The 67,954-nt window shown below is 44.1% G+C and overlaps 3 protein-coding genes and 1 pseudogene across 5 annotated transcripts; all 4 read left to right on the top strand.

The window, feature by feature from the left end:
* Positions 1-7,573: 7,573 nt before the first annotated feature.
* Positions 7,574-13,820, top strand: LOC101765329 (PTI1-like tyrosine-protein kinase 1). 3 transcript variants are annotated; one of them, XM_004956010.4, is made up of 8 exons: positions 7,574-7,784; positions 8,543-8,652; positions 9,384-9,631; positions 9,749-9,875; positions 9,988-10,261; positions 12,452-12,584; positions 13,120-13,206; positions 13,327-13,820. In XM_004956010.4, exons 2-8 carry the CDS (start codon positions 8,559-8,561, stop codon positions 13,468-13,470), a joined length of 1,107 nt encoding a protein of 368 aa, XP_004956067.1. In that variant the 5' UTR covers positions 7,574-7,784; positions 8,543-8,558; the 3' UTR covers positions 13,471-13,820. The 3 variants fall into 3 exon arrangements, with proteins under 3 accessions (XP_004956067.1, XP_004956066.1, XP_004956068.1); XM_004956009.4 differs by having other exon boundaries at positions 7,575-7,784; positions 8,533-8,652; XM_004956011.4 differs by lacking the exon at positions 7,574-7,784 and adding an exon at positions 8,229-8,364 and having other exon boundaries at positions 8,533-8,652.
* A 20,550-nt stretch (positions 13,821-34,370) lies between these two features.
* Positions 34,371-38,270, top strand: LOC111256468 (annotated as a pseudogene).
* An 11,786-nt stretch (positions 38,271-50,056) lies between these two features.
* On the top strand, positions 50,057-53,671 carry LOC101764936 (probable folate-biopterin transporter 9, chloroplastic). The gene is made up of 2 exons (XM_004956007.3): positions 50,057-50,781; positions 52,285-53,671. The coding sequence occupies exons 1-2, from the start codon at positions 50,226-50,228 to the stop codon at positions 53,343-53,345; spliced, it is 1,617 nt and encodes a 538-aa protein (XP_004956064.1). The 5' UTR covers positions 50,057-50,225; the 3' UTR covers positions 53,346-53,671.
* Positions 53,672-59,241: 5,570 nt separating this feature from the next.
* LOC101760773 (WAT1-related protein At5g64700) lies at positions 59,242-61,479 on the top strand. The gene is made up of 7 exons (XM_004959126.2): positions 59,242-59,414; positions 59,523-59,585; positions 59,810-59,926; positions 60,017-60,260; positions 60,370-60,528; positions 60,845-60,996; positions 61,113-61,479. The coding sequence occupies exons 1-7, from the start codon at positions 59,242-59,244 to the stop codon at positions 61,318-61,320; spliced, it is 1,116 nt and encodes a 371-aa protein (XP_004959183.1). The 3' UTR covers positions 61,321-61,479.
* Positions 61,480-67,954: the final 6,475 nt, after the last annotated feature.

The raw sequence follows: 67,954 nt of genomic DNA, 5'->3' as shown, positions 1-67,954 counted from the left end.
TGGATTAATTAGGCTTAATAGGTTCGTCTCGCTGTTTAGCCTCCACTTATGTAATAGGTTTTGTAAATAGCCTACGTTTAATACTCCTAATTAGTATCTAAACATTGATGTGACACTTGCTTAAAAATAAGCAAAGGAACCAAACGCCCCCTCGGCGTCCCAATCCTATTTCTATACCACATGACAATGCCAAGGTCCTGTCCATCCACGTGCATGGAATGGATAATTCTCCAAGCAGTGCATTATTGTCTTTTTGCTAATGAACTAGAGCCGTTTGAGACGGACATGAAGCGATAAATTCCGTCATGGCTCTGCCAAAATGCCAAGCAAGCTATATATATGAAATGGTCAAAGGTGTTCAATTGATGCCGCGCATTCCAATACATCGCATTGCCGCATTGCTGTGCATCAAGATAGTTCGTAAGTTGCAATGCGCATACTATCCAACGAAACAAGGAACAACCGCTACCGGAAAACTCACATTTAATCTCGGTTGGTAAGGGACATAGATCCAAAAATCCAATCGGGACTATCTACTCGGGACAAAAGGGGTTGTCTTTAGTCCCGGGTCCCGGTCATTCACCCGGGACTAAAACTAACCGGGATAAAAATGTTCCAAAAAAATTAAAAAAAAAGAGGCCGCGCGCCGGCCGCCGCCCGCTCGCCTGCCACCACTCACCTGCGCTCGCCGACCGCTGCTAGCCCGCGCCGGCCCGCCGCTCGCCCGCCACTCCGCCTGGAAGATAGGAAGAAGATAGGAGAGGAGGAGAAGAGAAGATAGGAAGAAGAGAAAAGACATGCGCGAGGAGATAGAAATTAAGGGAGAGGAGGCCTGCGTTAGGAGAAGATAAGTAGGGAGAGTGCTGGTGCCTGCCACCGGTGGAGAGAGACCGCTTTAGTCCCAGTTGGATTCCAACCAACCGGGACTGGAGGGGCCTTTAGTCCTGGTTGGTGTTTCCAACCGGGTGTTTCCAATCGGGACAAAATGTCTCGTCAGATTTTTTTCAGCCCAGTAGCCGTTACAACCGGGACTAGGGGGCTTTAGTCCTGGTTGGTCTTTCCAATCGGGACTAAAGCTCCCCCCGTCAGTGGTTATTGGTGGCTCATTTTTGACCCGGGACTAAAGGTAGTTCTGGGTTCAAAATCAATTTGGACAAAAAGGGTTGGATGGAAGGTGAATTCTCTACTAGTGAAGGTATTGATCAATAGTGGATTTAAGAGGGAAAGTAGCGAGGAATGTGGCTGCGCTTCACGAGTGAGAGGAATTCGACATATATAATATACGCATGCGACTAAATTTGGTGGCGAATAATTGCTTTACAATATTTGGCCAGAGCTTCAAAGTAGTGTACTGGCCGCATCTATGGAAATTGGAGTTAGGTACCGTCATTGGATGCAGGATTGAAGGCTTATACGGATCGCAGTTACATCCCTGTTCATAGCTACTTAGCTGGAACATCGCTGCCATTAGTGTCCTTGGTGATACAAATTGATGGAAGAAAGTTATCAAATTGATGATCACACAACCAACCTTCACAACTGCAGCCTCATACATTTTTTTAGAGAGAGAAGATCTGGTGCTCCAGCTGCTTCGGGTGCTCCCATGCACCCGAGCAGTTGTATCCGCTGGATGCACAATTACGTTAATGGGAGCACCCAAAGCAGCTCGAGCAACAAATATCCTCTCTTTCTAAAATTGTCTTTGTCATCAAGGCACTACAGTAGTGGATTCTAGCGTACTCAGTGGCAAAGGAAACAAATTAAAGTCATTTGAGACACAAGGAAAAAACAAAATACATAGAGATATCTCTCCTTTTACGGACTTATAATTGTGATGAAAGATACATATCAGTGAGATAGTACCAAAGGTTGCTTGCCTGCTCCATGCAAAGAAAAGGACAAGATGAAAACAAAGGCTGCGTAAATACTTGAAATAAACACTTCCATATAGTTGAATTAAAACAAAAAATAAATAAAAACTTAAAGAAATATTAAATGAAACTAATCTCACATCCACTCTAAAAAGATAGACATATATAGCAGGTCAACCAATAAAAGGGTACATAAATCATCAAAAGGGTGAAACAACAAAAAAGTAAAGATATAAAGAAAAATAAATAAGATGCAATAATGACAGTAAGATAGAAGAGATTATTACACTAGCGATCAAACCAGAGATGCAAACAAATTAAATAGAACAAAAGTAGGAAAAAAATAGGAAAGAACAATCAAAGAGTAATCTTGACACAAGTAGGATGCCCATTCACCGAAGAATCCCAATGCGAATGGAAGGATTTTAGGGACAGCAAGTCGATTAAAGCAAAAAAGCCCATATGCGATGGGGGAGAAAGGCATTCACCTATGATGGGGAGAAAGTAAGGAGGTCCAGGCTGATTTGAAGCATGAATTTGTGTTAACTACCAAGTGGCTCCTCAAGGAGCGATCGACCAAGTCATTTGTTTACTACTATTTCCAATATGTTTGTTTGTGCAAAACTAAAATGAAACATATTTTCTAACGGGATGCTATTAATTATCGATTAGGGGCATATAAGTGGTCTTGGGAGAATATCTGAGGTTAATTCGTGTCGAGGAAGGAGTGAGCAAGAATATGAATTGTCGGAGGGATTAAATGCTTTAGAGCAAATTCCGTTTCAAGATGTTGCTGCAAAGGGCTAATAGGCAATAGCGGTTTGGGATGCATGCTCTCTCCTTGTGGCACTGATGATGCGTGCTTCATGATGGAACACCCTTCATGATCCTGGCTCGATCTGCCTGGGGCTGGGGGCTGTCCGCTGTCCTTGTCGCTCCACAAGTAAATGGTAGGTATCAGCGAGAGGCTCCATACAATCTCCATAACACAGCCCCCAGGCCTCACACCGTGTTCGATCCTATCTCGTTTTTCTTCCGGATGCCACTCATTAGAAACCCAGAACACACACTATTGGTCACATATATATGGACAGAATGTCGAAACCTGACGAGCCATGCTTAACTGACATATATAGAAAACTAGTACAATGAATAAAAAGAGAAATCAACTGAGGGGTGTTTGATACCTCTGCTAAACTTTAGCACCTGTCACATCGGATATTTGGATATTAATTAGAAGTATTAAACATAGTCTAATTACAAAACTAATTGCACAGATGGAGTCTAATTCGCGAGACGAATCTATTAAGCCTAATTAGTCCATAATTTGACAATGTGATGCTATAGTAACTATTTTCTAATGATGGATTAATTAGCATTAATAGATTCATCTCGCAAATTAGAGTCCATCCATGCAATTAGTTTTGTAATTAGCTCATGTTTAGTCCTCCTAATTAGCATCCGAACATCCGATGTGACCCTACTAAAGTTTAGCACCTCGTATTCAAACACCTCCTAATAAAGAGGGAAGAAACTAAAGGTTCCGTTTTAGCTATGAAACCTTCCCACAATAGAGAAGATTTTTGACTAGTGAGATGACAGATGCTAAGGGTTGCAAAGATATGGGAGGCCTATATATATGAACATCGAAACTGCGAAGGACCATTCCATTCGTTGGATGTGGTGTATATATATAAATGCATGTCGACCGATGACTAGGTGAATGGCAATAGATGCCTGCATTTATGCAACAAATATGGTGTTCCTTTTATATGTTACAAAATTTTGTTCAGAGCTAAGCTAATATATATTTGACCACATACCATGGTCTGCCTAGCTCATAGCTTACAAAAATGGTAATGGGATGCATAAAGGTTTATTAGGTTCAAATATGTACAATTATAGTCGATAAACTCACTCAAGAACTTTCTCTAAAGACCACAAAAGATAATCGAGCTATATATTGAGGGTGTCTCATTTGAGTCCAAATGTCAGAGAGGCAGTGTTTACATGTTTCCACACTTTTATGGTCCTACAGCTAGCAAACTTTTGCTCTTTTACTACCTTTGGCAAAAACTTTAATTTCCTTAGAAAAATATTGTATATATAATGAAAACCGAAGCTTTAGGGTACAAAAAGTGAAACACCCTTGAGCTGATACAGAAGTTGAAATTCAATTTGACTCAAGTTTAAAGCGTATCTAATATATTGTATAATAACTAAGGGAATTATATCAAATATCTTAGTTTTCATGATTTATATTTCATTTTCTAGACAACTGAATATAGCTGTTGGGTGACGGTGTTTCGCGATTACTTTAAAATATGTTTCTATTGTTTTCATGCACAAACAAACACAGTAAATGCGTGGCCGTTCAAAGAATGGAGTATGTTATGTATTTCAACCCAGCATCTGCATGTGATTGATTTATATCTGCATTGATGAATTCAGATTTAGTTCTTAATTGTATTTGTACCAGTGACAAAAAATGAAATGGTACAACACAGATAACCCATCCGTTTATGTCATAACTCACAAACTGATTGTTTTGCAACCAGCTGTGGTAATCACAATTTCTACCGTTGCTTAGATGTGTTGGTTAATTACAATACCGATGATAGAAACCATTTAAAATTATCACTAGAAGCCCTTACTGTGCTAGTGTTTTGGGGTTATCCACTAGAAGATGGTGTGCTCTTGCAAAGCTCTTTCTTGGAGTAAAGAGGAAAAAAAACTCGACCTCACGGGGAAGACGCTCCCTGGGCTTTGTCTTAAGAAGGGGTACTAGGCTTCGAACGTGGACTGGCAAGGGGTTTCAACGACCCCAAGTATAACTCAGTATAACTCACAAGAAGCAGGTGGGTAAAGAGGAACAAGAAGTAGTAGGGCCTTTATTTTATCTCTTTATTTGGCTGGTCCATAAGTTGTAATGAAGTACTCCTAGTTGTCATGTGTTACCCCTCTCTATTATGGTTACGGGCCTAGTTGGGGATCCGCCCAGTATCATCACCTATGTATGTCAGCTCCAAGAAATTCTGAATGCTGGAACGTTGTTGGCATGTAGGTGCCACAGGTAGCACAACCACAGCAATTTATACAGTTCTTTAAGGCCAACCTTGCAATGAAATTTCGTTTTGCAACTGTCCACTAAGGGTCGAATATTGTTGAAGATTGCATCTTTCTATAAATGCATACAGATGCTCCAAGCAAGGAGGAGCATGACCTCTGTAATAAAAACATTGCAAGGTTGGCCTTAAAGAACTGTATAAATTTGCATATTCAGCCCTTTTTCATACTCCTTTCGGTTTATATCTTTTGTACATTTGGAAAAAAAGAGATAGACAAAAAAAGAGCTGAAAAAAGAAAAGAAAAAAAAGCTTGACACTAGGGGAGTTTTATTTTTCAAAATGCATGCACGTAGGCATGCTCACCCCTATGAATACACTCACATGACACTGTTCTTAGCACATCCAAGAGACTAATCCAACATATCTTAAGACTGAGTAAATCACCACAGGAGCCTTACTGACGACGAGCACTTGATTGAAAACGAAAAAAAGAAAGAAAATAGAGAGTGACCTTTTTTCCTATTTTGAAGCTAAATTTTACTGAAAGTTACGTTGCGGGGCAGTACATACGGCTCCTCATTGCATCCTTGGCCATGTAAAAAAAGAAATTAAATGTTGCATAAACCCTCAAAATATTAAATAAAATACTTCAAAATAGCTGTATTAAATAAAAATATTGGATCAAAATTTGAAAAAGAATCTGAAATAAAAGTAATATCGCACCCGTATATAGAAACGAAATCACATGTGATTCGTCAGAAGTAAATAAATAATAGCATGTTGCATCGATTATTACACTCAGAAAAAAGAAGGAAGTGGGAGAAAAGGAAAAAAGGAAAAACAATAAAAAAAATAAATTACTCTAGCGGACACGGAGGGGAGTAAGCTAGCACTGATAAAAAATAGGATCAAAATTATAAAAGGAAGTAAAAGAGGAAAGAATAATGAAAGAGTAGGCTTAGGAGGCAATGAAGCTAGCAGGCCCAATATGAGGGTTCGGAGAGCAAGCCAGTAAAGCCGAAAAAGCCCACTTGTGATGGAGAGAAAGGTACGTATGAAAAATATGTTTTCTAAGCTAATTTGGAAATGAAGTTTTCTTTTTTCTTTTTGAGTAAAGCCGGTCGGCGCACTTTATTGATCTTGGAAAATAGTTACATCATTTGCCAAGGCTCCTAGAACAAAACTACACCACATCATCCCAATTACAAGATAATTTACTTTGCATAGCTATTCTCGCTAGCTCATGAGCTACACCATTTGCTTCTCTATTACAGTGATCAATGCAAATAGAATCAAACTCCTGCCACATCGAGTAGCAATCGTCAAAGATTGGAGCACTTACTGTTGCTGAAATGCCATCATTTTTCATTGTTTCCACCACTTCCAGACAATCCAATTCAATCATGATTCGATTACATCCCAACGTTTGGGCCAACAGTAATCCTTCCTTGAGTACTAATGCCTCTGCAAATGCTGCATCGGCTATATTTTCAACGTAACTTACTCTCTGGTGCCAATGAAATTTCCTGAAGAATCTCTTATAACAGCTCCAACGCTTCCTTTACTCGACTCGGCCATATAGCTTGAACAAAAGAACCTTCATCGAACAATTTCGGGCACCTACTCCGAGAAATTATAAGAATTTCAATATTAATGGCTCCTTGTGGTCTACAGAGTTAAACTGAAATACTCTTTTTAAAGATGACGATAATATCCATTAGTCAACCGTCATTTCCTTTCGATTGATGTCTTTAGCTGTCTGATTAGCATCTAATGTCAACATGGCATGCATTTTTCTGCAACCTTTTGTATTCTCAAATGTTCACGCGTGGTAGTCTTCTCTCAATCGCTCATCTTACGCACTCACAACTATATCCATCAGGATAATTCTATCTCATCATTACCTCACGCCGTTCAAATATGGATCATTCACTACTTCCAAATCACAATTGTATTGTGTTGCTACCATCTTATCACCCATAAAGTAAGCTCTACGGAGACAGGCGCCCATGCATTTCTTCTTCAACCTTTCGTATTCTCAAATGTTTCCCGCATCGTAGTCTTCTCTCAATCGCTCATCTTACGCACTCATGACTATATCCATCAGAATAATTCTGTCTCACCGTTACCTTACGCCGTTCAAATATGGATCATTCACTACTCCCAAGTCACAATTGTATTGTGTTGCTACCATCTTATCACTCATAAAGTAAGCTCTACGAAGACCGGTGCCCACGAAGCTTCACTACTCCCAAATTACAATTGTATTGTGTTGCTATCATTTTATCACGTAAGCTGTACGAAGACCGGTGCTCCGAAGCAAAACTCTATCGGAGATCAGCGCCGTCGTGTACATGCTTTTGCTCATGTTAAAGCCGGATTGTATAGGTTTATAGAGTGTAGAAAACGTGTGCTAATTCTTCATGCAGCCAATGAGCCAACCCTTCCCACCGCCCGCGGCGGCTTCAAGGCCGCCGATCGACAGCTTTTGCCTCAATGGCTCCTCCTCCGCCGTCCAAAGATTTTTTACCCTTTTCCAAAAAAAAGATTTTTATATATAAGAAAAAAAAAGAAAAACAAGGGGGCACTTCAGCTCCGGCCGGCTCGCCCGCTTGTCTGGTCTGCGGTGGTCCCGCAGGTTCACACCGCGGTCGCACCCTTTCTCTCCCCTCTTTCTTCCCCTCCCTCCACCCCCCGCACTCCAGTTCACTCGAGCACGCATCGCCAGCGCCACCCCTCCTCCTCCTGCTCTATCCTCCTCCTCCTCCTCCGTCGCGGGGGCCGGCGCGGGTGGGAGGACCCATCCCTCCGACCGGAACTCGATTGGGTTCTCCGTTCGTCGCTGGTAAGGAATCCCTAACGCGCTTCACGGATTGGTTGATTGCTTGCTTCCTTTTCCGGGTTGGGATTAGTTTGGTTTTGAATAGGCCCTTGCTGCGTCCCCTCGAATCCAAGCCTTCCTTTCCTGCGGCGGATGCGCGGATGCTCCTCCAGTCCATCCAATTCAATCCAATCCAATCCAATCCCCTTCGTGGTTGCTGCATTTGCTTGCTTGGTTGCTGCGCGGCGAAGTAGTTTTCCTTCTTCGATTGTTTTGGGGGCGGATGGAGACCCCGGAGACCGCCGCCTGGCGATGGTGCAGGTACTGGGTCTCCCGGTAGAGGAATTTTTTCCTCGAATCTCCTTCTAGTTGCCGGATGCGCCCCTCTCCACGCGCTTCTGGAAAAGGCTGGCTGAAAGCGACCCGCGTCCCTGCACTCACTCACCTCAATAATATCTGGAATGGATAGGCCCCAAACCCACCCTGAAAGAGAAATAGAACGGTACTGCTAGCTTTATTCAAGTTATTTAGAGAGCAGCAGTACTACCGGCCGGCGTCCTGTTTATCTGAACAAGTTTGTTATTAGTTCGCACATCAGCAAGAGGTAAGGCCTTCGTCGTACTTGGTGTGTTGAGTATGGACAGGTGGGGATGGGTGTTGTACTCTGGTACCTAGTCGCAGAGTGATTGCTGTAGATGAATGACGAATGCCTTCTTCTGACGTTACTATTTATGGCTAACTCCCTTTTTGTGTTTTGCTGCATGTGCTGAAGTGGTGAACAGGCGACGGGACAGCGATATGAGGCAGTGGTTTTGTTGTAACTGCCACTTCGATGATGAGGAAGATGGGCACAACAAGGAGCAGTCCAAGGCTCAGAGCAATAAGATAGACCGTACGATGCTTACATTCGATGCTTGCTTTTATTTTCTTGTTTATTAATGTTGTGAATTCCAGTGCAACAATGAACTTAGTTGCTCATATTCAGTTTGAATAGTATCTGAAAACAATTTCCTGGCGATTCACTAAAATTTTCCGGTTTTTAATATGAATCACGTTGTTGCTGGATGCACATACACTTAAGGTAGATTCAGATATTACTTTGGAGACGGATAGCAACTTGATTATGCAAGAATATCATCATGTTGTTTCTTGCATCAAATTTATGCAGATCAAATTCATGGATACAATAATGATTGCTCTCATCAAATGCATGCTTTCCCAATATCATTGTGTTTCATGTATTAAATTTTTGCACACTCTTATAAATGTGTACACAGTTATTTAGGTAGGTAGACGAAGAAGTATTGGAATGCCATTCCTCTATTTTATGTCATACAGGCTACTTTTGGCCTTTGGGCTACACAAATGAACCCTTTCTTTTTAAGGGCGCCAATTCACATTTTGCTCATAATACATATCTATTATGACTTCCTTGTTTTCAAAAGTTTTATTTTTCTTGTCTCATATATGACTGCCTCGGTTCTCTATTTAAACAGAAGTTTCTAAGGTGTTCTGCTACAATCTATTCGAATAACAAATTTGAGACCTACATGTTAAGGTTCATATTCAAAATTACATCATTTACATGTTGATTCTTTGCTGATTTAGTTTTTATCTTTTCAGCGAAGCAGAAATCTTCGAAGCCTCCTGTTACTCAACCTGAGCCAGAGATCTCCCCTCCTACAATTGATGTCCCTGAATTGTCATTGGATGACTTGAAAGAAAAGACTGATAATTTTGGATCGAGTGCCCTGATTGGTGAAGGTTCTTACGGACGAGTATATCATGCCACTTTGGATGATGGGAGGCAAGCAGCAGTTAAAAAACTCGATGCATCTGAAAATGAACCTAATGATGAGTTCTTGAAACAGGTGAGCACCCACAGGACATGAAGCTTCTTGCTTTTTTTCTGTTCATATTCCGCATACCATGATGATAATGTCAGAAGGGAAAAGCATGAAATAATGTATAATGTTTCTGTGTTGCAGGTCTCACTGGCATCAAAGCTAAAACATGACAATCTTGTTGAGATGTTGGGTTACTGTGTGGAGGGAAATTACCGTATACTGGCATATGAATTTGCAACCATGGGTTCGCTTCATGATGTTTTGCATGGTAAGGCGTTAAGCATCTAGTATCATATTCATGCCACATGTATATCCAGTATATTCTTTAGGGTGTCATGCTCATATGTAATGGACCTCCATCATATTCCTTTATACAACAGGAAGAAAAGGTGTTCAAGGTGCACAGCCTGGACCTGTGCTTGACTGGATGCAGAGGGTCAAAATTGCTATTGAGGCTGCAAAAGGCATAGAATATCTGCATGAGAAGGTTCAGCCTTCAATCATCCATCGGGACATCAGATCAAGCAATGTACTGCTGTTTGAGGACTTCAAGGCAAAAATTGCAGACTTCAATCTTTTAAATCAAGCACCAGATATGGCAGCTCGCCTCCATTCAACTCGTGTATTGGGAACTTTTGGATATCATGCACCAGAGTAATTGTCTAATACCCTAATTCATAATAATGCTTTCCTGTGTAGCACATTTATTTTCATTAATGTTACTCACTGCAATTTTTCAGTCATAATTCATATCTCTTGAACCAACTATAATATTGTAGCATTTGCATTAGTTTGGTTAAGCCCTAACTGTTGGCTTAATGATTTATATTTTTTAGTGATTTAACTGGTAGTTTGTGCTCATTATTGGCTACATATCTTCCCACGCTCATCTGGTTGATTGCTATGGATGAAAAGGCATTTTTATTTGTGAAATATAATACTGGTAGTTCTGTTACTTAAGTTATCATAGTTCAAAGTCCTTCTGTGGCACTTGAGAAGCACACACGCACACAAGCTGATGAAGGCACATCTTTTTCTTTTAAAAAAATCATATTGCAAGCCCATGATATACAGCATCTACCGAAAGATAATGGCTACCCTAACCAGTACTCTTCATCATTCTGTTGAGCAGAAAATTATTTATGTGTACAATGGTTACATGAAATGCAGAACATCTCATGGATCTTTTCCCTACTAAATATAATATGTAACTAATGCCTGGTGCTATGAATCAAGTCAAGGTGAATGTATGTGTAACTGTATTACATGCTAGTAAACCTAGGGTCACTTTTGTTGCCCACAATCATTTACATATGTAGCTATGGATAAAAGCCTAGGTCTTCCCCCCAGATGTTGTCTATGTACATAATTACACATTGACTTATACCTGCCTATGAGGATACACATTGGCTTGTAATTGCCTACTTGTCATCATGTACTTGTAAGACTTGCATTTGCAGGTATAAAGATTTATGACCTTGACCTTAACATTTTTAGAACCTGCTCAACTAATAAAGCTGGACGTTGGCTAGGTAGATGACCAGTCTTATTTGGAACGTTATGACAGACCTTAGTTGTCTATACATGTCTCATAAATCATTTGCGGCTACATAACCTAAAAAACTACTCACCACCACGATATATTAATGAGGCAATGACTATCTAGGTTATTTTGTCTAAACCACCACAGTTTTCAGTAGTCATTTTCCACTATATATTACATCAATTTCACTCCGCTTAAATTGGGTATCTCATTATATTTTGACATAGCTATGAAACTACTTGAACTTTCATCTGTATGCAATGGTTGCTTCTATGGCACCACCATAGGGATTGTTTTTACACTGGTTATACTCACTGAGGCAATGGTAATTTATTACAATGAGCAATCAGAGTAGTTTTTGTTGAACTGACATCAAATGTTGAATTCCATGTGGAATCAAGTATTGAACCTGAACTTCTGCTGATGTTCGGGCCTGTAGTCTCTCTTTTATCAACAATATTTCAAAAAGTACCAACATTCTACCCAGCTGCCTTCTAGGTTTGGCCCAAACACTACAGTATCTTGAGTGAATATTTCATTTTAAGAATGTTGAACAACTACACCAGTATGTCAAAAGAATGTGTTCTGACTTCCTGGCAAGCCACCTGAATATGTTATCGGCCATATGCTATTGGATTTCCTACCCGACTTATTACAAAAACTGCATTTAGTACACATTCTGGAGCCTTTACAGAACTTAACATTGCAAGCTAAATTAGTGTCATTTTATTGGTCAACAACCTACTTATACCTAGTGAACAACCTTTTATTGCATCCCCACTTTTTGTGGCTGTTTTCCCTATCTGCAATGTTATCATGTCAGGATTCACTCACATAATTTCTTGATGAAAATTTGAGGCAAGAGACTCAGCACCTACTTCGTTGCATTTTCTTAATTTCAATAGCATGCCCAAGATAATATGGGCTATGCATCATTCATGTATTATTTCATTTTCTTTTTCTATCCAGGATACTGACATTCCTTTTCTTTGCGTAGTATAGGGAAAATTATGTTAGGTAGAGGCATTTAAATATCAAAGTTATATTTGTTTTGCCCTTGATTGATTGTTTTTGCTTGACTACATTTGTCAATCTGTTCGTAATCTTCATTATTCCATGCTTCATAACTATTATTTAGTCAAGTAATGGTAGGGTTACAGTAATATAAATATAGCAACATCAATGATTTCTGTTGCAATATTGCAGTGACAATAGTATTTTTATTCTTTGCATGAATTTAAGAAATTTTAAAATCCCTGCTTTTCTAGCTGCCTTTCTAAATTTGGCGCTACTTGGTACAGATATGCTATGACTGGCCAGCTGACACAGAAAAGCGATGTCTATAGCTTTGGTGTAGTCCTTTTAGAACTTTTGACTGGAAGGAAACCAGTAGATCACACAATGCCTCGAGGACAACAAAGTTTAGTCACTTGGGTAAGTCATTTTGCTAACAGGCTGAAGAATGGTTACGCATGTACAATTCAGTATAATATATTTACCCCCCATCAAGTGCTCTATGTATCAACTGGTATAATTGAAGCATAAAATGTAGAAAAAATAGGGGTGCGAGAAAACGTAGCTCCATTTACAAGATATGTAATGGTTACCATGTTGGGATGCATATGGAGTAGTAACGTGTTTGGTTTTTATTATTTGATATCATGGTAGTAATTAATTAGATAGCCAGGACTGGATACTGCTATTGCCCTACTGAAATGGTTTCTCCAAAATAGCCTAGTGGGTTAGACGTTACTTGGGAAATTGGTTTATTCATTTAATTGAGATAAAACTAAACAGAAACAAATCGATCCAGTATTGGGTTCTATCCATCAACCAATTGGTATCTGGGTACCAAATCTTACTGAAAAGTGAGAAGTATCTGGTCAGAAATTGGGGAGAATACCCCAGATAATAAAAGGTAGGGAAATATCCATAGCTTACTTCTTTTATGTGCATTTTTTTCTCTCAGGCTACTCCAAGATTAAGTGAAGACAAGGTCAAGCAATGTGTAGATCCCAGGTTGAAGGGAGAATATCCTCCAAAGGGAGTTGCTAAGGTCACCCTTTTTCCCCCCTCAGACTCACGTCACTGAAATGATATTTTACATTCAGTTTGGGCATCCTAATTCCTAATGAGCATGCCATTACTGACGTAATTTCTTCTGACTCACCTGCAGCTCGCTGCAGTGGCAGCTCTATGCGTGCAATACGAAGCAGAGTTCAGGCCCAACATGAGCATTGTTGTGAAGGCGCTTTCTCCTCTCCTTCAACAAAGACCTGCACCGACCGCCTCAGAGCCAGCCCCAGAACCTGCCAGCTGAGACCAGTCGCATGCGATCGGACCTCTCGGCACCAATCGCATGCGATCGGACCTCTCGGCACAAGCCATGTTGGAATCGAGCACATTCTGTGTGTAATTGAGTGTGTTTTGGATGTTCGTTTTGTAGCGTTCCCAATTGGATAAAGCATACATGAAGTTGCCCCTGCCGTTCGTGGCCGCCTAGGTAGGTTCGCTGCTTTTATATTGGCGCCGTACAATGGTATGTAGTAGGGTCGAAGTTTTCTTTTCCCTTTTTTACCAACTCTGTAGGTTTAAGGGACTCGCCGTGTTTGGAAGAATAGAATGATTTTCCGTCTGCTGCATGATATCATTGCTACCTTTGTTCGTTTTCTTGTGCTGGTTCTTACTGATGGAATATGGATGCTTGGCAGCACTCGTAAGCAATAGTTGTAACAACTCAGGTGTTCAATTGCAACACCAAAATCGGCCCTTGAGATTGCATGCGAGGTGAGAGCCAGAAATGTAACTCTTCAGAAAAGATGAGAGCAAGAAAGGTTGAAATTGCACGGGTCCCTCTATGGACTGGCCTACCTACACTACAGATGCTTGCTGTCGTTCATGGCTTGGCGGCGTTGTTAAGATGTTATCTTCGAGACCCTGGCCTTCAGCGAGGGTTTTTGGAGCCGTCATAGTAGATCATGGTAGAGCGTTTGTGAGCGGGAGAGGAAATTGCTCACTTGTAAAAGCGGTGGGAAGCGGGACAATTGTATGAACGTGTTGGGGGAAAATATTAACGACCTCCTTATACTCCTTAAACAACGGTCATAAGGGCTTGGGCCCACCTGCGGCGACAGTGACCTCCGCCGACTTGGCACGGACAGGAAATATTTCACTTCATCTTGCCCGACCCAAGGTCCTAAGGTCGGACGCGCCTGACCCCTCGCCGCAAGGTTCCGCCTCGCCCGACCCCGGGCGCAAGGGGTCGGACGCGCCCAACCTCTCGCCGCAAGGCTCCGTCTCACCTGACCCCGGGACGCGGGGTCGGACGCATCCGAACCCACAGGATAAAACTTCGCCTCGCCCGAGGACGGACGTGGACCGGCCGACAAGGGCGCGGGTCTTGTGGGTCCCCACCGATTTCGCCATAAATGCAACCGACGGGGGCGCCCTTGCCTAGAATCCGGCTCTGACACGCAGAAAGGCGCCCGCGCTCCTCGACGTGACGGCCAAAGTTTTCGGGCGGCGCACTGTAGCCACGACTTGCACAGGGCTACAACTGCACCGTCCTAACCCTTCCTGTGACATCCGTCATAGGGTACTCATTGGCCACGCTACCTAACAAAGGAGGGAGCGCCGCCCGGTTTCCCGCTCGGCCCGGCGGCAGGGGCATGTTAGCCGCGCCTCCCGGTCAGCACGCGAGGCTACAGAGGTCGCCCGTCCTCTATGACGTGCACAACTACGACGGCCAGTCATCATCATCATCATGCATGGCTACAGCGGTCGGTCGCCACGCACATCTTGCATGCTCGGCTACAGCGGCCGATCGGCGGGTCGTCGATGGGGCCCAACGACAACCATCCCTCTTTGGTGGTCATGCTGACAGGAGACAAACCGGAAGAGAAGGCGGCAACCCCAGGGGCTCGGCCCTTCTCCCTGCGCTGCGCTGTTACTTCCCTGCTTACCTTTTTCACTCCCCTTTTGCCCCTGGCTCAATTGTAACTCCTGTACTCTCCTTACGCTATAAAGGGAGGATCAGGGGGCCCGAGACAGGGACGGCTCTCAAGCAAACCGAATGCCCCCGACTCACAATCCTTCCACATGAGCATCAATACACACTCACAGAGACTTGGGACCAGCTTCCCTCTCTCGCCCGTTTGTAACCCCTACTGCAAACTCTGCACGAGTAACACGAGTAGTCTCCCACACTGGACGTAGGGCTATTCCTGCCCGAACCAGTATAATCCGTGTCCTCTCGTGCAACCATCCGGACCTTACGCGCATAGAAAACAAATTCACTTGCCATAGTTTTGACCCGTGATTCTTGACAACGACAGAATGAGATCCTCTAACTTTGAACTCTCTATCTTTGAATCACCGACATGTGGGTCCATCACATTTGGATCCACATGTCGGTCACCCAAAGTTAGAGGCTGAAAGTTATAGGAACCTCTTTCGCGGTAACGGGAAATCGATGGTCACTGTAGTGGTGATCTACTGTCGCGAGTGCATGCCACAGGTCAAAGCGTGGCAGCATGTATCATGCAAAGCTCAAGCCACCTCCTAGCAATGGGCCCTGTACCGGCGGCAAATGAAGGATGCGGCAATGGGCAGGGCAGCAGCGCTGAGATATGCCTAAGCCACCTCTCGACGGCGTGCTATGGAAGGCAACACTGTGGTGCTTCGCCTGTCGCTCTCTACCGGCACCTCCACTCCTGCAGGCTATGCCACATCCCATGCAACCCGTCACCATTGCTCAGGATAATAAGGTAGAGGGAGGAAGAAAAGGAAAGGAAATAAGAGGAAGGGTATAAAACAGGGGGACCTTATCCTTTTGTGGAAACCGACAAAAAACAAGGTGAGTTGGACACGGTCAAATGGAGTGGGCCTCCGGAATTTGGCTTAAATTCACCTTTTTTGTCCTAAGTTCTGATCAAATGGTTTGACCAAATTTAAATTTTAAAATTTTAGGATGCTTAACTAAGGTATTATCTTCTCCCTCCGTCTCAAAAAAATGCTTAATTATTTTGCACTTTTCTCCTCTACCTTGGCCCACCTCCTCTTACCTTTCTTGAACTGCAGGAAATCGATCAATGATTTGTTCGTCGCTAGCGAGCCTTCTCTCTCATTTTCTTCTCCACATCAAGATGCGAGCAGGCGACGTCGCCGACCATTGAGGACACCCTAAGAAAGGTGGCGCTGAGGTACTTTTCCAATATATATTGTTCTGTAGATTTCCGAGGATATACAATCATCTTAATCAATTGTACATGCAGCCCAATAATGCCCATCATGGCTTGATTGCTTCTTGCAGGAAGAATGTGACAAATATTTTTTAAAAAACTAAATCATTTGTAGTAACCGTAGTATCTAATCCATGCCCCAAAAAATCACATATTCAATTTCCACTAGACTACAAGTGAATGTGAATAATAGTAGCTGATTGTGAAATCACATCCAATCAATCCATTCTTTTGTTTAGGCAAACAATCAATTCATTCTTTCGTTTAGGTAAAAAAATCAATTCGTTCTTTTGTTTAGGCAAACAATCAATCCATGCTTAGTCACATGAGAATATGAGATAGCTAGCTGTATCCACCTATATATCGCCTGTCAAATATTGTCAATGCGGCCCAACCGAGCCCTATATAAGCGCCTCCAATTGTCCTCTACAATCACAGCATCAAAACGACCTCAATCTCCACTTGCAAATCCTATTTGCCCAAGCTATCAACGCAAGCCTGGCCATGAGAACCACCATCCTTGTTGTTATTGCCATTGTGGCCATCCAAATAGTTGCTACGCCCTCCATGGCAGGGGTCACCGGTGGACGGTTTATAAAACCAGCAGGGGTCCCTGGTGGATATTCTCCGTGTTAGACAGTAGATATACGGCCCATGGGCTTGCCCCTAGTGGCTCCCCTTGTGGCCTATATGTATACACTGATTATGTCTATTGAGTATTAATCCAAGTATTATACAACCCTAATATTCTCTTATGGTATCACGGGTCGGTTCTCGATCCCGCTTCCGCTAGAGCCGCCGCTGCAGTGCCTCTCGCCGGTGCCCGCCGCGCCGTCGCCGAGAGTCCCTCGCCGGCTCCCCTCTCCCTACCCTACCCCTACCCATGGCCGATGACGACGTGCTCTCCGAGAAGGAGCGCGCGCAGCGCGCCGCCGCGGCCGCCGCCAAGGCCGCGGCCGATCGCGAGGCTGCCCTCGATGCGCTCGAGGCCAAGCATGCCGCGGTCCATGCACAGGCTCTCGCCGTCATCAACATCAAGGTGTTGATCCCCATCACCCTCGATCGCGTCTCCAACAACTATGATCGATGGCGCAAGGTCTTCCTCGTCGTCCTCGGCAAGTACGCGCTGACCGATCACGTCCTGTCCGATGCCGCCCACCCCACGCGATCCGCATGGGCGCAGATGGACTGCACCGTGCTGTCGTGGATCTACGTCACCATCAACGCCGATCTGCAGCAGCAGGTCATGCTCAAGGAGCCCTCCGCTCGCGTCGCGTGGCTCGCCCTCGACGACGAGTTCCTAGGGCAGCTTGAATCACGCTCCCTCCTCCTCTCCGCCGAGTTCCGCAACTTCAAGCAGGGCGCCCTCAACATCACCGACTATTGTCGTCGGTTGGAGACGATGGCGAGCGCCCTCGCTGAGTTCGGCGATCCCATCAGTGATCGGACGCTGGTGATGACGCTGATCCGCGGCCTCAATGGCACTTTCCGCCATATGATGTCGCATCTGAAGCTCCAGCGCCCCTTCCCCACCTTCAACGAGGCGCGGAACCTTCTTCTCCTCAAGGAGGTCGATCTCAAGGACGCGGCCGCCGATGATCCGCCTCCCCCTGCTGCCCTCTACACGTCCGGCGGTGGCGCCCCGCAGCACCCCTCCGGTGGGCAGTCGGGCGGTGGCTAGGGGCGCGCCCCATCCGGTGGCGGCAACGCCGGGCAGCGCAACAACAACCGCCGCCGCGGCAAGAACAAGAACAATGGCAACGGCGGTGGCAACGGCGGCCCCGGCGGCCCTGGCGCCGGTGCGGGTGGCTCTGGGGGCGGACCTCAGCCTGGGCCTCCACCGCCGATGAACCCCATCCCCAACTCGTGGGGTGGCACGGTTCAGTTCTGGCCGTACCCCTACGGCCCCGGCGGCGCCATGCATTGTCAACAACAGCCGCCGGCCGCCTTCCACGCCCAGCAGCAGCCCGTCTACGCGCCGCAGCAGGTGCCCTACATGCTGCAGCAGGGCGCGCCGAGTGTACCACCCGGCTTCGGCTATGGGGGTGTGCCCTCTTCACCCATGGCACAGCAGCAGCAGCAGGCGCCATGGACTCCCATGGCTGGTGGATCGTGGAATCAAGGCTCCCTCATCGACAATTTCAGCACCATGTCGCTGAACGTGCCCTCTCCTTCGAACGAGTGGTACATCGACTCGGGCGCCGGCTCTCACATGGCAAACAACGCTGGTATACTCACCTCCTCCTATCCCTCATCCTCTCATCCTTCATCAATTATTGTCGGTAACGGTGCGTCCCTCCCCGTTACTTCCGTCGGATCCTCCTCTTTTGTTACACCGCGTCGGTCACTAGTTCTTTCTAATGTTCTTGTTGCTCCTGGCATTATTAAGAATCTAATTTCCGTTCGCCGCTTTACCATTGATAACAATTGTTCAATTGAGTTTGATCCGTTCGGTCTTTCTGTGAAGGATCTTCAAACACGGAGCGTGATCGCCAGATGTAACAGTTCGGGTGACCTCTACCCTTTCTTTGTTGCACCTGCCACCAGCACCACTGCCCTCGCCGCCACTACATCCACGTCCGCCCTATGGCATCGCCGTCTAGGTCACCTAGGGTCTGATGCTTTGTCCAAGCTTATTAGCTCCAATGTCATTTCATGTAATAGGTGCACGACTGACCCTTTATGTCATGCTTGTCAATTAGGTCGTCATGTACGGCTCCCATTTAGCTTGTCATCCAGTCGTGCGTCCAAACCTTTTGATCTCATTCATTGTGATCTTTGGATATCTCCTGTTTTGAGTGCCTCGGGATATAAATATTATCTTGTTATTCTAGATGATTGCACTCATTATGCTTGGACATTTCCTTTACGTCTCAAATCTGAAACGTTTGAGCTGCTGTCCCGTTTTTTTGCCTTTGCACGCACTCAGTTTGGTGCCTCCGTTAAGGCCGTCCAGTGCGACAACGGCCGCGAGTTTGACAACTCCTCGGCCCGCACGTTCCTCCTCACCCATGGCGCCACCCTTCGCATGTCGTGCCCCTACACATCCCAGCAAAACGGTCGTGCCGAGCGCATTCTTCGAACGATTAATAATATTATTCGTTCTCTTCTTTTTCAGGCTAGCTTACCCCCTATTTATAGGGCTGACGCTCTCCATACCTCCACATATCTTCTCAACTGTCACCCGACAAAAACCTTAGCTGGCCGCACACCTTACCTAGCGCTCCATGGTACCCCTCCATCCTACGATCATCTCCGTGTGTTTGGATGTGCCTGTTATCCTAACTTGTCTTCCATTGCTGCAAACAAGTTCTCACCTCGCTCCACTCTTTGTGTCTTTCTCGGCTATTCCGAGGATCATAAAGGTTATAGGTGTCTTGATCTTCACTCAAATAGGATCATTGTGTCTAGACATGTTATCTTTGATGAGTCCTCCTTTCCATTCGCCAACATGTCTACATCTCCTATTGATCCTACCACTCTAACCTTTTTGAGCGATGAGGACACTGTCACTTTGCCCATTGGGCCTAGTGTCGCTGCTGCAGGTACCCCGACCGTCGCTGATGCTGCCCCCGGCGCTGCTGCCCCTGCAGACACACCGTCCCAGGCTGCTGCCGGTAGCGCCCCTGGCACTCCCGGCGCCTCCAACGGCGCCCACGTCGCCCCGGCTAGCCCCGGTGCTGCTGCCCCTGGGGATCCGTTGCCCCAGGTCGCTGCCAGTAGCACCGGCGCTCCGCCTGGTACCGCTGCCCCTGCGCCGCAGGTTGCTGCCAGCGGCACCCGACGTACTGCCTCCACAGTGCCACTCGTCATCACGCCGGTAGCTAACGAGCACAGCATGCGCACTCGAGGCAAGTCCGGCTTCGTGCAACCGGTCGATCGTCTCAACCTCAGTGCTGCTGCTCTTTCTCCGCTACCACAATCCGTTCGGTCTGCACTTGTTGATCCGAACTGGCGCGCGGCCATGCAGTCTGAGTTCGACGCTCTCAAGGCTAATGACACCTGGTCGTTAGTGCCTCGACCTCCGGGAGTCAACATTGTTACTGGCAAATGGGTTTTTCGGCACAAGTTCTTGGCAGATGGCACACTTGATCGCTATAAGGCTCGATGGGTTTTGCGCGGTTTCACTCAGCGACCTGGCGTTGATTATGATGAGACATTCAGCCCTGTTGTGAAGCCTGCTACGGTCCGTGTGGTTCTCAGCCTGGCTCTCTCTCGCTCGTTGCCTATGCACCAGCTCGATGTGAAGAATGCCTTCCTCCATGGTCATCTTACAGAGACAGTGTACTGCTCTCAGCCTTCGGGATTTGTTGATTCGTCACATCCGAATCATGTCTGTCGTCTCAACCGGTCACTCTATGGGCTGAAGCAAGCTCCTCGTGCTTGGCGCACTCGGTTTGCCACTTTTCTCACTTCGATTGGGTTTGTTGAGTCGAAGTCAGATGCCTCCTTATTCACATACTATCGAGGCAGTGAAGTGGCTTATCTCCTGCTTTATGTTGATGATATTGTGCTCACAGCTTCATCGTCAGGTTTTCTTCAGCGGATTATTTCAGCTCTCCGCCAGGAATTCTCTATGACTGACATGGGTCCGTTGCATCACTTCTTGGGCATTTCAGTTGAGCGCCGAGGTGATTGCCTGTTCCTCTCCCAGCGTCAGTATCTTTTGGATATTCTGGACAGGGCGGGCATGCGTGACTGCAAGCCTTGCAGTACTCCCGTGGAGACTCACTCCAAATTGTCGGCTGATGGAACACCTGTGACAGATGCTACAGACTACCGCAGTATTGCCGGAGCCTTGCAGTACCTCACCTTTACTCGTCCAGATATTGCCTTTGCAGTGCAGCAAGTGTGCTTGTTCATGCATGACCCCAGAGAACCACATCTTGCTGCTATGAAGCGCATTCTCCGATACTTGCAGGGCAGTCAGGACCTTGGCCTTCACCTCTCTCGCAGTGCACCAGACACTCTTACAGTATACTCTGATGCTGACTGGGCAGGATGTCCAGACACTCGCCGTTCTACCTCTGGGTTTGCTGTGTTCCTTGGCGACAATCTCATTTCATGGTCTGCCAAGCGTTAGGCAACAGTATCCCGTTCGAGTGCAGAGGCTGAGTACCGTGGTGTGGCGAATGGTGTCGCCGAGGCTTGTTGGCTGCGTCAGTTACTTGGTGAGCTTCGCTGTCCTCTCCGCAGAGCTACCATCGTCTATTGTGACAACATCAGTGCTGTTTATCTCTCCACCAATCCAGTCCAGCACCAGCGTACCAAACATGTCGAGATTGATCTTCACTTTGTTCGTGAGCGAGTCGCTCTTGGAGAAGTCCGTGTGCTGCATGTCCCTACCTCTTCGCAGTATGCTGACATCTTCACCAAGGGACTTCCGACATCAGTGTTCACAGAGTTTAGGTCCAGTCTTAATGTTCGCGGTGCTCCCACCTCCGACTGTGGGGGTGTGTTAGACAGTAGATATACGGCCCATGGGCTTGCCCCTAGTGGCTCCCCTTGTGGCCTATATGTATACACTGATTATGTCTATTGAGTATTAATCCAAGTATTATACAACCCTAATATTCTCTTACTCCGATAGGGAACATCAATGACCCTCATGTTCAGGAGCTCGGTGGGTGGGCAGTGTCGGAGCACGTCAAGGAGGCAAACGACGGGCTAAAATTCAACAAAGTAGTGAGTGGTGATGTTCAGGTGGTGGCCGGCTTAAACTACCGTCTCATCATCGATGCATTTGATAGCAATGGCAAGGATGCCAAGTACGAGGCGGTGGTGTGGGAGAAGGATTGGATAAACTTTCGCAAGCTCTTATCCTTTAAACCAGCTAACTGAGGAACAACTACAGATCATTATGATCTGGGTTATTTATGTAATAATGGAGGTTAATATTGTCCATTTTGATACATATCATGGAGTGTACTTTGATGGTTATATAACAATTGTTGCAATAAGCATGTGTCTCTAGTCTTTCATGTTACGCTAATAATTACATGAATAAAGGCCACTAATGTCCATAGAAGTGGCGACGAATACCAAAGTCTCTCAGTTTAAGGACTTAGGGTTGGGCCCGAGAAGAGCCAACAACATTGCTAATCACTAGACTATGGGTGGAGGCCAAAGCATGTCATCTATGACCAAGTTAAAGGTGGAGGGCCACATATGGCTGCCTGTCACTTCCTAGTCCAACTAGGTGAAGTGCATCAATATTACCCATCACGTTTGATTAAGCGCAAGCACAAGCATCTTATTGCGCGGGTCTCTAAACCCCGATGTTGTAGGTTCCAATCCTACAGAGTGTGATTCCATATGTCTTATGTCAAAATTAAGTAAAATAACTTTAAAAAGCAAAGTAGAATTGCAACTCCAATTTGATCTCCTCGAGACCAGAGAAAAGAGGTGATCAATCATAAAAGAAATAGTACTCGATCAAAGATCCAACTGATCCCCACGTCTCTATTGCAAACCACAGTCATGAATAATCCCACTACAGTAATAGGAATTAGGCCTAAGACGATTAGAAATAGAGAACTTCAATCATTTCAATTTGTTCAAGAATGATACTCTAAATGATAGTCTAAATTATCAAAACATATCAATGATCATGAAAAGAATTGGTAAATAGTGTGGAAAAGAGTCAAGAATAGCAGAAATCCAAAAGAAGGTTCTTTTTTTTCTGACTCATTCATTCAATTAGTTTCAAATAAGATGTATCTTGTTCAAGCCAATAACTAGAGTTGGGGTTATAGTTAAATTCTTGAGCACTCAGTGGTTTAATTGGAGACCCACTGGTTTTCAAGAGTGCCATGTTATCTAACGTGGTTTGAGCTGACAAATGAAACAAAGTTTTCAATGCATAATTTCATTTTTTTTGGTTTCATAGGTTAACCATAGAATTTAATTGCGATGCACCGGATTTGGACGCAGTTAGATAAAATGAAACCCTTTAGCACCCAATGTGAGCAGCTGTAACACGTCTCATAACCTTGGAGACATTGTACACCTATATTCATCCAGATAAAAACATATACTCCTATGTCTTGTCTCCTCATAAATAATTTATCATGCCCGCATATTTGCTGAGGTAGTACATTAAAATTAAACCCCACCGGGAATAACCTTATTTGCTTTGCGCCATTAGCTGGCATGCATTTCAAAAGAAATTAATTTTTCTTGACAGTGGTAGAGTGTAGCTTCCATGCCAGAAAACACGCGAGTAATCAATCTCTACTTAAACTACAAGCGAATGCGCATGGCAGGAGCTGATTCTGAAACGCACCCAACCAATCCATTATTTTTGCTTTGAAGGAGAGACTATCAATCCATCTCAAAAAGATACACCTATCCACCCATTGCCAGGCGATTGTTAGGACACCCACAACGCCGTCATGAGCTCTCTATAGTAGATCCAGATTAGCATTTTGGAATAAAAAATTGAGAAGAGAGTGAAATCGTCGCTTGACGTAGTGAGGGTCGCCAGCACGCACTTCCAGATCTAGTGGGCCCCACATCCACACCCACGTGGTTCCCCATGCCGAGCTCCCCACGGGCGAGGCGGAGCAGAGCCGCTGCCGTTGGCTGCCTCCGGCTGGGGTGGAGCTTGGCCTCATCGCGGCGAAGGCGAGGAGGAGTGCGGCGGGTGGAGACATGGTCAAGGGAGGTGGGGACATGCTGCCAGGCAGAGGCAGAGGGTGCCGACACGGGCAAATGTGTGGGGCGGGGGCCGGAGGAGGTGCAGGGATGAAGCGGGGCTCACGCCGCTGCTACCGTAGGCAGCATGGCTGTCGGATCCGCCGATGTGCATGCGGGCGGGGCATGGTCATGGCGGAGGCCTAGCGCGGGTCCGTTGGCGCGCATGGCAGCAGGGTGGGTGGCTCGCTGGCAGTGGAGGTGAGTGGGCCCGCCGATGAGCAGCAATGGCTAGAGCCTGGAGGTGCGCTCACTACAACATATATGGCCTTCAGTGACGTTTCATTTATATCGGTAAAACATGTTTCTTCGTCGTGTTTCAAAAACTGTGACACTCATGTGACGAAAACTCATTCGTCGCCTATACTCTGTAATGAAAGGCATTTCGTGATGAAAAACAATATGATGATAACAAATCTATAAGAGTGATAATAACAATATGAGCGCTTTCATGCTTATTGAGTCATGTCCTTGCGAGCTTACTCATACATTTCCCATCCTTGTAGTACCTCATGTGTTTCTCTCTAAGCATCTTACAAGTGGCTCATTTCAAGTGGTGCCTTCAAGGTAAAAGAAGGCCCCATAAGGTACGCAAATGCTCAAGCTTTTACAAATGGTATCATTGTCAAACCCATTGATCTTTTAAGATACCTCCATGCACGATATGCTCTGAGCTTCCTTAGCTCTCATATCTAGTTGTGCACTTGTTTTTCACACTATCTTGTTGTGCACACACATAGGGGGAGCTCAGCTTGTATCATGATAGTTTCATGAATTGTTGATCCATCCTAATAGTCTTACAATGATATCTTCATTGGTATCATCTCATATGGATCATGGTTCATGGAGCTATTTCTCTAGGCTACTAATGTTTTCCCTCGGGCTATGTTCGGAAGGTCTTTTTGGATTGCAATTCTTTGGAATTACCTTTTAGGTGATTTGATTCTAAAGGGGGAGAAGTGTGGAATCAAACAAAAGTAAGTCCTAGAAGTGAACATGCATAAGGGGAGAAATTCAAGAAAGAGGGAGAAATATATAAAGGGGGGAGAGATGTGAAGCAAGATGAGAATGAACAAAAGGGGCGATGAAGTACAAATTGGATGATGGTAAGCATTCAAGCAAGTGTAAGTGGTTCAATTGGTAAATTCTTGCAAATTTATGCTTGCTTTGATTGTGTTGTCATCAATCACCAAAAGGGGAAGATTGTAGAGAACATGCCCCCCATTAGACCATAGTTTGTGATTTTGGTGATTGAGTAACAACATAGTCATTGGGACTAATGGTTTGCCAAGCATGTGCCTTGTAGGTTTTCTAGATCCCAAGTATGTAACCAAACCATGGCAAGGTACAAATCATGCTATTCAAATACCCAAGCTATGGTATTCTTGATATCCAAATCATGATATTCAAGTATCCAAGCTATGGTATTCAAGTGATCAAGTTATGGTATCTAGGATTATTCTATGGTATTCAAGTATCCAAATGATAGAGAAAATTTAGTACCATCGGATGTTCCGATGGTCCACCAGAGCAAGCGTCGGACTAACCATCGGTGCAATTGGTACAATGGGAAAATTAGGGAAAAAGTTCAAGTGCACCGGATGATCCAACGGCCTGTATTTTACATGCGTTGGAGCAATTCACAGAGAAGACGAAGACAATCCTAAGGCACCAGATGATACACTGGTCAGAAGTTGGAGGTGTCGAACGAAGCATATTTACTTTGCAAAGTTTCAGAGAGGTTTTGGCTAGAAGTCCTTCATCACCGGATGTTCCGACGGTACCATCGGATGAAGCGTCAGATGAATTTTTTGATGTGTCAGTGAAGAACTTGGATGCGGGAAGGCCAACACTATTAGCACCGGATATTCCGACGCCTACCAAAATACTACCATTAGAACATCCGATGGTACACTTTAACTAGTTATTGGAGCAACGACTCTTTGATGCCCTGGGCTATTTATACCCCTTCCACTTGCCCATTTGAAGTTGCTGGAGTGTGCAGAAGTCCATTGGAGATCAAAACTCATCAAGAACACATCCAAGATATCAAAAGTGCATAAGTGGTTAATCAAAGGATTAGCACAAGCTTAGAAGAGTGATTAGTATTAGGATAGGCCTATAGAGGAGAGAGTGCGAGGTGTGCCTACCTTGTGATCGGTACAAGGAGTGAACCACAAGTGTACAAGGTATGCCAGTACCTTGGAGCCTTGGTGGCTTACTAGCAAGTCTTCGATCCTCCAGCTTAGTGTGGAGTGGTGTCGACGATCTTGTGGGGATGTGAAGACCCCCTTCCTTAGTGGAGAAGCTCCTTAGTGGAGATGGCATCAAGGTGACCGGGAAACTTGGCATGAGCCTTAGTGACCAAGCCTTTATAGCAAGTCAAGAGCTGTCCCGGGAGATACTTGGTAACCTGGAAGCAATATTCTTGTGTGAGTGCTTCAATAATGTGGACTAGTGGTGGCTTAATGCCTACCGATACCACGAGATAAATCATCGTGTCAGAGTTTGTTTTTCCTCATCCCTTCCTTTATGTTTTCGTATTTTATACTTGCAACTTGTGTGCCTTTACTTTCTTAGTGTAGTATCTTGCTAGAATTGACTTTAAGTTACAAAACTTGTTTTGGGATGAGAGTTTCACACTAGATCAACCATAGTTGGATATTTTGATAGTAGGATCTAGTTTAAGTTTAATGCAAAAGTAGTGGAAGCCATAGGTTAAGGTTTTAAGTTGGCTAATTCACCCCTTCCCTTTTAGGCTACGAGCACTGATTACTTACCATAACCATTGTGGGTGCCCTTAGCAATGCAGCCCAGGCCAATGCACTATATAAATGCCTCCAATTCTGCTCCGCATAGGTTTCTCCGCACAACCATCTCAACCTCGAACTTGCAAATCCCATCTACCCCAAGCTATCTCCGCAAGCCTATCCATGACATCCAGCCTCCTTTGTTCTCATTGCCGCCGTGGCCATCTGCCTCGCCGCAGCGCCCGTCGTGGCCTTCACCAGAGGATGGTTTTTGATACCGAATATTGACGACCCGCATGTCCAGGAGCTCGATGGGTGGGCAGTGTTGGAGCACAACAGGAGAGAGAACGCTACACTCAAATTCAACAGAGTGGTGAGCGGTTAGTACCAGATAGTGTCCGGGGTGAAGTACAGCCTGAGGGCTGTAGCTGTTCGTAAAAACTTACCACATCACATGTAGATAGTAAAATAGACAGCTTGTACAATGGTTCGTCTATATACCATCTATAAACTATTTAATTCATACGTGAACCCGTAAATTATGGTGATCAAACATAAACACAATCTTTGTATACCATTTTGTTGCTTGTATGAGAATACATCATGTCCGCCATATGAGAGAATACAACCCCTACTGAAATGTAACATTTTTATTTTAATTCATATCCTTCTAGCTTTCCTAAGAGAACTTTCTTCAATTTCTATCTTTGTTAAGGGCAACGATGTAATGGTGAAGATATTTCTGCCGACTACGGTGACCCTCTGTCCATCTCTCTTGACTCTCCTTTTCTTTTGTCTCCCGTTTGCATCTGGGCCTGGCGACAGACAGCAAGCGGTGGACTGGGTTGGCCGTCGCAACATCCGGCGACTGGTACGGGTCGGCTTGGGCGGCGCGGTGCAGCGTCCGGCGGCCGGTGGCCGGTGGCGGCGCTGCTTGGCATGGGCTGCCAGCGCATGCGGCTGACTGGTGGTGCGGAGCAGGCAACCGGCAGCTGCAACGAGCACGCTGAGGCAAGCTACTCCACCATTGCTGATTTTCCCCATGCTGAGGCCGCGCGCACCGGATCCACGCCACCGTCGGCGACCCGCAGCAGCTCCTACAACACGCTCGGGGAGACGGCGACTTGCGTTGGAGCACGAGCGCGTGCCGTAGATGAACGAGACGCCGGCAACTCCCCCTTTCTTACCGCCATGGAGGCTGATTCTGCTGACCTGGACACAAATAGACGGCAGGCAGCTATCCTTTGTACGTGCCCTCATCATCCAGGCATCAAACCCCGACGGCAGGTACTCAGCGTCTTTGACCGAGCAACGGAGCAAGAATGGACCAACACGCGTATTCTTCTCTCCTTTAACCCGGTTGGCTGATTGAGCGGCACCAAGGGTGTCCAACTTTGGGATGTCAAAATTACTGTAGCAACACTATAGCGTTTCGTTTGTATTTGTAAATTATTATCCAAATATTGACTAATTAGGTTCAAAAGATTCATCTCGCAAAGTACAACAGAACTGTGCAATTAGCTTTTGATTTCATCTACATTCAGTACTCCATGCATGTACCGCAAGTTTGATGTGATGGGAAATCTTCTTTTTGCATAGTGCTAAAGTTGGGATTTTGGAGTGAACTAAACATGCGCTTACTGATGGGGTCAAAGGGCCCAAAGGGATTTTTATGTTATCACTTATCACCACTGTGGCCATCTACATAGATTAGATTTGTGACCCGATGGCAAGGATCAAGGATGGACCGATTTCCTGAGTTGTAGGAACTATACAGGCCCTGTTTGGAGTCGCTTATTTCCCGCTTATTGGTGAAAATAAGCGATAAACCCACCCAAACGCCTTGCTTATTCCCCGCTTATCACGTAAGCCGCTTAGTGGAAAATCTGGAATAGAACTAGCACTGGGCTTATCTCGTACGCGGGTCTGGAGACGCTTCTCCCGCAAGCGGAGCTTTTTTCCCCCGGTACCCTCGGGCAACGAGGCCTCCAGGCGACCGCCGCCGCTCCTCCCGCAACCGCCGCCGCTCCAGATCCTGCCGCCGCCGCTCCAGATCCCGCCGCCGCCGCTCGGGTCGCCCGGCCCGCCTCCCTACCTTCGCCGGACTTGGCCCCCACCGCGCCTCCCGCAACCGCCGTCGCCTGTTCTGTAGATCCCGGCGCCGCCCCCCTGCAGATCCCGGCGCCGCCCCTGGGGTCGGCCGGCCCGCCTCCCTACCTCCGCCGGCCGCCCCTGCCAGGCCCCCGCCGCGGGCCGCCCCGCCGCCGGACGCCCCCGCCACGGGCCGCCTGGGCGCCGCCCCCGCCGCGGGCCGCCTGGGCACCGCCGGACGCCCCCGCCACCAGACGCCCCCGCCGCGGGCTGCCTGGGCGCCGACCCCGCCGCCGGACGTCCCCGCCTGGGCGCCGCCTCCGCCGCTCCGCCGCCTAGGATCCGGCCCCGCCGCCGGACTGTCTTGCCGCCTGGGCGCCGCCCCGCCGCCGGACGCCCCCGCCGCCAGACTCCCCTGCCGCCTGGGTGCCGCCCCGCCGCCAGACGCCGCTGCCGCCTGGGCGCCGCCCCCGCCGCCAGACGCCAGAGCCGCCTGGGTTTGGACCATCCGCCCCCGCCGCCGGACGCCAGAGCATTTCGGGTTGCAGTAGCTGGGGAAGTTGGCAAGTTTGGGTAAGCCAAAGTTTCTGTTTAGCAAAACTTTCTGTTAACTCTAGCTAATCTGACCAGATGAATAGCATACGGTAGCTGCTGTAGTTTGTGTATATGTAGCTGCTGTAGTTTTCCCATATCTAGAGCATAGCAAGCAGCATTGTGATGTTGATGATTCGTAAAAATAGAGACGGATTTTGGAAGTCATACGATTACGTAGCACTGATACTTGATGCTCGCATATATCTTATGCCATGACAGCAGCTATATTTTAAGACACAGGTTTAGTGCTAGTCAAAGAAACCAATTGGACGATCCAATTCACCGCTGCACATGCTCACGGGAGTATATCATAGCAAATCAGTGTTAAAATAACATAGTAGGTGTTAAAATGCACTGAAAATATCAGGTGAAGCGCGGACAATAAATAAGATGGCATGAATACTACAGTTGCTAACCTCTTTCTTAATAACTGCGTCACACGGACGGCGACACGGCCGCTGCTGTGCGTGCGCCTCCTCCTGCGGGTGGCAGTAGCAGCGGCCGTTGGCCACCGAGGAGCGGAGCCTGCCGTGCAGTGGACTGCACCCTCCCTTGCCGCAGCTCCGCTGTTTAGCAAAACTTTCTGTCCGCTGCGATCAAGGCAAATTTTGCGCATCGAAATAAATAAACAAGGGTCGAATTTTGTCACAACTAAATTTGCCAAACCTGTCCATTAATTCAACATCTCTTTTTCACGACTTATGCGTAACCTTTCTACTTGGTGGTTTAAATAAAGTCATTAATTCTTTTTTCATTTTGCATTGGAGTCCCTTTGGAGCTATATGATGATGGAGTAGCTGATAACAATTTTATGCATGCGTGCAGTTGCTGCGAAGGATCTGAACAGTTGTAGCTGTTACGACTGCAAGGCCGCCAACAAATAGCAAGGTAAAATTTGTGTCACTTCTTGATGGATTGCTAAAATGACAGATTGTGGGTTGTATGATCAGTGAACAAGCTCGTAGATTTGTATTTAATTCTACAATACTGTAATCAAATTTTAGATGGAAAAGTCGTCAAAGATTGTGGCAAAATGGGATTCATTTGCTGCGAAAGCTTTCAATGACATTTGTGTGGAAGAAGTACTTGCTTTCAATCGGCCGCAGCAATGTTTGAATGCGGTGGGATATACAAACCTTCTTAGAAAGTTTTATGAGCGTACCAAGAGGCCATACGGTGAGAGTCAAATGAAGAATAGGTGGGATATACTGAAAAAAATGTATACCCAATGGAAGACTTTGAACTTGAGATCAATCGGATTGGGAAGAGATCCTGTTATTGGTTGTATTGTGGCTGACGATGAATGGTGGGAAGAACAAAATAAGGTGAGCCCACTAACAATCATACTAGAGATATAGTTCGTATACACATTGTTTATTTTTTTTTGAATTGGAGTATAATAGCAAGCTGTTTTGATGATATTTTACAGGCTATGCCAGGTTGTATCCGGTTCAGAACAGCTTCGCTTGAATATGAGGATCAGATGTGAATCATGTTTGAATCGGTCATTGTTACAAATGAAACTTCATATGTTCCAAGTGGTGATGGAAACGTTGATGTTGATGAACATGATGTTGTTGATGTTGAGGGCAACAAATAGGGAGGCACATAAGGCCCCATCCAGTTCTGAGCGGAGGGCTTCAAAAAGGTCAGCTCCTAGTTCCCCTAAAGGAAAGAAGAAGAAGACTTTTAGAGACCAGTGCATGAAGCGATTGGTCGATGCATATGAGTTGAAAGCTCAAAGTAGTAAACATTCAGCTACTTCACAAGTTGTTGATCATGTTAGAGATGAGATTGGAAGTATGTTGGAGCAAGTCATTAAGGATGAGGCTGAGGAGGGGAGTGATGAACACTTCTATGCCACACAACTTCTTCAAAAAAAGGAAAACCGTGATGTGTTCATTACATTGAAGACACCAAATGGGAGGTTGAATTGGCTGAGGAGGGCTTGGGAGATAAGGAAGAAGCATTAGGGTGTTGCATTAGTGTGCCATTTCTCTTTCATTTCTCTTATGTTGTGTGAGACATAATTTCACTATTCTAAGTATGCTGTGTGAGACTATGAACCTTTTATTAGTTGTGTTGTAACAATAAAAATTCATCTGATGATTTGGTTAGTGCTTTTTGACAGGCTTGCATTTGTTTTGATGAGTACCTCTAGTGCAACTAGTGAATGTGAAGGCAACAGTGATTCTATTCATACCATGGATGTTGATGAATCTGATGACACTGATGATGATTACATAGTGGTAATGCTTGGTCTGGACTACATGGCATCATCTGGTATGAACAAGAAGAAGATTACTACTACGATAGAAAGGATGACTGGAATACAGTGGGTTGAGTTGCAACTACAAGATCCAGTGGAGTGCTTTAACATGTTTAGAATGAGGAGGTCAGTTTTCTTAAGCCTTCATGACACTTTGGTGCAAGATTATGGATTGAGATCAAGTAGACAATTTTGTAGCAAGGAAGCACTAGGAATGTTTCTATGGGCTTGTGGTGCACCTCAATCTTTTAGGCAATGCAAGAATAATTTCGATCGCTCATTAGAAACTGTGAGTAGAAAATTTGAAGAGGTTCTTGAATCTATCATGAGATTAGCTGTTGACATTGTGAGGCCTAAGGATCCACAATTTTCAACTATTCATCCTAAACTACAAGAACCAAGGTTTTGGCCTCATTTCAAAGATTGCATAGGAGCAATAGATGGTACCCATATACCCGTAACTGTGCCATTAGCTGATCAACCGAAATACATTGGTCGGCATGGGTATCCTTCACAAAATGTCATGGCGGTATGTGACTTTGATATGCGGTTCACATTTGCTGTCACTGGTTGGCCTGGTTCTGTCCATGATACTCGTGTATTATTGGACACGCTTCTCACATACAAGGATCAATTTCCACATCCTCCCGATGGTAAGGACGAGTTATGTTGCAACTTATTTTTCAGGGAATATTTGCTCATTGTGATATAACATATAAATATAACATGCAGGCAAGTACTATCTTGTTGACTCTGGATATCCTAATAGAAAAGGATTTCTTGCGCCCTACAAGGGACAGAGGTATCATGTTTCTGAATGGCAGCATGGTCAGCATCCGGTAGGATTGAAAGAAGTGTTTAATCATGCACATTCATCCCTTAGAAATGTGATTGAGCGATCATTTGGAGTTCTAAAGATGAAGTGGCACATTCTCTTGAATTTGCCCAGTTATCCGGTTAACAAGCAGTCGAAAATTATAGTTGCTTGTATGGCCCTTCACAATTTCATCAGAGATAGTGCCGTACATGACGTGCATTTTGAAGAGGATTTTGCGGAAGATGATGGTAATCCAACCCAACCTAGTACGGATGGTGGTGGTGGTGCTTTAGGAGATGATATTGATATGGGTGCATTGCGTGATGCTATTGCTGTCGCTATGGTTTCATGATTCGTTGTTGTACCCATGATGGATGTTTCCATACTAGACCGATCTATCATATGAATTTCATATTATTATAATGTAATTTCTATTTAACATACTCCAAAGGCATTAGAATTATTGTCTTCTCCTCATATTCACAATAAAAATGAGCTATTATCAGCCTTAGGGGTATTCAGGTCAATTTACCAACCTGGACAGACAATCGACACAAAATAATCAGGATTGCCTAACACCCTGCTTATTCAGACAGCAGCTTATCCAGGCAGCAGGCTTATCAGATAAGCTTGCTTGTCAGATAAGCGAGTTCCAGAAAAGCGTATACAAACAGGGCCATAATAATAAGATTGGCCATGGTACTCGTGAGCATCTCTTATTTCATATATGAAATGAACACCTTATTTTCTTAGACAGATGTTCGAGCATTTACACTTGAACAAAAACTGAATAAGTTTTGTCTTGATAAATTTTAATAATTTAAGAAGTTTAGAAACAATTGGTACATGAGCACATTCATCTTCCCACATATAATTATCTTGGCAAATTTGAGTAATTTGAATTTCCGAACATTGCTACGGGAAAAAAAAGAAATCCCATGTCAATCCTAATTTGTTGAGCCCCATTTGTAATTAACCCTAGACTTGTCGTACCCAACAAAGATCCATTATGATCTGTATTATTTACAGTGGCTAATAAAGACATGTGATTTTGCCGCACCTCACACCTCTGATTACACCTACTTTCATATATTTTTTCTAATGCCAAACCATGATATTATTTATAATTTCTATTCTTCGAAGAGGTTGTCAAGCTTGCCTTTGAATAAGGACAAAAGGTAGAAACATAGAAGGATTCAAACGCTGGAGAAGGAAAAAAGAATCTAGCAACAGTTTCATGCAAGACTACATTTGCTATTCACCCGTTGAATTACTGAAATCTAACATAACGCACTAAAATTTTGGTGAAATATAGTAATTTAGATCCGCATTTCTCAAAAGCCATGATTATATCTCAACACGTACATTGGAGATTGTTTTGGCTTACTTGTAGAAGGTACATTGTCTAAGATAGTTACTATAATCTCATATGGGCACCAGATAAAATCTCGGAAACAAAGATTTCCTTGGGCTGCAAGCCCATAGGAGAAGAAATAAACCTGAACCAAACAAATGCTCACTCAATATTTCTCTCAAAATTTATAGTTTCTCTGAAGAAAGCTATAAAGCTAGAACAAATGCTTTCAAGCAGAAGGAAAATTTCAAACGAGAAAAATGTAGTATTGCTACTCTGCTTGAGAGGACAAAAAAGTAACAACATATCATAGAATTTGGAAGGTCGCGCTCACCCTGCAAAACCTCACCGAGGTCGCGCGCTCGAAGAACCTCCTGCTCAAGGTGGAAGGCCATCCGGTGACCACGGCCATGGGCGACGGCGAGTTCCACAAGTGGGAGATCCACCTGCGCTCCAAGGACCACTGGGCCAGCCGCTACCGACCGGTGACGCTCAAGATCGTCCTGCTCTCCGAGCCGCGCGCCGGCAACAACGTCAAGGCCAAGCTCGGCTGCCGCCTGGTCGATCCCGCCGGGAGGCTGCCGCCGTCCGAGGAGAAGAGCGTCGCGCACAAGTTCATCGCAGCAGAAGGGCGCAGACGTCATGTTCCTCGTGTCCGACCGGTGGTTCGCAGCGCACAAGGCCCTTCTCGCCGCGAGGTCGCCGGTGTTCAAGGCCAAGCTGTTCAGGGGGATGAAAGAGTACGTCAAGGTCGAGAACATGGAGCCGGCGGTCTTCAAGGTCCTACTGGGCGGGCCCACTTAGATTCAATGGTATTCAATTGAATACCCATTATTTTTATTAAAAAAATTCATATATATAGTGTATTTTAGGTATATGTATGAAAAAAACAAAAATATAGAAGTAGCACACATATTTCACTCAAAAAGGTCCACCGGAGGCCAACTTCGCTCTCTGGCCCAACTGGCCAACCGGCCCATCCGGCCCATCCGCCCCACTCGAGTGCCCCCCCCCTCGCCTAAGCACAGAGCATGCACACAACAGGCAGCCGCCGGCGCCGCTAGGGTTCACGGCGCGTGAACCCTAGGCCCTAGCCTGCGGCGGCGGCAGTCCGGCGGTGGCGGCCAAGCCGCGGCGCGGCGGGTCGCGGGCGGCCGGCGCGGTGCGCGCGGCGCGCCTGGTGCCTGCACGCGCACGGAGCCGGAGCGGCGGGCCGGCGGCTCCGCGGCGGCCGGCGAGCCGAAGGCGGCTGGGGGGCGGAGGCGCGTCGGCGGCGGGCCGCGGGCGGCTGGCGCGGTGCGCCTCGGCGCGTGGCGCCTGCACGCGTAGTCGCGCACGGTGCACGCAGGGACCTCGGAGCGGCGGGCCGGCGGCCGGCGGGCGTGCTACGGCCTACTGGCCGCCGTCCGACCCGGCGAGCACGCGGCGACCTACTGGGCGACCCGACGAGCACGCGGCGACAGTACTGCCGGTCTGCCCCCAAACTGCTGATTGTTGGTGAAATTGAGGTAATCATTTTCAATTGTTTGTCAAATTGGAATAGCACATCAACTTGCAAAATGTGGATGCTCATGAATTTAGTTCAATGTGAAATTGTAAATATCTGATAACTTGAAATTGTGTAACTTTTAGGTTTGAACCATGAAGAGGAAGGGTAGTGCCGCTACTGATTTGAGGATTTTCATGGCAAGGGCTGCTGCAAAGAAGAGATAACATGAACCGGAGAATGTTAATCAATCTTGCAATGAAAGTCAAATGCAAGTAGTGTTATTCCAAAGACAAAGTGGTAGTGAAACAAGCACGGTACCACCTGAACCTGTGAGATCTAATCAGCCACCAAATCACGGTACAACAGAAATTGGTGAATCCATACCCGTGGAAGAAAATGATTCTAGTGATGAAGACAAGAATGATTATGGCATTGAGCATGATCCTGGATTGAGGGCTCCGATCTCAAGCTATGATGTCAATGACCAAGATTCAGTTAGAAGGGCATACATTGCATTGGGGCCATGTCAACCAAAGATGAAGAGGGATGCTTTTCCGCAACATGATTGTTGAGGTATGCGCCACTTCCAACATAAGTGGTTTGCTGAATTTTCGGGAACTTTTAGCATGGCTAGCAGGAAACTTTGAAGAGGTTAATCTGGTGGTACTAGAGAATGCACCACAAAACTGTCAGATGATAGATCACAAGATCCAGAAACAACTCATTGATGCTTGTGCTCATGAAACAACCAAATTTATCATAGACGAACTTGGTGATGAGTTGTTTTGCAATTCTTGCTGATGAGTCAAGTGATGCATACCTATTGGAACAATTGGCTCTTTGTTTGCGTTTTGTCAATAAAAAAGGAGAACCAGTTGAGCGGTTTCTAGGTCTTGTCCAAGTTGAAGATACTACATCATTGACTCTTAAAGAAGCAATTCAGTCCTTGCTTATGAAATATCAATTGCCCCTATCCAAGGTACGTGGTCAAGGGTATGATGGAGCTAGTAATATGAAGGGTCATGTTAATGGTTTGAAGAAACTAATTATGGATGAGTCCCCTTCTGCTTATTATGTTCATTGCTTCGCCCATCAACTTCAACTAACACTTGTAGCGGTTGCTAAGGAGAATACTGATTGTGATCGATTCTTTGGGCAACTTGCTTATTTGTTGAATGTTCTAAGGATGTCTTGTAAAAAGATCCGTATGCTTCGCATTGCTCAAGCTGAATACATGATTGAAGCATTGAAATTGGGTGAAATTGAACCCGGGCAAGGATTGAATCAAGAGATGGGCTTAGCAAGGCCAGGTGATACACGATGGGGATCTCACTACAGAACTGTAATGCATGTTATGTTCTTGTATCCTTCAATCAAGAAAGTTCTCTTTAGGATTGGGAATGAAAGTAAAGGGGCTGAGGCTAATGGGGCTCAAACTATGCTCACAGTATTTAAGTTCTTTGAGTTTGTTTTCCTGCTACACTTGATGAATGAAATATTTGGATACACCAATGACTTGTGCAATGCTTTGCAAAAGAGGGAGCAAGATATCGTAAATGCAATGGATCTTCTGGAGTTCACAAAAGTAGAACGGGATGTTTTGAGACAAGATTCTGGATGGCAAGAATTTCTTACCAAGGTCACTTCTTTTTGTGAGAAGCACAATGTTAAAGTTGTTGACATGAATGGGAAGTATATTCCTATGCAAAGATCAAGGTAGTTCTACAGAGGTGCCATTAATTATCACCGGTTTCATGCTGATATGTTTTTGGGTGTCATTGATAGACAAGTTCAAGAGCTCAATAATAGATTTGATGAGGTAAACATAGAGCTACTTAGATGCATGGCATCATTCAGTCCAGCTAATTCCTTTTCTGCTTTTAATGTTGAGAACTTGGTTAAGCTTGCTGGATTCTATCCATATGACTTTGAATTTCAAGAAATAAACCAGCTTCATTTTCAGTTGCACCACTATATCAATGATGTCAGAAATGATGAAAACTTCAAAAATTTGAGAAGTCTAGCAGAGTTGTCTATGATGCTAGTTAAAGAAGGTTAGGTTTCTCGGTATGACATTGTTTATAAACTTCTCAAATTGGTGCTTGTTCTCCTTGTTGCAACTGCTGGTGTTGAGAGGGTCTTTTCTATAATGAATTTGATAAAGAACAAGAGAAGAAGTAAGATGGGGCAGAAATATTTGAATGGTTGCTTGGTCACATTGATTGAAAGGGAATTCTTCATGCAAGCTAAGGATAAGGACATCATCGCTCATTTTCAAAGCATTGCAGAACGGAAAGTTGTCCTATAGCTTGTAAGTTGTAATCTTTGTTACCATTTTACTGTTTTAGCCTCTATTTATTTCACATGTTGCCACTTTGATATGTTGATCATTAGTAGCTGGACAATTTCAATTTCTGATATTAATCAATGATGCTGCTACCACTTAATTATTATGTGTTATAAAACTATAATTTAGTCTGTCATTTTTTTTCCTGCCATCTTCAATTTTGAATACCCATAGTCCAAATCCTGTGCCCGCCACTTCGCCGACACCGTGCCGGAGCTCGATCGGCTAGAAGGGGAGGAAGCGGCGGCGATGGCGCAGCATTTGCTTGCCGGCGCGGACAGGTACGGGCTCGACAGGCTGAAGCTGATCTGCGAGTGGAAGCTCTCCGACTGTGTCACCGTCGGCACGGCGGCGACCACGCTGGCGTTGGCGGAGCAGCACTATTGCCCGCAGCTCAAGGAAAGGTGCGTGGAGTTCATCGCAGGATACCTTAGCTTGACGCCGTCTTGGAGACGGAGGGGTACAAGCATTTGAAGGCAAGCTGCCCCTCCGTGCTCACTGACCTTCTCAAGGCTGCGCGTGGCTCAGGAACAAACTGAAGATAGCTGCGTGCCGCCTGTTGAATGGTCGCAAGGTTTGATGGAACCTCGTTTCTGATCCTTTAGGCTTTAGCTATATCTTGAGTTCTCGGTTTATTTTCAAGGCTGCACGCTGCAGCCTTCATTTGCTTCAGTTTTTTTATTGGTAAAATAGTCGTTTTAGTCCCGCAATTATTCTCATGAGGGTCATGTTTGTTACTAAATTTTCGTTTTTGTCAAACTTTACCTCGTGCTGATGTGGCTCTCTATTCTAGCACGAGGATATTGTGTAAAGTCATGTTTACCCTTACCTTGTTCTTTCGGTACTCAATTTCCAAAGTCACGTATACACGAGCAAATCCATCGGCCGTACGTGATATTGAGCAGCCCAAAATCACCAAGCACAAAAAAAATCAGCAGTGAAATAAACTTATTTTTGAGGACCAGCCCAGAACCAGCAGCGTAACTGCCCTGTTCTGGAAAAAATCTGGCAGTCAGGGAGTGGTAAGTTCGATCAGCGGTATCTGTTTCACCGAGAGAGAGTTCATATTGCAAAATTGAAGTTAATTGATTTAAGCTCCCTACCTCTGCCATGAAGTCTTGGGTATGTATTGGATCGTTCTGTATGGGCATGCTCAAGTGTGGTACACTGGTATCTAGTGGATCCTTCTGTATTTTTTCACTTCATTTTGAAACACTGGAGAATTGGGAAGCAAACCATGCATAAAAGAAGTCGAGACCTGTGGTCACAACTCACAACTCTTTCAGCGTGTCAACTTGGTCCACAAGTATTCCTCATATCCTGCCTTACCTTCTTGAGAAAATGAAAACACAAAGGACCTGACCAGCCCGTTTGCTACCGAGAACAAGAAGTCAGATGACGCGAGCCGGCTATCTCATCGATGCAAATACCATTCGAATTACTCGCACTTCTTTTCTTTCTCTGTACAATCTTTCCATCAAAGTTTTTGAACCATTCCCCTCCCGACGACTCCTCGGCGCGCCTCTTGCCTCTCTCGCCTGCTGCCAAAACCCACCCGACGGCGTAGCTCGCTCCTGCGCCTCTCGTCTCCTGACACGTGTGGTGCAAGCACCAGCCAGCACCAGCAGCGACGTACTCCTACATGACGGTACCAGCGGATGGTGGACAGGGCCTTCCGGCTGCGCTGCGCACAATCCGTGCCCGCACACGGAACCGGATCCGACGTTCGGAGTCGGCGCGCTCTCGCTCGCTCGCCTGGACCCAGCAGGAAGAAACGGGGGCCCGCGCGACGGGCCAAAGAAATGCTCCGTACTACATGTCTTCTCCAGGCGAACGCGCCACTTTCTTCCACACGAAACCTCGAGAGCGGCCAAAAGCACGGGTTTTCTTTGCATGGCATTGCCTGCCTCACCTGCAGGGCAACGGCTGGGTCCAATTTCAGGCGGGACTTGTTTGCTTGAGATCCTGACAAAGTTGCTCAGCTCTGGCAACCATCTCAGAAGTTGAATTTCAACAGCCTGAAGATGGATGGTGCTGCGGCCTTGCTGGTAGCAACCCAACAAGCCTCTAGTCCTTGTGCCCAGGAGTAGTCCGTAGCTACTAGATTTGGGCATATGCATGATTTCTTGGCTGAAATTAAACTGTTAGCATGAGTTTGGTTTTGGGACCATGTGGGTTGGGTTAGACCCAACCCACTTTTCTGGGTTGGTTAACCCATCTCTTGTTTGATTAAAGGGATGGGTTGGACCCAGTTTTTTGTTTGGTTAAGGGGGTTGAGAGGATTGGGATCGATGTCCATTTAACACAGTTAGTTATAGGCCCCACCTATCAGCTGCAGGGCCCACATGTCATCCTCTTCTTTTTCTTTTCTTTTTTTTCCCTCCATTCCTTATCTTCTTCGGTCCTCCTCTCCACATACTGCTGCGGCTGGCGGCGAAGCTCCCCCGAGCAGCCCACGAGCTCGCCCGGCTAGCCCCGGCGAGGGAGCAGCCCGGCGAGCCGGTGAGGAGGCGGGGCGGAGGTCAGGGGCGGCTTAGGTGAGGGGCGCCGGCGGAGGTTAGGGGCACGGCAGAGGTCAGGGCCGCCGGCGGAGGTCAGGGGCGCTGCGGATCTGAGCGGCGGCAGAGGTTAGAGACGGCGGAGGGTACGATGGCAGCGGACTTCAGAGGCGACGGCGGCAAGATCCACCCGGGAAACTTGGCGGCTGGGAGAAGCTGCGGCCGGGAGAGGGATGGCGGATGGGACTAGCGGTGGCGGAGGTCAGGGGCAGCTGCGACGGAGGTCAGGAGGCGGCGCTGTGCGCCTGGCGTCGGGGTGACGGAGCGGTGACGGAGTAACGCGAGGAGAAGTGGGTTCGGATGATCCCTCCGATTTGGTGGAATGAGATGAACTCGGATCAACTGGGAATATTCCCATCTGGGTTGGATCTAACCCAAATAGGAATTCAATCAAATATGGATCGAAGTGGGTCAAACCCATTCCAACCCACTTCGACTCAGTAACCAAACACACAGTTAGTAGACCAGTGAAATTCTGAAATACGGGCTGAAGAAACATCAGGCTAACACAAAGCAGCGTCGTCCGTTCCATCTAACTTATCTATCACGACTCTTCTGTCCAATCTGTGTTGTCATCCCGTTTTTGTATATATCTATCACCTCAAGTCAAAGCACGTCCAATATTTTAGCAAAGGAGAATATATAGAAAGGTTGACAGTATGGATAAATATTGTTTACTTGTGTAGGACTAACAAAATAAGCATATATGTTGCGGCTATATAACTATTTTATTGCACTAAAATGTGTATGTGCGTCGTTAAATGTGATTTTAAAAATTAAGAAAAAAATAGTTGTACAATTATTTTAACTTCAGGAGATACACTACTGGAAAACTCGGCATTCGTCTCGAGACTCAGTACCGGTTGATTTTTGACCCGGAACTAATATGAGCATTAGTACCGGGTCTAACGGCTAGTTCCCCAGGAGCCCCCTGACCCCTTTAGTACCAGTTGGGGGCTCCAACCGGTACTAAAAGTCACCCATTAGTACCGGGTGGAGGCACTAATATGCCTGAGGGATATTTAACATAATGACACATTGTAATGATATGTAATGTATTGTGGTCAAGTGACAAAGTTTTGTGGTCAAGTGACAAAGTAATATAATAACGTTCTATGGAGTTAAACGAGAACTAATTTTTGCATGGTTAAAATATTAATTATTTTTATTTTTTAGCACCATTAAGTATTAAACGATAAATTTAAATACAATTAAACAAGTACATAACTAAGTCCCATAACTAAGTCATGGTAAACATGTTAATAACACTACAAGCACTATTTTTCTAGATTTTTGCATGGTCAAAAAATTATTTTTTCTAATTTTTAAGTTAGCATAAGTATTATGACCATTTATAACCTATTACTAACTTAATATTACTAATTTTACTATGTTTGATATTTAACTGCACCTAATATTTTTATTGTGTAGATCTAATCAACATCAAGATAACAAACTTCTTTTTGCAATTTTATGAATATTATTTGATTTACTACGTAATAAATAAATATAATAGCAATTTTAAAAGAAAGAAAATAAAAAATTATTCTTGGTGGGAACTAAAACAGTGGGCTACAACCCCTTTAGTACCGGGTGGTAGCTACACCCGGTACTAAAGGGGTGTGCCACCCGGTACTAAAGGGGTGGCCTTTAGTACCGATGGTAACCACCACATGGTACTAAAGGGCATTAGTACCGGGTGGAGGTGAGGCCTGGTACTAAAGGGGGATAAAAATCCCATCCCCTTCCTCCACAACACTTAGCCGCAATTGTCGTCCCCTTCCTCACCGAATCCTCCGCCACCGCCCCTCCTCTACGCCGCGCGCTGTCGTCGTGTTGCACCCTCGACGCCTTCTCCGACACCGCGCGCCCCCATCGCCCTCGTCACCGTTGTTGCCCCCGTCGCGCGCACACCTTCGTCGCTGGCACTACCCCTCCTCGACCAGCGCTGCCTCCACTCCGCCGCCGGCGGCCTCCCGCCCGACACAGGCGCCGCCCTCAACCCGGCCGCCAGCACCTCCCACGCTCCACCGCCCCTCCTCCACTCCACACTAGCCTGCTCCCCCGTCGACGCGCCGCCGGCCGGCCTCCTCGACACCGGCACCGCCGCCGATCTGGCCGCCCGTGCCTCCCCCAATCCGCCTCCCCGACACCGTTGGCGCCGCCCCCGACCCATCCTCCACGAAGCGCAACCGGCCGACCGCGGCCTCCGTCTTCTCTGCTAACGTAACCCTGCGGTCGGCTGACGTCATTTTTTTCTTTTTTATTTCTAGAAATATTGAATTAGCTAGAAAATATAGAAATAATGTTGAAATAGCTAGAAAATATAGAAAAATGAATTAGCTAGAAATCCTATTAATTGTAAATTGTACAACATGCCATGTTAGAAAATTGTATTAACTGTTAGAAATGTTTAGAAATACAAGAAAATTGCTTTGATACTTTTAGAAATTGCCAAATTATTTTAGAAATTGTGTTAATTTTTGTAGTCAATTATTGTTACAAAATGTAGTCATTCATTCCATAATCAATTATTGTTACAAAATGTATAAATATTAGTCATTCATGCCGTAGTCAATTATTGTTACAAGATGTATAAGTTTTATCTACTCATTCCTTTTTTGTCATTTACTAGCAATTCACAGTAAATATTGTTGTAGTCATTTATTGTACAAATTGTATAAGTGTTTAATTCTTTTTTTTTGTCATTTATTAGCAATTCACAGTAAATATTGTTGTAGTCATTTATTGCAACAAATTGTATAAGTGTTTCATTCTTTTTTTAGTCATTTATTTTTTGAAAATTTGTATAAGTTTTAGTCATTCTTAAAATAATTCTTTTTATATTATATTAGTTACAATGGTACGATTAGAGGACGAGCAGGCACGATTGGACGAGGAATACCTAATGGACATGATTGCTCAAGGTCGCACGAACGATTCGCCAAACGAAGAGGTCGATCACAACCAGATTGACATCTACCTTCAACATATCTGGTGATGGCAATGAGGAGCAACCAATTGTCGGGGGAGGCAATGATGGACAACAAGGCGAGGTATAGCAATTATTATACGTAAACATGATTTGAATTCTCTACTTATCAAGATTATTGAGAATTAATAGTTCTTTCATTTTTCGACCATTTGGATCGAGCAGGCCTAAACGAAAATGAGGCCCGAATAAGAAGTTAGGGGGTCGTATCATCATCACGGAACTTAATAAAGAGGCTGAACCAACTGCTCGAAACTATGCTAAGATCAAATTGGTGAATCAAATTAGGTTTCTTGTTAGGGATAACATCCCAATAAGCTTTCAGAATTGGAAAAGCCCTGAAATCAATGAGAGTGTGGTCCCCACAAGCATGGTCCCCATAAGCACAGTCCCCGAGCAAGAGAAGGAAATGATATGGGAGCAGATAAAAGAAAACTTCACATTCAAAGGTATAGATGAAGAAAAAGTGAAGATTGGGGCTTTCGGAAGGGTGCAATTACTTTTGAGATGTACAAGAAGAACTTGAACAAAAACTACATCAAGAAGAGCCTTACACCAGATTTCACGAAGCACCTGAAGTTAAGAGATCACTGAGATTCATTTGTGCAGTTCAAGTAGTCGCAAAAGAGCGCTAAGGCAACTAAAACCAACACCGACAGTGCTCGTAAGAAGAAATACTTTCATCGTCTTGGACTAGGAGGTTATAAGAAGGGATCATCAAATGGCAGAGGATGGAAGATGACATAATTGCTAAAGGAATAGTACCGGCGACTCTCGAATGGCCGGAGTGAGCAAAGCATTGGTATTATGCTCATGGCAGCACGTTCAATCCCGAAGATGGATCATTTGTCAAGAATTAAGAGAAGCGGTTACGAGGCTTGTTGAGTTAATAAAGGCTACGGTCGAAAGATCTTTCATGCCTGATCGAGAGAAGGACAAGCTGACTATGGCACTAGGTAATCTAGAACACCCTGGACTTTGCCGAGACAAAGGAAAAATTTCATGGAAGTTTGCCTTTCGTGAGCACATTGATTCCTATAGAAGTCGCCAAAGAAGTAAGGCCGAACACGCACGACAGCTGCGAGAGTTGCAAGAACATGTAGCTTTGACAGAGGCAAGAATGGAGCAAGCAATTGACCGGCGTGTGGCTCTACCTCTTAGCAAACAAGCCAGTGAACAAGCAGTTGCATCATCAGGGGCTAATGTTGACGTAAGCCCCTCTCAGCGTTGAAGCAGCGTCGCTTCCACGGAAGCCCCAGCTGGAGGATCTTCTGGCATGGTTGAGGACAACCAACACCACCCTGTGGACGACATCACTAGGAGGTCCCCTGTGAGCTTGTTACTCTTGTGAAAAACAAGCTCATCGTGGTGGCTTTGTATGTCCCAAGTGTATAACTGACCACGAATTTAAAGTACGTATACAAATTTCTTAACAATAAATTAGTTCTAATTGTGCAGATTCATTGATCTAATATAAAGACCTTTGCTAATGATATAGATTATGCACATGAAGGAAGAACTCCTCGAGATGGAAAAAATCAGGGCAATTCAAGAACAACTCAGGGGATTTCTTCTAAACGAGGTAGTAAATCCAGCGGGAGAGTTTTATAATGATGGATCAAATTTGCATCACCATCAGGACTCGGGTTCAGAATAGTTGATCCAAAATATTGAACTTGGAGAGTTGATGCAATGTAATATTATTCATGTATGTGTATGCACAATATGTCTATGTATAATATTATCTCAAATATAATATTATAGAACAAATACAACTTTATATATATTGCGTATTAGAACTAGTATACGTAAAGGAAACAAATACAAAATACTATTATAGAATAAAGAAATAGAAAAGAAAATGAGAAAAGAAACAAAAAGAAAAAAATTAGTACCGGTTGGGAGACCAACCGGTACTAAATTGGCCTCAGCCACGCGCGACATGGCCACCAATTTAGTAGGGGTTGGTCTTCCCAACCGATACTAAAAGATCCCCTTTTAGCAATACCGGTTACATAATGAGTACTAAAGGGGGATTTGGATCCGATACTGAAGATGTTTTCGCAGCAACCCTTAGCTGCTCCTGTCCACATCGTAGGCCAAAACTCATGCTGAAATCTTCTCTCTCTTCTTCGAGCATCAAGGCAAGCCATTGCAACAAGTTGCGATGCCGAGATGAAAAAACCAAGCTTTCGGATCATGCACATGCACCGATGTTTGGTGGGTAAAAAATTGCACAAGAGAGAGAGGGGGGGAATTGTTTCTATGACCAAGAAAGCAACTCGCCAGCAATGGTTCCGACAAAAGTAGGCTCAGATGAGTTTGGGCATCGGTGCTGTACGCTGCTGCAGCCTATAAAGAAATGAGCATTGATAGGTTGCAGATGAAAATTTTGAAGTATCGTCCAACGCTGTGGGCAGTCTAATGTCTCCATCCTAGCTTCATCCCTGGCTATACCTGGCTCCTCCTCTGCTCTAGTTTGCAACCTGACGACCCTCCCTCGAAGCCAAACATGCTAGAACTAATCATGCACCTGTGTTCTTTCAAAAATCTTCACATCGAGTAACGGTTAGAATATTAAGTAGCGGCGACTGAGAAATACTAGATACGAAAGAAGAGCGAAATCTCTTACGACTGTTTTGGCCTATCCCAACACTCAATTTCCTTTGTGCCTGGTTTGCATCGAGTAACGGTTACGTATGCTGCATGCGTCGCTGTGGCACATAGTTACGAGGGAAGAAGATGAGGCCAGGGGTGGCAGGAACCTGAACGGACAGCGTTCCATCCCCCAATAGTTCTACTGCTACAAGCGGTCTGTAATTTTTGGACCGTTATTCCTTTTCCCACTCCCTGCCTGCGCCGCTAGTCACCTGACGTGTGTCCTCTGTGGGTGCCGTCCAGCTGCGCAATGAAACGGAAAAGGACCCGCGACGGAACGGTACGAGCCAGCGGACAAAGGGCCGGATCCTTCTCGCGGCGCACAACGCGTGCCGGCCCAGATCCGGATTCGCGAGCCGTCCAGGTCGGGACCCCACACCCGCACCCGCGCCACCTGTGTCCTGGACCGAGCAGAGCTCACGCTCGGTCGTTCAACTACCGGTCTCACTGGGGACTGGGGAGAGAGCGCCAGAAAGCAACAGCGACGGGCCAAAGCAGACACACGAAAGCAGCCAAACTCGCGGGTTTTGCCTGGCCTACCTTTCCGTCTCCCGCAGGGATGCGTCAATGGGAATGCTCATGGCTACTCCTGTACGCTCGAGAGCGGCCATGAAGGAAGGGTTTTGCTACGCTGCTAAAATTCGGCGTGCACAGATTCGTTGCAGAAACCACCGGTGGAGCTTCATCCAAATATTGAGGAGGAGCCAACACACAGTACACACGGTAAATAATACAAGGAAATTAAAGGGAATCAATTCGGGTATAAAAGACGCCGTAGGCGCCGGGTCCAAGTTCCGGTCATGATCGAGGACCTGTATTCTGGCTCTCATTTGTGGTCGGAGGCCAAGGTTTGACTATGCCAAGCAAATTTTGGCAGCACAAGTAAGAACGAAGCCAAATGCTGGTGACCCTGATTTAGCTTTGTCTACGCTGTTCGTTCGATTAAAAACTTGACAGGGAAGGGCAGACCGTCCTCATTTTGTTTTAAGAAGAAGCATGGCTTGAACCCGGTCTCCAGACTGAGAGCGAGCTCCGGTAACCAGTCGCCCGCGAGAGCACCTACACGGTTCCTTGGTAGGTTTTAGTTTTAGGTGCACACAAGCTAAAAAATAGCAATATTTTTCAAACTATTTATCAAATTTAAGATTCATTCGAACCATTACACAATCTACACATTAACTCTATATATACAGTTCAGGATCCATGCAGATATACTTTGACATAATAAAAATATATGGCACACAAGGCCTACTGCCATACTAACAATTATTTTTTTAAAAAAAATCATTGATTGGCTGAAACCTCAACATCACCGATCGTGTGATCGCCTCTTACAGATATTGCTTGACTACAAGGTGAACGGAATTTTGCTATTGTCCGGACTTGGCCATGGGCATGGGCAATATTCTTGTAAAGCTTGCTAATAAGGGCTCCATTAAAACAGGCCATGAAATGCACACCCCCTGATAATGTACTCTATTCCTGGAATTAGCCATCCCCTTCTTTGACTATTCGACCTGCTCCTCGAAGCAAGGAAGGGAATTCAGATAGCATTGGATGTGTCCCTATCGCATTGGCCGTGCTTGTCTCCTCCGCTAGTCCATTTTACAGTCGTTCTTTAGTCCAAAGTTTAGTTACTATACATCGAATGTTTAGATACTAATTAGTAGTATTACATATATGTTAATTATAAAATTAATTGCATAGATGGAGGCTAATTTGCGAGATGAATCTATTAAGCCTAATTAGTTCATAATTTGACAATGTGGTGCTACAGTAAATGTGTGCTAATTATGGATTAATTAGGCTTAATAGATTCGTCTCGCGAATTAGCCTCTATTTGTGCAATTGATTTTGTAATTAGTCTATATCTAATACTCCTAATTAGTATCTAAATATTCAATGTGACAGGGACTAAACTTTAGTCCGTGGAACCAAACACCTCTGTACATCCCAATGACCTCTTTGCCTCCTTAGCAGAAACCCGCCGGCAACAATAAACACACCGTGCTCTTCACCTCACATTTCACAAATGTTGACACCGATATACCTATATATAAGTGATAATGAAGGAGTATGGTTTTAGATAAATAATAAATATTTATTAGAATCAAGACAATTATATCAGATTGATTCATTGATATAACTATTGTAATATCATTTTCAGCTTCAACATGATCTAACATACACAGAGCACACATAAGTTTTGACGGATCACTATAACTATCAATCTCTCTTGAAATATAAGGGACTCTGAGATATCCATGTTGAAATATGAAGAATTATGAGCTAGCATAACTATATCTATCAAAACTTATGTGAATTTAAAATATAAGTAATGTGTTATCAATCTTCAAATGTAAAGGATTTTCAATTATCATAAATCAAACAATTCTAATTTTAACTGCGAAACGGTAAATATATTATTCGTCCTAACAATGTACGGAGTACACGACATAACCAATAACCAACATTGTGAAATTGAAATCTTGCATCTCATGGTACGGGAGAGAGATGCCAAAGCACCCCAAGATGACACGAGTACAGATGGATGGCTAGGCAGGCCGCCCGGCCCTAGCATGAAATGGCCCAGCATGGGCCCGATCCACCTCGGATCGAGATAGGCTAGGGTCGGGCTTTTTAGGCTGTGCCCCGGGCCGCCCATCGTGCCTAGCCCATCTAGCCATCTATGGACACCAGCATCCTCGTGACCGTGCCCAGCAGCACGGCATGGTCACCAACGACGAGATCACCGAAACAACACGGCCGCTCTCGGGTGTCCTTACAGAAGTGTCTCCGCCTCTCCCGCCCGCCCAACCCCGTCGCGCCCCACGCGCTTCTTCCACTCCCTCTCCCTCCTCCAAAGCCCAGCCAAAGATTCATTTGAACCATTAAAATCTACACATTTAACTCTACATACAATTCAAGATCGATGTTGATATATTTTACATAATAGAAATTATGACATATAAGGTCTACGTGTCATACTCGCAATCTTTTGTTTTTTAAAAAAATCTTCGGATTGGCTTTAACCAGAACATCACCATGTCTTTAAAATTTGCTTGACTACAAAACAAACATAATTTTGTAGCCAAATTTTGGTATTGTCATGACTTGGACATGGGCAATATTCTTATCAAGCTCGCTAAGGGCTCCGTTAAAACAGGCCATGCATGCCACCCCGGTTTCCTTCGCTAGTCCATTTTACATCACAGTGACCTCTTTGCCTCCTTAGCGGTCAGTGGCAGGAACCCGTCGGCAACAATAACCACACTGTGCTCTTCGCGTCACCTTTCAAAAATGTTGACACCGATATACGTATATATGTAAGTGATAATGACCGAGAAGTACGTTTTTAGATAAATAATAAAGATTTATTAGAATCAAAACAATTACTCCTCCGTATCGATATATTTGTCGTTGTTGGCTTTTTTTCACAACATTTGATTATTCTTCTTATTCAAAAATCTATTGCAAACATATAAAAAAATAAGTCATTGTTAAAATACCTTTGATGATAAAGTACGTCATAAATAAATTAAATGATATTTATATAATTTTTTGAATAAGATGAGTGAGTCAAAAGTCAACGTTGATAAATATTTTGATACGGAGGTATATACACCTATTTTAATATCACTTTCAACTTTAGTATGATCTAATATAGACACAGCACACATAAGTTTCGACCGGCCACTATAACCATCAATCTGTCCGTCTTGAAAATAGCTAGCGTATCCATATATATGAAGGCGTATGTGAATTCGAAATAAAAGTAATGTGAACTATTGTAATTTAACAGCGAAACGGTAAATATATTATTCCATCGTAACGATGGACGGAGTCCGCGACATAACCAACGTTGTGAAGTTGTAGGGACAGTGATGACAAAGCTTCCCTTCCCAAGAATCAAGACGATACGAGCCGGGCAGCCGGCATCCCCGTGACCGGGGCCCAGCAGCACGGCACGGTCACCACCAAGGCAACGACGAGACCACCGAAGCAGCGCGGCCGCTCTCGTCTCGGGTTCCAGAAGTGTCTCCGCCTCTCCCGCCCGCCCGACCCCCGCCGCGCCCCGCGCGCTTCTTCCACTCCCTCCTCCAAAGCCCAGCCAGCCACACCACCACCTTCACCTCGCCACCACACGCACCCCCTCCGCGCTCCTCGCCTCCCTCCGCATTCCCCCTCCGCCCGCCCGCCCGGACCGCGGGAGCCGGCAGAATGCTCTGCCTCTCGCCGTGCGCGCCGCACCTCCACCACCACCACCATCACCGCCTCCCGCCCGCGCGACACGCCGCCACCTCCACCTCCTCCAGGACCCCGCGGGGCCTCGGCGTGACGCTATGCCTCCGGACGCCGACGACGCCCGAGGACCGGCGGCAGAGGCACCGAGTCGCCAGGCTCCAGGACGCCTCCTCCTCCTCCTCCGCGCCTGCCGCGCCGCCGGCACTGAAGCCGCCGGAGACCGCGCCGGCCCAGGCGCTCGTTCCGGCGGCGCGCCCGGCGACGCCCGCGGCGGAGCGGCGCGGCCGGCTGCGGGAGATGCGGCGGGTGTGGTGGCTGTGCGGGGTCGGCTACTGGGTGCAGGGGTTCCGCTGCTTCCCGTGGCTGGCGCTCAACTTCCACCTCGCCCGGGGGCTCGGCCTCAGCCCCGCCGCGCTGCAGCTCGTGCAGAACGCCGGGACGCTCCCGCTCGTCGCCAAGCCGCTCTTCGGGGTCCTCTCCGACGCTGTCTACGTCGGACGCGCGCACCGCCTCCCCTACATCTCCATTGGAGGTACGCAGCCTTTTTTCCCCTGTTCCGCCCTTCATTTCGTTTCAGCCAATTTCCATTGCTCATGTTCTTGCGGGTCCAACGACGTGGGTGCCTTTGCTCATAATTCTGCCATCTTTTATGGTAATTATGCCTTCTTGTGTTCATTATTTCGAGTTGTCTATGAATTCAATGGAATTGTCTGCGTCTCCGTCAGGGGGAAGATCTTCTCAATTGAGAAAAAAAAAGAAATCTCATTTGTCAATGTTCAAAATTAATTCAGTGTCGCGGAAGGGGAGGAAAATGCAGTTGCTTTCCTCGGATCTTCATCTCGCGTCATAATCGATATGTCATGAGAAAATAAGATTGAATTTAACCAATTAGCTATGGAAAATTCTGAGTCACTGAATACACTGAAAGGGACAGCTATTTCACGTCTCTTTCTGCAATTGCAAACGCTCTGGTCATTGGAGCTCAACAACTGCAGTGAATTTGCCATTACAATGCTGCTTTGGTTTTAACCATCTGACTGTCAGATGAAAAACATGATAAAGCACTTGAAAGCTACTGCTGTTTAATACACCTTAGTGTTTTGTACATGAACATGGTGCCTTGCTCCATTGGCAATGGTATCATGTCCAGCACCTTTGCTTGCTGTTGCACCTATTCAGTAAAAGATGCGTTTTAGAAAAGGACATGTGTGCCCTTCAGCCCGTGGGATCGAACAGTACTCTTTCCTTGCTGACGCATGCTTCGATTTTGTTGCTAGTCACACTTTTTTTTTTGAAGTGGACTAGTCACACATTTCAAGCCTTGCCAGTTGCCAAGTTGGTTAATCCAACAGGTTACCCTTATTCCTGTGGTGCTTGAATCTTGATGCAGAGACGTGCAATATACTTGCACTACTAGTCACACAATTTGAGCTTGGTAAGCTGGTATTCTGATAATGCCCCCCAATTCTGTGGTGTCTATGAGAATATGCAGGTGGGACTGTATCTTCAGGACCACAAGTCCACAAACCACTGAAAGCTACTAACCTTAGATTTACCTAGGCTGTCCCATCAACGCTACCCAACTCATTCAGCATTTGTGCGTCACAATATTATCGTTGCCATGCTATGATATGGACGGCTTCTTGAGATGCATCCCCCAGAACAAAAGATTAGAATCCAAGTGAAATACTGTTATGATTTTTGCTCATATTATTTATACTTTCTGGGCACATCCTTCATTTGCTTTACTCTTCTCTCTTCTATTTTTGAGAAATTAATGAGTGGTACAATCAATATATGCCCATATTAAGAAAGTGCAAGCCATCTGCTTTAGGAGCTCTGCAACAAAAGAAAAATCCTGTTAGTATAATCAGGACAAAGCCATTCAGTGGTAATTATAATAGAAAAAAATATTTAGCGAATTATTTTACAATATTTTTGTTGATTTCTGTAGTTTGTATTGTTGAAGTGATTGAGTGTCAAAGGCAAAGAGATATGTTGCTCGATTAACTTGAATAACTTTGTCTACTTTCAGCATTACTGCAGCTTATTGCTTGGGGAACACTTGCGATCATTCCAGTCACAGGCGACACATTTCCAACCCAAATGGCCTGCATTCTCATTGGGAATCTTGGAGCATCTGTCACAGAAGTTGTAAGTGATGCTGTTGTCACGGAGTTCAGTAGAACTCAGAAGGCTGGTGTACTACAGTCATATGCATTCATAGCCCTGGCTGCAGGATCTCTACTAGGGAACTTGTCTGGTGGTTATGTTCTGCTGAAAACACAGGAACCAAAGATCATGTTCACGGCTTTCTCAGTTCTTCTTGGTTTCCAACTGGCACTGTCCCTCAGTACAAAAGAGACATTGCCAAGTACTCCACGAAACACCAGAAGTCGTCGTGTCAGAAGCTCATTGGCAGTCAATCTTCGCAAGCAATTCTCAAACTTGATGATGGTAATCAGGGAGGAGAGGATCTTCTACCCTCTTACATGGATCATGACATCGTTCGCTGTTGTGCCTATTCTTTCTGGAATGATGTTCTGCTTTCAGACACAGTATCTGAAGCTTGATCCATCAATTATCGGTCTATCAAAAGTCGTGGGACAAATCATGGTTCTATCTCTAACTGTCCTCTACAATCGATATCTTAAAACAATCCCTTTGAGGCACCTTATCGCTGGAGTTCAGATGCTATATGCCGTGGCAGTTCTGTCAGATTTGGTCCTCGTGAAACAAATAAACCTAATGCTAGGGATACCAAATGAGATCCATGTGCTTTGTTTCTCAGCTCTTGCTGAAGCAATTGCTCAGTTCAAGGTGCTGCCTTTCTCTGTTTTGCTGTCAAGTCTCTGCCCACCTGGCTGCGAAGGTTCTCTATTCGCCTTCTTCACATCTGGACTGGTATTTTCAGCAATAGTAAGTGGAGTATTCGGCGTTGGACTGTCCACTCTAATTGGTGTGTCCTCTGTGGACTACTCAAACCTGCCTCTGGGTATTTTGCTGCAAAGTTTGGCTGCACTGCTTCCATTGGGATGGATATCCTTTGTACCTGAAAAATGGAATGCTGATGAGAAGGTTGTGATGCAAAGATGATCAAAGTGGTGTTTTGACCATAGAAAGCACAAGGCAAGGTTCTTTAGTCCTGTTAGATAATGACACGATATAGAGGAATGTCGCTCACCCAGTCAACACTGAGTGAGGTTAGATGTATATAGTATAGGTATCTAGATTCCCTTCAATCGGAATAGTTCTTCTGATTACTGTACATCTGTAATACGGAATAGCGCTTATGCTTCCTGCGGATTATAACGCAAGGTTGCATTGAATTAGTCATGTCGTGAAAGGAAATTTGATAAGCAAATTCCTCCCATCACTCGCCTGAAGATTTTGATCATTCAAATTCATGTGTTCCCATACAATTGGATTCTAAGTGGACGCCCGGATAGAGCCTTCCTCCCCTAAAAGATAAATATGTAGCCTGTCCACTACAGAGCAAGCTCTTCATGCCATTCTAAACTGATTAAAGCGCCAAAATTCATATTCTGTATTGCAAACAATTTTTTTGTCCGTTTGCCTGCTGAGCAAATGAAATTTGGGAATTTGTATCTCATTGTTCTTAATTTGCATGAACACGTTCAGCTCATTTTGAAAAAAATTACCATGTCTGATTGGAATTGAATGGAAGTCGTTCCATCGGAAACAGAGAAGTCACAGGAAAACAGAGGGAGGGGGTCGCGCTGGGCCGGACTTGGCTTCGGCCTAGTTTGGTCCGGTTGTTGTATTAGATGGGGATTAAGGTTAGAGGTTCGTTGGGCTGGGTTAGGTTTTGGCCCAGGTCAGGTTTAGGAATTCAGAAATAGGTTTTTACTTTGTTCGATCTCGTATTAGAATTAAATTTGAACCTCACTAAGAAGTTCAAATAAAATCCAACTCAACCATGCAAGGTCCTCTTCTGTAGAGGAATGTCGTTCACCCAGGCAACATTGAGGGAGGTTACTTGTGTTATTTGTAGGTATCAAGATCCCCTTTATGCTTCCTACTGAATATAACGCCCGGTTTCATCGAATTAGTTGTCTCCTGAAAGGAAAACTGATAAGAAAATTCTTCCCATCACTAGACTAAGATTTTGATGCTTTCACTTTGCATGTGTTTCCATGCGTCTGGATTCTAAACGGTAGCTCAGATACAGCCTCTCTCTCCCGAAAGATAAATATACAGCCACTCTCCACTGCAGAGGCTGCTCTCCATCCCAATCTGAAATGATTAAAACTCCACTAATTCATATTTTGGATTGCGTTTATTTTCGTCCGTTTGCCTGTGGAACAAATCAAATTAATGAATTTGTATCTCATTCTTCTGACTTTTGCATGAACTCGTTAAAGTCATTCTGGAAACTTTTACCATGTCTGATGGAAATTGAATGGAAGTTCCCAGAACAAACGATGAAATATCAAATTCCCCAGTCGCTCGAAAACAGAGAAGACACAGGAAGGCCTGGGCTCAGTTCGGTCGGCTCGTTAGGTGGGCTTCGGCCCAGGTTATGTTTAGGAATTCAGAAAAAAGTTTTTATTTGTATAAATAGATATAATTCAAATTCGAACTAGATTCCAAATCAAATATATTTAAAAATTTAAATAAAATCCAAATGAACCATGCATCATTTTCTAAACTTATGCACATCTTGTATTTATTAAATTTGAAATAGGGTGAAACATGAGAAAGTTCGACTTAGGTTTGTCAGAATTTACTAGTACAATAATAGAATGTTAATGCAAGGCAGATATATGTATGGGCCGAACTGGGTGGCAATGTGGCCGTGCGGTGCGGCATCGCACATCGAAGCAGCGTGGCGCAGCGGAACTGGAGCAAATAAAATCCCAGCGATTCTCTGCAAAGCTAGAAGGGTGTTCATCGAGGCGGATATCCCGCGCCCTTGGTAGTAGCAGGCTAGCAGCCACCGCAAGACTAAAGCCTGGCCATGATGCAGGATGTTTGCTGGTGGCAGTCTCATGTTTATGCATTTTTTTTTGTCAAATAAGACTTCAAGCCTAAATAATGAAGGGAAGATTAGGCTGACGAAATGAAACTGCCGTTGTTACTTGTGAACCATGGAATATATGTAATACTAGGCAACTGATCAATCACGCAAGTTGCGACCGAACCAACCGATCCGATTGTTTTGAAGGAAAGGTACGTGGATCATGATGCCTGCATCACCACTGAAATGCAAGCTCTGATGTGTCACGACGAAGCAGAAGCCACCAGACCGATATGTTTAAGCAAAACTAATAAGACTCTAGATATGATTAAGTAAAACTAAGATTCTATATATGCTCAAGTAAAACTAAGACTCCATACACTTGCAAAAACAAAAACTAAGACTATTTCCAAAAACAAACTTATATATTAAGTAATAATTGAGTGTCAAATTACAATAAGTTAAAATTTCGTATTCCATGGCAGATAAATGAATAGAAATTCAAATTAATAAAAAAAGGAATTGCGCCCATACCCAATTAATTAGGTATCTTGTGGTGGAACCAGTTATTTTGGCAGTGCATCGATGGTGGCCAAATTTAGTTAGCAATTACTCTATACCCTTTCCAATCCAAGTTTATAGTTTTTTTTCCTCACTTTTCATTACACTCTCATATTTATTTGACATGTGATTAATTGAACCATTGGTTGGAGCTACATACACTGCCGGTCAGTAACCCTCTCTAGTACCGAGCATCCGCCCGGTACCGCTTGTTCAGTACTAAATGCCACGTCATTTTGTACTAGTTAGCTCAACTGTACTAAATGCGCCATTTAATACCGGTCGGTGACACCAATCGGTACCAAAATGCGAGCCGTGTCGCGCTGTTGCGGATGGCAGTTTATTAGTATGGGTTGGTTTTACTAACCGGTACTCAATGTTATTCCTTTTTCTTTTTTTCGCTTTCGTTTTCCTATTGTTTTATAATTCGTATTCGTATCCGTTGGAGCTTTTACTAATAATATTACGTTAATATATCAACCCATTCAAATCCAAGTCTCACAAGTATCAACCCATTCAAATTATTAACACTCAGAAAAGATTGTATATGTAATGAAATATATACATTAATACTTAACACTCAGAGAAGATTGCATATGCAATAAAATATATACATCAATACTTAAAGTCTCAGAGAGAACAAGTTCAAATCCATAAGAAAAGGGTAGGGTACATCCATGCATTAACTCATATTTCATACTACTCTTCTTCGCTTCCTTAGATATGAAACATAGTTAAAATCTCTAATCGTAAAGCCTAGAACTTTATCATTATAAGCTAGAGCATGGATGAGTGCACTCTCTTTCGCTTCACATGGACGGTCACATACACTATCATAAATCTTGGATAATGGAGAGGTAAACTAATGTGTCCTGTAGAAATTGAGATGAGCCTGAAGGTTGAAATCTCAGTTGCGTAGGGAAAAATAGAGTAAATGTGCTTATAATATTTAGTCTTTGCAATAAAACTCTCCATTCTCCTCATTCTCCATTCTCCTTATTCTAAAAAAATTAACAAGTACTCCATTTGTAACATAAAAATCATTCTAAAAAACGCTCCATTATCCTCATTCTAAAATACTCTCCATTATCTCATTCTAAAAAATCAACAAATACTCCATTTGTAACATAAAACTCATTCTAAATAACTCTCCATTCCCATCATTCTAAAAAACTCTCCATTCTCTTCATTCTAAAAAATCAACAAGTACTCCATTTTTAACATAAAACTCATTCTAAAAAACTCTCCATTCTCTCCTCATTCTAGCAAAAATACTCTCCATTCTAGCTACAAAACATAAAATATAGAATACTAACCATGAGAGGAGGGAGTTGCTAACCTTTACCTCCCCTAAGTTGAGTGAAGAAGAAGCTCGAGCTCTTGGTCGAATGGTTGAGCTCAGGCTCGGGGAGGAAGAAGCAGCTCATTTTATAGGGTTATCTTTAGTATCGACTGGTGGGTTGAGCCGGTACTAAATGGTTTCAATTTGTACCGGTTGAAGATACCAACCGGTACTAACATCCATGAACACCATTTAGTACCAGTTCCACCCACTAGCCAGTACTAAATGGCTTCCTAGGGAATCTAGCCGTTGGCCATGCGGTACATGTGCTGCCATTTAGTACCGGCTGAGACTCCAAACCGGTACTACCGGGGCTCCGGTGGCACTGTGCGTGACGATCGGTACTAACACTGCGCGTTAGTATCGGACGCAAAACCGTCCGGTACTAACGCGTTCGACAAATGCTCAGTTTTCCAGTAGTGATATTTAATATGATTTTTTAATCATTTCCTCCGTACATTTAGTCATGGTCTACATGGTGACACACATTATGATGTTTACATTAACAATAATAACATAATTACATAAATAAGTAATGACTATATATGTAATTTATATGTAGAATAAGGATTTTATATGTCATTTTTAAATAAATGTAGATGTTGGCATTTTAGATTTTATGTAGCATATGTGGGTAATTTGTATGTAGATTAGGAGGTTACTTATATTACTTTTCATAATGCGATGTGTGGATAAGAGATTTTGGAGTTACTTTACATTATTCTCATAGGGGCAAACTGGCAATTTTTAGAAAATATTATAACAGATCCATTGACCATGATTAGAGTATACCATATAGATGGCTAGGTGTTTTAAATTTTTGTGAGAATTTTTAGGTTTATCTTTTTTTTCTAGTAATTCTCCTGAGAATTAATATGGAAATGCAAAAGGAACCTTGCATTAGTAATAATAAGATTATAATTTTTGGTAAGGCTTAACTAGAAAATCTTTGGACACGATGAGTAATACATGAGCATGTTGACTCGTATGAGTTGAACACGTACTATCGGATCGATCTACAGATTTCCTTGTTAGTAGTTAAAAACTAGAGGGCGGCGATGTTTCGTTCATGCACTTGGCGAGCATACTTTTTGTTCACAGTGTACTCAGGAATCTCTCGTTTTTCGTTCCTCATCAAAACAAATAATTAGTATAAAGTAGAGCTGCAGTAAAGTTCAGTAAACTATGCTCTCGGTGAGATGCCTAGGCTGACTGGCTGAAGTAGTTGACAACCCAACTATTTATTCCTAAGAATATGGTTTCTAAAACACTACTTTAGCTGGTACTTGTTCACATAACATATTTATAAAACATGGAAATTTATAGTCTTTTTGTGAAACAACTTCTTAAAACAAATACTCTACTTGTATCATATTCGTACCCAAAACTTTTTGTACGACCAAATGTGAAACGGTTGACAATTTTTTGTACTCCACACCATTTTTTTTGTTAAGGGATGGAGTACATAATTTAGTACTCCTATACTAAACTATAAGAAATCCTACCACAGAGCAATTTTGCATGCATGGCCGGCGGGTGGTGCGAACTTGGTTGCGCGGTTAGCGGGCTAATTAATAAAGCTCACATGCTTCGTCCATCAGATGTGGGAACACCATCGGTTCTGAATACAATAGTACATTTCTGAGATGCGGATGTTGCATGATTCGACCAGTGCAGAGTTGACTCCGCTATTCTTATGCCTTTCACACCTTCTGTGCATTCAGATGCATAGCAGCCCACCAGATGGACACGTGGATTCGGATAAACACAATTTTGACCTGCACTACTCTCTTTCCTCTCTGTTCTACTACTCTCTCTCTCTCTCTCTCTCTCTGTGTGTGTGTAAATATTTTCTGTATATGTCTTAGTGTACTAAAAGTTGAGGCCTAGAGTTTCTTCCTACACATTGGCAGCAACTCACTGCCCTGATTAAGTTCCCTATTTCTCCAGTAACTCCGTTTCTAGGTAACCAAACATCATCGATGGTCTCCAGCGCAGCTGAATATTCCCTCTGCTTTCTTTCACCTTCCTTCCCTCCTCTTCGTTCCCACATATATACCCCCTCCCATTCTCCTTCATGTTCCTCCACAGGCTACAACATGAATGAGATGGACGCCAAGAAGCCTTACGTAGTAGCAATCATCATACAAGTCATTTACACCGGTATGTTCGTCATCCTCAAGGCGGCCTTCAACCAGGGGTTTAACACCTTCGTCTTCACCTTCTACTGCCAGTTAGCGGCAACAGTCTTGCTTCTGCCTATTGCCATTTTTCGTGAAAGGTAACCAACTCACTAATAACTCGTAATTAAATTGGGTGCACGGAAACTAGTGACTTGATCTCCTGGTTTCAGATCCGCACACTGAAGTTTCTTCTGTTCAATTTGCAGGAAAAATATGTGTTCTATGTCGTTTGGATTGCTCTTGAAGCTTTTCTTATGTGCCTTAATCGGGTATGACCATAATGCTGGACTACCATCTTCAGGCTCAAACTAACCGTTTTCCATTGCAAAGATGGTACATGTATATATGTACATGATTGTGCATATATTTACTTGTGTACTGTATTTATATTTCAATCAACTCAACAAAGTGATATATTGTAGAAAGATTACTCCTTTGGGTGGTATATTGTTTTAAGATGTATATATATAACTAATGGTGTGTTCATTTGCAGAAACACATGTGCCATAAATCTATTGAATTTAGCACTAAGGTTCACATCAGCAACTGTGCAAACAGCAATTAGCAACTCCAAACCTGTCACCATCTTCTGCTTAGCCTTGTTGTTAAGGTACACTGCTACTATAAGACCTATTGATTTAATTCAATTGCATTGACCAACCAGTTACAAATGCTTGTTTGTTAATTGAATTATGTGCAGGATGGAGGTGGTAAAACTGAAAAGCGCATATGGAATAGCCAAGTTAACCGGTGTAGCGCTCTGCCTCGCAGGAATTTTCCTCATCGCCTTCTTTGCTGGGCCATCATTAAGCCCTGTAAACCATCACCATGCATTCCACAGTGGTCAGACTTCCTCAGTTCCTGCGGGGCAGGTGACATGGATCAAGGGGACATTCCTCAAGCTCCTGGGTGACATGATATGGTCTCTGTGGATCATCTTGCAGGTCTGTTCATGGTCGTCAATCCATGCATTAGACTAATGGTGGAAGAATTGCAAGCAAACAAGTTATTCTGTATTACAAACATAATGATGTATTCGTGCATTGTATGCAGACTGCCCTGTTGAAGGAGTACCCCAACAAGATGCTTGTAACTGTAACACAGTCCGTTTTCAGCACAGTGCAGTTGTTCGTAGTGGCAGTCGTGGCCGAAAGGGACATCTCACAGTGGAAGCTCGGGCTAGACATCAGCTTGCTCGCCGTTCTATACACTGTAATAATAATATATTGCTTCCTCATGCATCGACCAGTTCAATTCAAAATATTGAACTAATATAAAAGATGGGAAATTCACTTCAATAATTCTCACTAAACTATTTAATTTAGTATGTTAGTATAGAAGCTGTCAGTATAGAGGCTAAAAGTTCACCGTACCTTTTCCATCTAAAAAAAGAACAGTTTCCAGTGCAACAACTATATGTTTATGGAATGAATAAACAAAAAACAGGTAAACTTTGGTAACATGGAGTAAATAAGAAAATTAACGTTTTGCTTTTCTTCTTTCATGGGCGGTTCAATCGATGGCCCAGGGATTTGTAGTTGCTGGGGTGTGCAACTACCTCCAAGTATGGTGCGTGGAAATGAAAGGTCCCGTCTTCCTCGCGATGTGGTTTCCCCTCTGCTTCGTCTTGACAATCTTCTGCTCCTCATTCTTCCTGGGGGAGATTGTTCATCTTGGAAGGTAAGTAGTAATATTTTTATACTAATAGAGGGGACGAGTTTGCATCGATTCTTCATGAATGAATGCATCCGGAGCTGCTGATAATCTTCGTGTTGTATTTTTTTACTCACTGGCAGCATTTTGGGCGGAATCCTCCTTATTGGAGGACTTTACAGTGTGTTGTGGGCTAAAAGCAAGGAGGCTATGATTGAACCATGTAGCGAGGTTAACCCGATGAAGAACGCGAAAGACGAGAAAGAGCAGAAGAAACCTGAGGTAGATCAGGAGGATGGTAGGGAAAAACATGATGAAGAAACATCAGCATATAAGGTTGAACAAGTGTGATCCATTGGTCCGCTCATCAAGGCTAGCTTGTGCTCTTGCACATTAGACCAGACATGGATCAACGTATATAACGCATGTCCTGGTCAGGAGACTCTCGGAATGTTGCTTATTTAGCAAAGACTTGTTCTACTTGTTAGTTAACTAATTAGAAGGCTTAACATTTCTTTGTTGCACTCCAAGTCGTTATGTGTACGCATGTGCCTCAAGAAAACGATACCTTTTCTCTCAGTATCGTGCACGCATGAGCTGGCATTTGTTTTTTTTTTTCGTTTTTATCAAGTTGGCAATAGTTTTTACTAATTATTTTTCTGTTAGAAAAAAATAGCAACAAACCTCCGTGAACATAAGCTGTCGTATTGTTATGTACGGAGAAATACACGTACGCTCCTTGTTCTGAGCAGACCAAGTTGGACATAAAAACAACAGAAATAATTGTGCAGGGAATATTAGGTAAATTTGAGTTTGTTGCTTAATGGATGCACAAACTCAATCTCATGCATTACTCCTGAATGGCCCAAGTAAAAGTTGTGAGTTCTCCCATATTCCTCTTACTTGTGATTGAACCATGCATCATACAGTTTAGTAAATCAAGTTGGGCCTAAGTTAGATATAAAAAAAGTAATGATGGAACTCCTGTCTCCCGCTTGGGCCGTTCTCGGTTTTGTTGTCAAGCCTGTGTCAGACAGGCTGCGAAGGTTCTCTGTTCTGTTCGCCTTTCACTCACATCTGGACCTGTGTTTTAGAGTATTTTTGGAGGCGGATTGCCCATCCCTGATTGGGTATTTTGCTGCAAAAGGTGGCTGCATTATATTGCTACCGTTGGAGTGGATATCTTTTGTACATGAGAAATGGACTGCCGATGAGAATGTTGAGATACAAAGATGATAAAAATGGTGTTTCACCATATAAAACACAAGTCAAGATCCTTTTAGTTTTTCTTTGGGAAAAAGACCCAGTTAGTTAATGACACAATGTAGAGGAACGTCGTTCATCTAGACAATACAGAGTGACGTTACATGTAGATGCGTATCCAGATTCTTTTCTATCGGAATAGTTCTCTGATTTTTGTACATTTGTAACATGCACACAGTTGCATGGAATCAGTTCTTGTGAAAGGAAATTTGATAAGAAAATTTCTTCCCATCAGTAAAACTTAAGATTTGTGAATAGGCATTCCTTTAATTCCCCTTATTTACTGAAAGAGCCAGCTCCTGCATCCCAATCTGAACTGATTAAAACGCCAGCAATTCGTATTATGGGATTCCGACTTTCTTTTGTTTGTTCGCCAGCAGAACTAACGAAATTTGTGAACTCGCATCTTACTCTTCTCACTTTTGCATGAATTCATTTGGCTATTTAGAAAAATTACCATGTCTGACGGAAATGGAATGGGAGTTGACTGAACAAATGATGAATTCCGTTGACATACTGTCCCCTTCCAGTGGCCGAAAACAGAGAAGACACAGGAAAACAGAGGAAAGAAAAGGCATGCATGGAAGATCGCATGACACTGAAGAGCCTTGTACTCATTAACAAGGATACAAAAACTAATAACGCCACCATAAATCTTTCTGTTATTTCTTATAAGACTGAAGTTTTATGCTTGATGGAGCATGACGAAGGAAGAAAAATGCACCCTATCATAAACGGCATGATGTCCCTTCTGTTTGTCAGAAGTTGTTTCAACTTACAAGTCCTAGAAGGCTTGGTCCTTTAGAGTTTAGAAAACGGGTGGTTATGCGACATATCACATTGCTTGTAAATCTATTGTGCCTACCACGGGACAAACTAGCAATGGTTTTGTGTGCTAACAATCATACTTCATAAGAAGTATAGACTCACAAGTTGGAAACTTGGAATATAGTTCGCCACCAAAGAACCTATGCAGACTTGATATTACGAATCCTGCGGTCAAGAATATGTCTCCTAAGCAAATGGCGGAAATGCAAGTATGCTCTCCACTTGTCTCAGCACACTTCAAAAGGTTGGCCAATCGTGCTAGCCATAACTTGACAGTAGAAGCCTCCTCCCTCAAGGGACGCACCACTCCCTCCGAATGAACAACATTTAAGTGGCGGAACTCTGGTCGCAATGACTCCATCAAAGGTGTGATCACAGACTGGATGCTCAATTCCATTCCTGATTATATGATTGATATGAGTTATCATATAGTTCAGAAGCTTTTAGCACTACCATTTTCTAAACCTTTCATTGATGTGATGAGGTCATAATCAATAATTGCCGTATGTATTGGATGATGCAAAAGGCCGAACTTTATCCTTTCTCTAAAAATTCTTAATACTCAACCCGTGAACTGCATCCTAAGTTCGCTCACTGCAATGACTAGATTGTTCTATGAAGAGGTGGATCTAGGATTTGGACATGGGCACGGGCGGATCTAGAGTCAGACTGCAGGAGGGTGCTGAGCCTCTATTACTTATGCTAACTTACGTTTTTAGATGAACTTGAGAACTTGAAGACTAAATTTACGTGGACATACATGGGCTGAGTTATGTATACCAGTTGCATCCTAATTCTGTACCTAATTACTTATGCTAACTTAAGTTTTATAGATGAACTTAAGAACTTGAAGACTAAATTTCCAGTTATCTTCCAACTAATTAGGATGCAACTGGTATACATAACTAAGCATTGCCATATATGTTTGGCTGATAACTGAGTTTTAGTGAATCAGTTGGAAGAGGAAATACAAATCTACGGACTTTTCAGTTTGGATAGCAAAGTATACCTAATTAATGCTTTTGACAAACTGAAATCAGGATTATAACAAACACCAAAGCTACAAATCAAGGACATGGTAGACAAGCTATATTTATGAAGAAACTGAAGGAATTATTGCTACAAATTCGGTACTAGCTTTAACTTGAACCCCCATCACATCACTGAGGTTGTTGCTATTATGCTGACTTCATCTTTGCTAAGCAATTAAAGTGTACTAAAATTACAAACAAGATATGGATAGACAAAAATTTTTTTTGAAAGAACAGGAGGGGTTGAAAGCCCCTACTGATTAATTATATATATAGGTAGAAAAGTTTGAAACCAAATAAATACATCTAAGAGACAAAAGAGCAGGAGAATTAAGTCGGAAAACGAAAAAGAAGAAAACGAGGTACAAGCAGAAAAAACTTTAAAGGGATTGAATCCATTCTTCGAGCCGAGAACGATGTCTTGATTTGATCCGGAGCAAGAGGTCCTTGAGTTCAGAGACAAATTTCTGCTTACAATCCAAGCTGAGAGGATCAATATTGTTGAACATCCAGTTGTTTCTTGTTGTCCAGATGCTCCACTCCATCAGGATTATAATCTCCATAGAAAACGGTGTTCCTAATTTCCTTCTTAGTTGCTCTAATATGTTCAAGATCGGCCTTGTATGCACATAAGTAATCCCAATACTTCTCCAGCAAGCTTTTGCAAAGTTGCAGCGGAAAAATAAATGATATGCCGTCTCTCTTTTTTGTCTGATGCAGAGCTCGCAGTTGTAAGACTCCAGTGCCATCTGTCTTCTTCTTAGAAGATCTCTCGTGTTTAGTCTGTCCACGAGCAGTAACCAGAAGAAGATTTTATGTTTCCTTTGACATTTCGATTTCCATAGCCATTTGAATGCTTGGTGTACATTCCTAGAACCCATGATGGAATGGTATGCCCTCTTGGTAGAAAATATAGGTGATCCCCATATATAGAACCAGATATCATTGTGTAGTTCCAAATGAATTTCGGCGGTCCGTTGTTGCAAAATCATAAACTGGTCATGTGCCTCTGTTGATAAGGGAGTGTTGAAATTTTCTATGAAATTTTGCTTTTCTTTGACTGACTTGAAGGTTGCATTTGTATCCTTTGCAAAGGATAGTAGTTCTGGAAAGAGTTGTGCTGGAATTGCCCCTTGCCACAAATCATTCCAAAATAACACAGTAGAGCTATTTGCTATTGTAGCTGACGCAATTCCTTTATACTTATCTTGTAATTTAAGTATGTCCTTCCACCAAAAGGAACCTCTACTTTGCCCTACTGGAAGCTTTCCATTTAAATAATACTTGTTCCATAGTAACGTTACCCACGGTATGTCTTCTTTGGAGTAGAATTTGTGTAGAAATTTCAATAACATGGCTTCATTATGCGAAACTATGTTTATCACCCCTAGACCGCCATTTTCCTTAGGGTGACAAACCATATGCCAGGCTGCCTTTGATGGTTTTGTAGAATTTGGATCTGACCCCCTCCAAAGGCAATGTTTTCTGAATTTGTCTATCTGTGCTATGACACCCTTATGTAATTTAATAGTCGAACAAAAGAAAACCGCTGACGAGGAAAGAACCGAGTTAACCATTTCAAGCTTCCCTCCTTGGCTGAGGAACATAGACATCGAATTCAATCTTTTCTCCACCCTTTGAATGAGCGGTATGAAGTGCTCGATTTTGGGTTTGACTAACCCAAGTGGCAGACTCAGATAGGTGAATGGGAGAGATCCTTGCTGACATTCAAAGCTTTGTGCTAGAAATTGGAGTCTTTCTTCTGTAATATTGATAGGCATCATCACTGATTTAGCGTAATTAACTTTGAGGCTGGTTGACAGAGCAAAGATATGTAAAGCTTCTTTCAGAACCCTCAACTGATTAGGGCAGGCTTCCATGAAGAGAAGAGTATCATCAGCATATTGAACTATTGGAAAATCCATTCCTGCCCCTTCCTGGATAGGGAGGTTTAGGTTCCCTAATTCTTTCTCATGATTAAGAATAGACTGTAATACATCTGCTGTGAGTACAAACAAAAGAGGTGATAGGGGATCGCCCTGCCTGACTCCTCTTTTACAGTGAAAGAATTTTCCCGGCACTCCATTCAATAGAACTGATGATGTCCCAGAACAAAGGATTTGTTGAATCCATTGAACCCATCTGGTGCCAAATCCTTTGTGCTTTAAGATTTCTATGATGGCTTTATGCTCAATCTTGTCAAATGCTTTTTCGAAATCCAGCTTGAGAACCACTATTTGTTTCTTCGACTTTTTGCATATATGTAGGAATTCGAAGGCCCATGCTAGACAATCTTGGATATTCCTTGTTTTGATAAAACCATATTGATTTTTATGAATAAGAGATCTTATGACTTGTTGCAGTCTCTGAGCTAGGAGCTTTGTTATTAGTTTAATGGTTGAGTTAAGCAGGGATATTGGTCTAAAATCTCCAACATATAGAGGACTTTCCTTTTTCGGCAGTAAGGCTATGAAGGAGGAATTGATACTCTGTAAGCATAAATCTCCATGAAAGAAGCATTGAACTAAATTATAGAAATCTTGTTTGATAATATTCCATGTTCTTTTAAGGAACTCTCCATTAAATCCATCTGGTCCTGGTGACTTATCATTTGGCAACTGTGATATAACATTGTCAATTTCTTCTTCTGAGAATGGTTCCTCTAGACACTGAAGGTTTGTCTCGCGTTGTAGTAAATGTTGTAAATCAAGATACATGTGAGTGTATTCTGATGTACCCATTCTGTCTTTGAACGATTTCCATAATAATTCAGCTTTTGCTTCATGCTTTGTGATTTGCGTTCAATCATCCGAGTATAGATGTGTGATAGAATTCTTTCGGTTTCGAACTGAAGCTTGTGCATGGAAGAATCTGGTACACTCAGCTCCTGACTTGATCCACCTGACTTTCCCCCTTTGCTTCCAGTAGATTTTTTGTTGGTGTAATAGATTTTCCAGATGCAACTGTATTTCTTTCCTGAAATTCCATTCTTCAATAGTCAGATCCCTAGATTCTTCAATTATGTCCATAAACTGTAAAATGGTTTTGTTGTTTTGAATTGTAGTGGCTAAATTTGGTAACTGGGCTTTCCAAGCTTTCAAGACTCGACGGAGGTTTTTGAATTTAGCTGTTACTCTTTTAGCCTGGTCCAAATGATCCAATGGCAAATTCCAAGCATGCTGTAATATGGGAGTGAAGTGTTCATGTTGCAACCAGTAATTCTCAAAACGGAATGTGGCCGGCCTGGGCACCTTCGTTTGCATAGTTATGACACATGGGGTGTGATCAGATGTGTCTCTAGAGAGAGCCATTACCGTTGAGTTAGGGAAGAAGGTGGTCCAAGCTATCGAAGTGAAAAACCAATCCAGTCTCTCTAGAAGAGGATTTCTCTGTTTGTTTGTCCAAGTATAGTGGCATCCCTTTAGGGGCAATTCAATGAGTCTTAATTTGCTAATGGCATTGTTAAAAGCTAGCATTTCTTGACAGTTAGCCCCTGGCTTATTCCGGTCTTCCGGTCGTCTGAGGAGATTGAAGTCTCCGACTATCAGCCACTTATCCTCATCTGCAATGTCAATTTCTTTAAACCATCTGATGAATGTTGCTTTCCCTTCCGAAGTACATGGAGCATATATATTGGTGAGGTACCATGAATATCCAGATACTAAACAATTGATTAGTACTGTCTGAGCATAATCATTCTGAAGTTCAAGACTTGCACTAAATTTTGAACTATTCCAGACAATGAGGGAACCTCCTAAGTTTCCTATCGAGGGTAGAAAGACAAAGGCATCCATTTGGGGGGGGGGGACAGAACTTTTTAATGTATCCTGAGTCAATATCCTCTCTTTTTGTTTCTTGTAAGC

This window comes from Setaria italica, chromosome II (assembly GCF_000263155.2).
Source record: "Setaria italica strain Yugu1 chromosome II, Setaria_italica_v2.0, whole genome shotgun sequence".
Taxonomy (NCBI): Eukaryota; Viridiplantae; Streptophyta; class Magnoliopsida; order Poales; family Poaceae; genus Setaria; species Setaria italica.
Note: the sequence above shows the minus strand (reverse complement) of the source record. Positions and strands in the feature narration are given on the sequence as shown.

Coding starts and splice junctions, on each gene's coding strand:
- LOC101765329 (XM_004956010.4), top strand. CDS start 8,559: ATGAGGCAGTGGTTTTGTTGTAACTGCCACTTCGATGATGAGGAAGAT. Junction 9,632..9,748: donor ATGATGAGTTCTTGAAACAG/GTGAGCACCCAC, acceptor TCTGTGTTGCAG/GTCTCACTGGCATCAAAGCT. Junction 9,876..9,987: donor GCTTCATGATGTTTTGCATG/GTAAGGCGTTAA, acceptor TTTATACAACAG/GAAGAAAAGGTGTTCAAGGT.
- LOC101764936 (XM_004956007.3), top strand. CDS start 50,226: ATGCTCTGCCTCTCGCCGTGCGCGCCGCACCTCCACCACCACCACCAT. Junction 50,782..52,284: donor CCCCTACATCTCCATTGGAG/GTACGCAGCCTT, acceptor GTCTACTTTCAG/CATTACTGCAGCTTATTGCT.
- LOC101760773 (XM_004959126.2), top strand. CDS start 59,242: ATGGACGCCAAGAAGCCTTACGTAGTAGCAATCATCATACAAGTCATT. Junction 59,927..60,016: donor TGCTTAGCCTTGTTGTTAAG/GTACACTGCTAC, acceptor AATTATGTGCAG/GATGGAGGTGGTAAAACTGA. Junction 60,261..60,369: donor CTCTGTGGATCATCTTGCAG/GTCTGTTCATGG, acceptor CATTGTATGCAG/ACTGCCCTGTTGAAGGAGTA.